Source organism: Cibotium barometz, chromosome 35 (assembly GCF_041138505.1).
Source record: "Cibotium barometz isolate CiBa-2024 chromosome 35, ASM4113850v1, whole genome shotgun sequence".
Classification (NCBI taxonomy): domain Eukaryota; kingdom Viridiplantae; phylum Streptophyta; class Polypodiopsida; order Cyatheales; family Cibotiaceae; genus Cibotium; species Cibotium barometz.
The window spans coordinates 11,452,388-11,514,200 of record NC_141080.1 but is presented as its reverse complement, the minus strand read 5'-3'; the positions used below and the strand labels follow the sequence as shown (position 1 = coordinate 11,514,200).

Here is a 61,813-nt window from a genome sequence, read left to right as displayed (position 1 = left end):
CATCCTCATGATCATCGTACCGTGATGCAGACTTACATAGATTTGTGCCCAATGGCACTCTATTAATGTACCTCTATCATTTCCACATCACCATGCAACTCCTACGATTTAGAAAACTTAATTAGCTAATGTTTGAATACTTTAATTAGAAGTCAAATGACATTTAATCTAGATTACTTACAAAATTAGCTGGCAGAGGTAGCTGAGTCTTCAGATGCCTATCACCCTGATAGGTGGCCATCTCTATGTCCTGAGGAGTGGACTTACGATTATATTCCTTCACCTATTATTTACAAAACACATGAGTTATCACTTGATGTAAAGAACATATGATACACACCTACATGCACGTATAAGACCAAATGTAAACATTCTAATAATTACATACAAAAGTGGCAATAAAGCCCTTCTTGCCCATCCTACCAAGACATGATGTATGCCCAGTCTGTAGCCTAGATAATGCTACATCCTATAGACATACATTCGGAATCAAACAAGATGTATCCATATACCTAAGATTTAAGACATGCACTAGTACATAGCTAGAGAGTAAATATTACACACTCCCAATGTGTCCTGAGTCACATCTCCCGCCGCCGAAAGGCCCTCCATGACTCAAGATGCATACTAGTGGGGCGAGTATTCTCCGCCGAAAGGCCCTCCGTGACTCAAGATGCATACTAGTGGGGCGAGTATTCTCTGCCCATTCAACAATATCTCCTACACATTTGAAAGTCACATCCAAGAAGTTAGAGTAAAAAATAAATGCATGTGTCAACAACTATGAGCTATGAAACGCTTGCCCATCAAACTATCATCGAATTTCATGTCATGTAGACATAGGTTGCAGCAAATAATGAGTCTAAATATAGGTTACAGGTAGAGATAATGCTTACTAGGTTCATATGAGTGAAAATTTTGAACATGCTATACTTTCACTAAAAACTCATACATAACTAAGTTTAACAAGTAGTTGCTCTATTTTTTCTTTTGTTCCAATGTCAAACAGGTTCCGACGCATCCTCCAATACACCGCCTCCTCCAGCACGCCCAGGAGCTCCTATGATAGGGTGAGGAGGTGTGTCCTCGTCTTCATCGGCATCTTCTGTGATGTCCTCTAGATCCGTGCAGCATAAATCTGATGAGGCATAGACATACTACGAGCAGAGAGTTACATGTTGGTGTGTGCATTGTTGAGGCACTCACCAGCAAACACGATGGCAGTGTCGTATCCACGAGCTAGATTTTGGAAGATGCATGATACACCGGTACCAGAGAGCCAAGATCAGTCTATGGTAAGTGATATTTCTTTTGCTAAGTATTCTACATTGACTCATTAAAATTCTATATGATCTTGATAGACAAAGTCATATATAACATGCATCTAGGTACAATCATCATGGCCAAATCTCATTGTACATCTTTCTGATGGTAACTATGGATTTCATGGGCTTAATTGATCTATGCTTCCTTGCATGCACCACAGCAGCCAAGGTGTTCTTTAGTTACAGAACGGAGGCACGTGCGCACCAATTACCTCTTTGTTCTCAGTCTGAGACGTTTGGCAATCATTCCTTACCCAGTCGCCTACTACCTCTCAACTGGTTGGGAGCACACTTCCGGCTGATGGAGAGGTTTTTAGCATCTAGTGTGCTCCCAACCAGGCACACTTACGGCTGATGGAGAGGTTTTTAGCGTCTCATGTGATCACCTCATCTAAGATTACGAAAATGGGGGTCGAGGTCTTTTTATTGCACATGTCCCAATTCATTCTGAGGTCACTCTTATGACATTTTGTGGACCTATCTATTCATGGGGTCCATGGCATCAACTTTCTCACTACATCAAGAGTATCACCACATATGGGCTATGTGCTAATGCTACCTCTCTCGCGCTGGAAGAGGCATTACCCATAACAAATGAGAAAGATTTTATATGGACGGTAGACCTTACACTCAAGGAAATATATCGGGGCTAATCAACTGTAGCCAGAAGGAGGAATGAAAGAACTAATTATACTTTTGTGGAGTGTGACAAATGGTTATGAGCCAGTGTACATGAGTAGAGACGTGCCTAGATACATTGTGGTTAATGCTATTAGATCATTGTGTGCTAGTGAGGAGTTGCTAGTGAATTATGGTCGGGCGGAGGCGACTGCCATCTCCACATAGATAATAGATGTATCTATAACATTTTTAGTGTACATGTATTTTATAACAGGCTTAGCGAATATTTAAAACAACAACGTCTACATGATGTCAAAATTTGATAAGAATTCGCAAATGTGTCTTAATAATTTGTTGTCACTTGTCCTATTACTTTGTTGGCACTTGTCTTATTATGAATTATTATGTCTTTATGATTGTCTAATTTGTATTGGATCATAGGTTCCATACTATGATAGTTCAGAGGATGTGCCCTTATATTGTCAAGGTCACTCTTGATTGTCAGTAGAGTCTACACGGGTTCTTAGAGCACATGATCCTAGTGGGAGAGCAATACGCGTATCAAATAGTGCAACTTGACAATGTGGAGCAAGATGTTGATGGCATGACTTGTGTCAAACAGAGCAACCTGACTGATGTGGAGCATGATGCTGATGGCATGACTGATGTTTTGATGAGTGGTTTCAAAGTAATGTAGATGACAGTGATCCTCGTGAAAAATATCTCCGAGAGGAAGCACTCACAAAGATCTATGAGGGTTCTTCTATCACGAGATTCGAGGATCTTCTTCATCATCCTAAACCTCTAAGCTCACTACTCCTAGAGAAATGTATCAGTTTCAGGATTACTAACATAAGTGGATTATATACAGGGATTCTACGTGATAGGGTATGTTTACTTTCCTAATGAATTGTTGTTGTTGTGTCAGATTACTTTCTAGTAAGATTCTATCGCCTAATAACGTCATCCCAAAAACAAGGAACAAGGCATAAAAGATGATGACAAGTCTTGGACTTGACTACAAAATGATCCATGCATACATCAATGATTTCATTTTGTATCGAGGAGAGCATCAAAACTCCTTTGGAGATCAAAGGCTTTAATTAGCCAATTTCTCATTGCTTTCTAAAGTTTTTGGATGTGCATTACTTCACAAATATATATATGGTGTAATACAATCCATCTTAGGCTCAAAAATCAATTAGAACTCCAAAATTGAGGTTTTAATGAAAGTTCTAAGGTATTTAACTGTCTCATAAAAAAATTAACTTTGAGGATTTTTATAGCTAATCAAATAATTATAAACTAGGACCAAATCTTGTACACATGTTTTGTACAATGTTATGCTTTGTTGGCATTTTGTGGGAGCCAATCACATATACACCTACCATTCTAGGCACTTTGTTTTGGAAGAAAGTTTACAAATTTTGAACCATATTTATTTCTATAGAATAAGAGACTACTTTATGCATTTTTAAGCATATCATAAGGATTTAAGTGGAATATCTAGTCATTTTATATAATAATAAACACTATTTTCAAAAATTTCTTACTAGATGATCCAAATATAAGCAAGGGTTCATATATGTTGTTTTGTTATCAATGTAGTTTTGAAAGTTGAGACCATCACCTTATCTTCTAACTAAATTGAAATGTTTAGAGATGTTTTCTTGATCGATTACTTTATTGGCTCACACTATTGTCATATTTTGGGTGTTAAAGACCTCGGGGGGGTCACTCGTATAAATATGTAAGTATCACGTGGGTTCAACAGAAGGACATTTTAAATATTTAAAACTTACAGAAATATATTTACAAAGGGGATTTATTTATTGTATTTTAAAATAAATTTACAGATTTGAATAGGAAAGGATACATTATATTCACTAAAAAATTCACAGATAAGGGACTTTTTAAATAGGCCTTGAACGCACGTGATATAGAGGATTTATATATAGTGACCCCCCCCCCGAGTTAAAGACTCAACAACTAAAAAGAGATTCTAGAAGTGCATTTATTAATAATTAAATTACTTATTAATGTAAAAAAATTTATCATGAAAAATCTATCTCAAGGCTTAGGAGAAATTTATAAATGAGTCGAGATCATTTTTTTCTTGCATGTAGGAACTAACTTTATAAATTCATAACCTATTTGGATTATAGTACTAGATACACTACAACACAAAGAGGGGGTAGTGATGTTTATAACGTGGATTTTATAAAGGAAACTAGAAAAGTAGTGGGGTGTAAGCATTGCTATAAGCACTGCTACTCGGGGGGTGCACTACTAGAAAACCCTAGGTATCACATGCGTTCAAGAGGTATTAAAAAACCCCCTTAACTAAAAATTTTTCCCCAATAAAACAACCCCTCTTTACTTATGAACTATATGATTTTTTTCTAAAGTTGAATTAAAAAACCTTGATGAAAACAGGGACACAAAGTCCGATAGAGACTCACGTGGTGCCCACACCAAATTTGATGAGGTCTTTTAGCCTTCTATGATGGCACCCAAATCTCGCCCTCAACACCAGTTAAATAAGGACCAAGTTGAACTTCCATATACTATTGTTGTTCCACCTTATTATCAAGGCCCCGCACCTCAGGAAGCTCCTACTCATCAATAGGACCTTGCTGGCCTCTCAGGACCTTGCTGGCCTCTCAGCCTTCCTTTCCTCCTCCCAAATCTAAATGCCCATTGGCACCTTGTTAAAAGGTAGTCCAAATTTTTGGAATTCTCTTTGGGATTGGATGGAAAGAAAACTAGAGGCTTCTGTGGAGGAGGAAGGAAACTTATATTCCTCAGATGAATCCAAGCCCATCATCCAAGCTTACTCCATCACCACAACCCACAACCCAAAGGCACACCAACAATTCGAGTCAATGCGTTAGGCCACTACTTCGAAGGTGATTTGACACAAACTCAGTCAAAAACAAGCCCTTAATGACGTGCCGGTGCCATGCACAGTCACTTCTGTCGACCATGAGTGGCTAAAAATCCTTGCTACACTTGACACCCTCGTAGATCGCAAACTCGACACACAATTAGTGCTCCCAAATGACCAAACCTTTCATAAACCCTACAAAAAGCCATTGCCTCACTTAACACCCTGAGTGCAAGTGTAGCTTCTCCACATGCTGAACAACTGTCCTGAGGGTCTACATAGATTTCCCCTCTCGAAGAAATATGTAACAAAAGCGTGCCTTGTTGTCTCCCCACAGCTAGCTTTACACAAACTATACATACTATCTCTAACCCATTGGCTTGTAAGCGTCATTTGGTTCCCATGGTGAGACAAAAGAAGCAATCATCCTTGGTGGAAGTTGGGTCCAAAATGCGACAAGTACAATAAACTCCACAGACAACACAACTATCCTCAAGCTTCCCCAGGGTAAGGTAACAATGATTCTTTGGGATGGGGAGTACATCGAATCTGATCTTCTACCGCCACCAACAACTGCTTCCACAAAGGGTATTATCGCACCCCCCACAATAACTAGTACGTATTCCATTGCCCCTAAACTACCACCAAAACTCAATCCACCAAGAATATGGGTTGGACTCCTGACTAACAAATGGTCTACAATGATGGCAAGCCCATTTCTATCCTATGGTCCACACCAATCTCATATTCTTGGAGGCATGGAAAACTCTTGGAAAAACCACACTAACAAAAGAAGACACTTACATTCAAATATCACACAAAATGCATCTAATGAGTGTTGGGTATTTCATTCCTAAAATTTTTGTAAGAAATAACTAGTTAGAGTGCAAATTTCATGTCATAGATGCAGGAGTGCTCCAAGGCTGGATTATCATTGGAAAAGAGTGAATTGATGCCACTCACTACCAAATCAATTGGTGCAAAGAAACGGCCACCATGGAAATCAATAGTAAAAAGGTCACTTCCCTCTTGTGTCCTCACCATGAGGAAATCATACACACACCCTCACCCCCAACTTCCTTTCCCCCTCACGCCCCATCTTGATCACCGGCAGTCTCCCATGTGACCACACCCATGCCTCACCAAAGTTGGTCGATCAGCCACTGTCGACACCATCCACCAATGACAATCAAGCATTGTCGTCAACATTTTCCCTCAACTCTAAATCCTTGAAACACCCCGACCTCATATCTTTATCATGACAATCAATGGTGGGTGCCCAAGAATCTTCTTGCTGCTCACAACGACTTCTATGATGGCTACACCAAACTCTGAATTCCCAAACAGCCATCTCTAAAACCCAACCGCAACTAACCAACTAAGCCAGCAAAAACCAACCCTAAGTCAAAGATTTAACGTTCGCTAGTCCCCAACAACTGCCTCTTATTACGAGCACAAGGCTTCCATGAAGGCAACACACTCCTGTGGCTCCAAAGCCACAATCAAAAGCATCTCCTCCAATGGCACATTACGTGCCAACGTCATCACCAAATTCAGGGACTTCTTTAATATGCAAAATTGCCTATCATGCTATATATCATTAGAAAGGTCTCGAAAAGTAGATTCCAAATGTCCAAAGTCCGCTCACTTTTGAGTTGATTTGCAAAAATTTCACCATGAGCCCATTTTCGGGAATGTGTATAAATCCTTAAAGGACCCAATTTGAGTCTGAATTTCCCCTAATTAGTATGATGTTCTTATGTCCACACTCAAACATTTTGACAAAACTCTAACTGAAGTTGAGTCTTCCACTGCTGGAGCACGAGTCTAAACTCAAAAACACATCAAATTTCACTCAAGGAATCAATTAAAATGCTTTGTATGCTAGAAAAGGCAAAACTATCAGATGTAATCGATGTGGCAAGCTTGGTCACATCTTTGCAAATTGTCGTTTCAAAAATAAGCCAGAAAGAATTTGTAATGCTTGTGGAAGGATTGGTGGGCGCTTGCAAGAACATTGCTACTCCAAGTAGAATCAAGAAAACAACTATGTGGAAGAAGATCACTTTGTGGCAGAAAATGCAATTCAAGATTCCTCTAGCTCCAAAACTATCCTCTAAAAATATGTATATGTATATATATTGTATGTCCTACCCTCTGGCATAGATGATGTAGCCAAGGTAGAAGAAATAACCAGTATTTGTAACCCTACTCTTAGTGGAGACCTCTTAACCTCAAAGATAGGTCAAGGGGGGCCTCACTCTTAGAGATGACCTCTAGGTAGGCCAAGTCACCATCAAGGAGGGGTGTTCACATTTGAGATGACATGAGAGCTAGAGAGAATATGATAAGAGTTGGGTAGTGTCCCTTTCTCGGGACCCTTTTTGTACTTTCTTGAAGAAATAATTTAAAACTCACAAAATACATCAAAAATTGAAACAAAGACTTGAATTAAATTGAAATCAAATAGCATAACATAACATAAATAAAGGGAAATAGAATAATATCACCATCAATACAAGATTGGGTGCAATCTCCCCCCCCCATGCCGTGTAGCTCCACTTCCACGACATGAGTATTTAAAAAATTTTATTTATAAAAATAGCCCAAGGAGCGAATAATAGATGTGCGTACAAATTGGGCTTGCTTTTCCCACTTTTGGGGTATTGCTTTAAATATTTTTAACCATATGAAGTCTCCTAAGGTTTGTACATATAAAAACCTTTGCCCAAATATAATTGCCTTGTTACATAAAATAACTTTGTGCACATTTGCACATATAATAATCTTGTGCGCATTCGTACATTCCATTAAGATGATTCCTGCGTATAAATTAAATTAAGCATATTTTTCTACGACGATTATTAATTCATCAAAAATATGATAAAATATATACATGTAACAGTCCTCTCGTTTGAGGAAGCAACTGTCCTCAATTGTGTAGAAGACAATGCTACAACAACAACATTATGCTCGTAGTTATCGATGTCATAACCTGCAAGGTAAACTCAGAGGTCCGCGAACATGGCTCAGAGGCACAAATGCATGGCTCAGAGGTTTTTATGGACATGGAATACCAACAAGAAAACTTGTGCGACACCTAAATTGGTGATCGTCACACTGATCAAAAATAATATGCACAAAAAGTCTAATACATGATCATCATCTTCACACCACCACTCAACCCACTAGCCATACAACACCTCAATCAGTACGCTCGTATAGTGTGACACCTCAATCGGTACCCTCACACTTCTCGTTGGCTATACTGATAGGCACTATCAACATTAGTTAAACAATTAGTATATCAAATAATCCCAACGTAGTCTTGAGATATAGACAATCCATAAGTATTCAAATAACAGCCACACTCATGTTTGCCAGGCGTAGGTAACCGAGGAATCATCCCTCCTTACAAACCAACTGAAACAAACAGTGGAGGCCCAAAAGTATGCCATATACAAGCATCCCCGATACACAATTTCATAAATGCATGAGAGGATGGCTTTATGATTGGTGTGAAGACTAGATCTACACATAATGCATATGCAATGAACCAATCAAATGAATGTATGTAAGACAAGTCTAAGTGTCCCATACCACATAGACGCTTTGCACATACACACATAGGATGGTAGAAGATAGAAGACATAAATATGTCTGGAGTAAGTATATGAAACCAATCTGATATCCCATACCACTAGATTAATTCCATACATCACTTCCTTCATAATAAAAGTTTAAGGCGAAGTGGCCAGTTCCCTCTCTGAAACTAAAATTTCGACACAAATTTTCTCTATCTAGAAATTTTATTTAATTTATTGAACTTGAACTAATCTTAATGTTAAATCTATGTTTAGGTTCTTAGGTTGGAAAAATATTATAGAAATAGTTATGAAAAGTTGTATAAGATGAAGTGAATATATACATATACATACCTCCATCGTTGTGGTGGTGTAATTGAAATAATCTGTTAAAAATAATGTTAACACTGGAAAGAGAGCAATCATAAGGTTGAGTTAAGCATAAGAGAATCGTAGCTTTTGACTATAATGATGTTCTACATTGAGAAAAATGAGAAAGCAATGCGAATGGATTGAAATATAATTATTCTTCCAACGTAACTAGGGTTATGTTAAATTATGACTTTTTAAGAGAGTAGTATGAATTGAAATTCTATGCATAATTATTTAAGCATGATCATTATTGTAAGGATGGAAAGGAGAAACTTACTTGGATGGTATTTGACTCACTATTATCTGAAAGATAAAACTTACATAAAGATATTGGAAGAATTATTTACTAAGTTATAGAGGGTAGTAACTTACTTGTAAGTGTTGAATAGCTTTGCTACAAAATATATCACAAGTATATGTAATCTTTATTCCAATGTAATATTCTTTGATCATCATCGATCATCTTTATTCCAATGTAATATTCTTTGATTTTTCAAGAGGTTTAGGCATTCCTGGAATTATCATAAATACCTTGATGTTGAGAATTACCCTCTAGTTCGAAGAGAATTATCCTCTAGTTCGAAGAGAAGTTGTCGTTTTGTCATGGTTGACTCGTGAAAAATAACAACCCTTGATGAAATCTGTAAAATGTGAACCTCAACAAAACTTTGAAAGTCTCATGTTGCTCGTAGGCCCTTAAGTCATTGTTTGAATCTCTAAACAACAATGGTAGATATCAAGCTTACACACATATACATGTACAAACTCAAGTCTATAAACTAGTGAGGTGAAATGATCATATGGCCTGGAATAATGCCAGCCTTGATGTTAGGAGTCCAGTATGAAATTTTATCCCAAATGTGAGTCCTTATAGATTTAAGAAAACATTTAAAACCATTGAGCCCAACGATGGGTCAAGATCGTACTCACAATCGCTCTTTTTGTGAATATTATTTTGCTTTATCAAGCTGAACTATATGGGCAGTAGGCGAGAAAGAAATAAAACATCAGCATATTTAAACAAATAAAAGCTTTAAAGTCAAAAGTTTTTAGACTTTAGAGCTTTCATTCAAAGCTTTGGTAAAGCCCCGCCCTCCCTTTTTAAAACTTATAAGCATTTATTAGCTTTTTCTAAAATTTCTCTTTATACAAATCCTTATTCTTTACTTAAATCTTTAGATAAGCTTTTTAAAGCTTAGATAAGCTTTTAGTTTTGGAGTTATTAATGGGTTCTTATTCAGGATTTTCCGCTGGCTATATAAGCTTTTATTTTTAAAAGCTTTAATCAAAGCTGATAATAGAGCCTTGCTTTAATCAAACCAGTCGAGACGGCTGAGTTGATCTTGGTAGTCCATAAGAGCGCAGAGCGCTAGGGAGAAAAAAAAAACAAAGAAATCGTCGTCCTGTTGAAAGCCGCGCCCTCTTGCCAAAGTCGCCGGTCACCAAGGAGAAGAGAAACTGTTGCGCCGCCGTCACCAAGGAGATGATGGAGGGGAAGAAAAATTAATTTAAAAAATGTGTGTGTATATATATATATATATATGTATGTATGTATATGTATGTATATGTATATAACTTAAAGTTTGCTCACAAGCTTTGGTAAAAAAAAATCTAGCACAACTCTCATCCCTCCATGATGGATTTCCTATCGTTGCAGTGGTTTAGCAGTCTTGTTATGGCTCTCCATGCTCCTCCCCTTGCTCATTCGATCCATATGGACGGATTATGAAGAGGATTAGTGAGATTAAAGGTTGTTTTGTGGTTTTTACAAACCCACTAATGGTTTTTCACCTTGCTTTACCTTTGGACAATAGATTGATAGGGATTTTTTATCCAATGGTTAAAACAAGCCTTCTTTCAACCATACATAAACATAAACGTATTCTTCTTCAAATTAAATTAGAAAAATTACCAAAATCACATGTGCCTCTGTCTCTTTCACCTCTTTCTCCACAATTTTTTGATCGGCTTCAAGAAGATTGAAGGTTTAGGCTTCAAGAAGATTGAAGTAAACCTGGCTCTGATACCACTATCACGGGACCCTTTTTGTACTTCTTGAAGAATATTTTAAAACTCACAAAATACATCAAAAATTGAAACAGACTTGAATTAAATTGAAATCAAATAACATAGCATAACATAAGGAAATGGAAATAGAATAACATCACCCCATCAAGACAAGATTGGGTGCAATCCTCCCCCCCATGCCGTGTAGCTCCACTTCCACGACATAAGTATTTAGAGAATTTTATTCATAAAAATAGTCCAAGGAGCTAATTATAGATGTACGCACAAATTAAGCTTGTTTTTCTACTTTTAGGGTATTACTTTACATATTTTTAACCATATGAAGTCTCCTAAGGTTTGTACATATAAAAATCTTTGCCCAAATATAATTGCTAATGGGCCTTGTTACATAAAATAACTTTGTGTACATTTGCACATATAATAATCTTGTGCATATTCACACATTCCATTAAGCTGATTCCCGTACAAATTAAATTAAGCATATTTTTCTACGATTATTAATTCATAAAAAATATGATAAAATATATACCTGCAATAGTCCCACATGCAAGAAAAACCCAAAGTGGATTGTAACTTCTCGTATAAAAAGAGCCCATTTCAAGCAATGAAGTATCAAGCAAAAATTCAAGCATTGGAGCACATATTGAGTAAGTCTTGCATTTGGTTCTCTCCTAAGTTCCTTGGTTGTTTAATCTTAAGTATTTTTTGTTTCATCCTCCCGAGCCATGGCTTGAGCTTAATCCGTGTTTTTTTGACATCGAGTACAACCCTTGTGTATGTATATTTATATTATTAAGGTGCTGGAAGTAGGATGGCAATGGTCAAGAGACTTTCTTTGGCTTTACTTGTGTTAGTGTATTCAACTTAAAAAAGGGAGAAGTATTATGTTTAGATTTCGTTACTCCATGATAGTGGGTTGGCCCATGTAGAAGCATTTGATAAGGGTTTTCAGTAGCCGAAGAATTCGAGGGGAGAGAAGGAACATGGGAGGGGTTTGGGGGGGCGCATGCTCTAATTTGTAAATACCCATACAGAATATGTGTGCATGTATTTAAAAAAACCCTAGTTTTAAAATACGCTTAGTTCAAAAAAAATATTGCATGTTGTTTAGCCCCCTTTTGTAAGTATACATACTTGGATTTTAAATTAAGAAACCCTTTACTACATACATTAACATAAATTAATTATGTTAAGTTTAATTCCCTCTTGCATGTATATGGCACGTAAATCCCAAAATTAAAACCATCTATGCAAGAATGTGCAATGTAACATATATATAATGTTTGAGTAGTAGATGTCAGGTGGGAGCCTTACGTGGTTATGCATAGGCTTGTGGTTTGTAACAGCAGAGGACACGATTGTTATTTGGGCGAGGCAACTTTCTTCGAGGTAGTCTAACAAAATTCTAGTATATGTGTGCATATTATTATAGGTACACATGAGTTTGAGGTTGCAAGGCACACTCAATGTGGCATATGAGCTAAGCCATATGGGAGAGACAACTTTATTCTAATGGGAAGCATCCATGGACCAAAAGCACTAGTTATTGGCCAATAAAGGGGGGCAAAGGCACATTAGGATATGTGAATCTGATTAATTCTAAGATGATGATAATCATCAAGGTGTTGTTTTTCCAGGAGGACCATGTGGCGTATCAATAAGGCCAGCTGCGTAGGTAACTCGGAAAGCGTAGCTTTAAGTCCACATCAGCTGATTTTTTTGCCTCCCTTATGGTATTTTGGATTCACGTGTTTCATTAGCCAACATTAATCTAATGTTAAGTACATCTCCAATCAATAAATAAGTACTTGTATTCCAATTTGTGATTCCCAGAACGCTTGACTTTACACATGCTCTCCTTTTCAACGGCTCTCTACCCCACGCAAAGCTCCTGTGCCGCCCCCCCTAAAAATCGCCTCAATAATTAATACCATCTTAATCCATTCTTAAGTAAGTTCATAAACGCCTTCATGAGTCATGACTAGCATCTTAACCCTAATGTATTCTTTAATCTCCACTCTCCGTACTCCTACTTTTTGCAATGATTACCACCTTCCTGATTACTTGAACCATCTTATGCCCTCTTAATCCTTAGAAAGCCTCGATTGCCACCCTCTTAAATATTCTAATACGTGCACTGTGCCCTGATTACCACCCTCTTACTCCTTAGTAAGCCCTGATTGCCACCTCTAGTTTGTATGATCTATTCAGCCTGCTAAACTCGTAAGCAAAGCAAGATTACGATCGAAAGATATAATCTCACCAGCTGCAAATTATTCAGCCTGCTAACTTGTAAGCAAAGCAAGATTATGATCGAAAGATATTATCTCACCAGCTGTAAATTAGCTCACTTGATAGACATAGCATCATCTATTAGGGTATATACGCGTTGACAAGCCTTGATTAGCACCCTCTGATTATCATCTAACCCTGAACGTCAATCTTGAATCTTTAACCCAACAATCTAAGCAAGATTATCATCTAAAGGACTAGCTATTAATTAATTAGCTTTCCTTAAGTTAATTAGCACCACCTTCTACTTTTCTTGAATCTTGCCTGGCATGCATGGACTTTACACACGCATTTTGACAATGTCCATCCTACGTATGTGCCGTGGTATACTCTTTACTGGTCTCTTTATTCAAAGCCAAGTATTAATTTAATATAATGATTAACTGCCCATTTCCCTATATGAAGCTTTCCTCGCCTATCCACGAAGATGCCCCTCGGAAGACAGCCTTTGACGTTGCATGCGGCCTCGGAATTCGAAGGCTTTCCAAGGCTTCTGGCGTAATCGTGAGCTGCACCTCGTTCTAAGGTAAAATTAGTCACATAAACTCCTCTAATCAATAGATTAATCACCCACTTTATAAGGTAGTGTTAGGTCTTGTATACAAACAACCTCCTCTAATCTGTATCTCTTTGAACCTTCAGTTTGATGTTGGAGATGGATATTTTCTTGATAATTAGCTTAGCTAGAGTATAATTGATTAGTTGTAATTTCATGAGCCTGCAAGAGATACGTTTGCATGGCTCTCTCCATATGTGATCAAGGGTAGCTGAAGATCATGCTTTGTTGTCGCTTCTCATATTGATCTTGATGCTCAGAAATCATCATTAATTGATTAGGTTTGTATATTTGGATTTTTAATTGGTCGTATTTTGTGATAAGGGTTAGTGTTAGGGTCTTTTCTATGCTTGTTGTATTTTTAATTGGTGCTATTTTGGGATTAGGGTTAGTGTTAAGGTATTTTAATTGGTGCTATTTTGTGATTAGGGTTAGTGTTAAGGTATTTGATATACTTGTTATAAGTGTAGTTCTTTTTCATTTTGCAGATCTCATGCATGTGCAGCACTTATTGCTGCAAGTATATATTGATGGAGGTGAAATTACAAAGATGATGAAGCTCAAATCCTCAGGCCCAATATGTTTGCAATTATTGTCACTCATTAAGCTTAGCTTATATGTTGTTAACCATAGAGGAAGATGCAGTGGAAATCTGTCGATTTAATGATGCTCAAATCAAACCTGCAGTGCTGCACGAGTTGGCAATTGGGTGCATAGCCTGTTGCAGGAGATGGCATTGAAAGGTGAAGCCTATGATAAGAAAATTTGCTGTAATGGATCCTAGTAGCTTAGATCCGGCCACCTATGAACAGCTTCCCCCTCGTGATTTTCCCACATGGAGGCAGCTCAATCAACCTCATAACCTCTCTGTAGGTGAGCATGCAAATCTTCATGAATTTCATGCATCAAGCTGCTACTTAATGCCACAGGTCATCCGTCTCCAAGCTCCAGTCTCTGAGTCATTACTCATGCACCCACATGATGTACTCGCAACTGAAGGACAAATTAGTGTAATTTCAGACCCACAGATTAGATCAGTACTCCACAATCACCCCACTCTTATGAGGCAGTTTAATGAAACTCATGGTTTTCCATCACTGATCCCAGGGAGCTTTAGAGAATTTCGTCTGGAAACAAGATCCAATTTGGACTACTTACAACAGTCTGATGTACCTTTGATGAGTGGGAGTTATACGCAGCATTATGTGGAGGGATTAAGCACAAATTATGGAGCTGCTAATCACGTTGGTGACTTGAACGGGAGCATGTTTAGTGGCAATATTACTATGGAAAATATCGGGAATCATATTCAAAGAGGTGTTGGACTAGATAATAACATCAATATAGCTGCAAGGTCAGTTGGTGGGATGAGCAACAGCAGAACAAGTCCTAGATTAAGTCTTACAGGCACTAATCAAGGGTTGATCGACGCAGCTATTGAAGAAATGGATGTGATTAAGGGACAAATAGGGATCAATAGTGGAAATATCAAGAACAAAGATGCAGTGTGTCTGCATGAGGAGAGATTTAATGCAAGGAGCTCCACCATTTGCTTTGGTCAAGCTCAACCTGCACTAGATGTGGATACAATAATCGAGCAGCCATATCCCAACCATTCAAAGAGACGCTTATCATCAAACATCACACCTTTAAGGCGGGCCCAATTGGTAGGCTCTCTACTTTTGTTAATTTTAGAAGTTACATCTGCATAGAAAATCTATTTTTTTTAATGTATATTTGCATTTTTTTTAATAATTAGTTGAGGGTTATGAAAATAAATAGAACAAATCCACCATGTACTCCAAAATCAGATTACCTATCAATTTGGTCATACATCAGAGATCATAGTCCCATTGTATCCATATATTTTAACTTGTAGCATATCATATTCTATAGCATTATAGTAACATTAGTGAGTGGCATTTTGACTTTTTAAATGCCATTGCATAACAATATGTCACCAACGTCCAAGTAAACCATCTAAAACTTATTGATTGTGAATATATATATATATATATATATATATATATATGAGAGAGAGTGGGTATCCAAATTAGATGCCTTGGGTAGGTTCTAACCTAGGCCTCTCTTTTAACAATCTCTATGTGTATGGCCAACTAACTAATTAATTATGAAAAAATACAAAAGGAGCAAGTAATTATTTCATTATATGAGAATATATATTCAATCAATTAAACCAGGATAACCAACTAATTAATTATGAAAATACAAATTGAGCAAGTAATTACTTCAATCAATTAGACCAGGATAAGCATGTATACCCCCCAAAAAAATATTTATGTGTTTTTGTTTTGTATTGCGAGGATTATTTTTTAGAGATGGAATTAGGGTAGGCTGTCGTGATGTTAGGGCAAGAGCCCTTTGCAATGCTCACAGAAAACCCGCAAACCCTTACAATGCACCTGCAAAATTCATGATCTCACTTGTAAATTTTATGTTTGTAATTTTAAAGATCGACAAAATTTTAAGCATTTTAGTTATATTTTAGAAAAAAAACCTGTAAATATTGAAGAAAAACTTGTAAATTTTAAAATTGGAAGTTTTAAGATCTGAGAAGAAAAATATTCTCTGTGAACACACTGGCCCTTAGTGTTAGGATCTCCCCTAGAGCACCTCTTATGCCCTAGAGCACCTCTTATGCCCTGGAGTTAGACTTCTCTGTTTTTAAAAAAAGTTTTTTAATGCCCTTTTTATATATAGCTTTCCGTTTAAAAAAAACCAAAAAAAGCGTGTGGGACCGGCCTAAAAATGGCAAAAGTCTATGATGATGATTAATTTTCTTTATGATAATTTAAGATTTTTTTATATGTTATAATATGTTTAAGCAGGGTTATTATGGGGATGATTACAACGGCATGCAACCAGCTGCGTGTCGTTCGAAGAAATCATCGAGGCACCCCCTTGGCCCCGCCTTGAACACCAACCTCAGGCCTCGCGCGCGCCAAGGCAGTGCCAACGATCCCCAGAGCATCGCCGCGCGGGTACGTAGCTTAGTCTAATTTGCTCTGAATTAGTCTAGAATCGCTTTAATCTAGTCGGTAATGACCCTCGATCTTCCTTTAAACCCAATTGTGAAATCAATTGGTCACGTGAATCTTAGTCTCATGATCTGTAGGAGCACGTCCAGGTTAATGGAACCTGGATTCATAAGTGTTTTTACCTCACAAGTTGAACCGATATAACAATCAGGCAATGAGCTATCTTTTTAATCATCACACAGGGCTTTAAAATGAGGCGCATATGCACAGTCCACATGTTTCTGTGTGCAGGCATTCGGGTGTGCGCACAAGGGAGAGATTGATTGATTTAGATTGATTTCGCCTAAGTGAGGTTATAAAACTAAACCTTTAATTTCATTTTTGTAGCAACGACGTGAGCGCATAAATACGCGTCTCAAAGCACTCCAAGAGCTTGTACCCAATGGATCTAAGGTGAGAAATAAAGGTTTGATTATAGTTGAGTAGTAGATACTATATGCAACTAAGCATGTCAAGTTAATGTGTTGTTTTTATTGCATTTTGAGCAACGGAGTTCAGGTGGATTTAGTAACAATGTTAGAGAAAGCTATCAATTATGTCAAGTTTCTGCAACTTCAGTTGAAGGTATGCAAATTTCACACAATAGACCACCAATCATGGTTCTTTACATATTTAGCACCACTACAATATGATGGGATAGTCATGATTTTAGAGTCCCTCACATATAATTTTCATAAAAATCTAAAGCATTACATTTTTAAATGTGTAGGTTCTTACAAATGATGGATTTTGGCGTGACCCACAACATCTATCTCGTTACAAAAGCAATCACATAAACAATAATAATAACGATGAAGAAGAATATTCTTCTCCAAGATCATCTAATGTTTAGGTCATCTTACAAAGGACTTTAAAGTTCCAGATAGTTTCCTGTACCAACTATTCCATTCATGCATTTAGTGTGTCGAAGAGCTCTCAAATTTGAAGGTTGGCCCTGATATTGTTTAAGTTTGTAGCTACTCTAGATGATAAGAGGGAAAAATGTATCCTTGTTTTGTTAGAACTTATGCCTACACCCTTTTCATATTGAATTTGGGAATGTATGTAAGAAGGGTTCCCCTACTTTCCAATTTGAGGGCTATCAAATATATAAGAGAATTGAGTTTTTTGATCTCTCTCTCTCTCTCTCTCTCTCTCTCTCTCTCTCTCTCTCTCTCTCTCTCTCTCTCTCTCTCTCTCTCTCACTAATGCATTAAATGTCCATGATGAATACAAAAAACAATACCATAATTCAATTATCTTAACCTAAACATGTATAAAAAAATCTAAATTTCTTAAGTCACTTTTTGAGCTAAAGAAATAATTTTAGCTTTTGTTTTCACATCAATATTTATTTTTGGTCCATTTCCATAGCTAAAGCAGCTCTACCATATTTTTTAAACATTTAAGACTTATATGATCGTGGAAAACCTTGAAACTTTTTTGATACATCTTTCCACCTATAGCTACATACATTTTTGATGCACCTTTCCACCTATAACTACATACTTAATTCTAAACAAAGCTGAATGTGTCATTAAATAACTAATATTAATAAAATAAATGATGTATAAACATATAATGAGTCCTAATTTCAATTTGAGTTCAAGTGTAAAAACATGCACACAATTTGAGTTCAAGTTAAGCAACATTCTCGAGGGTTCACCTACTCATATCAAAGATAAAACTTCTCATTTCCATGATATCACAAAAAATAAAACTCTACACGCAAGGGGTCTCTTAATTCCAGAAGTGGATAATCTTTAAGTTCGTTAAAGAAATAAAACTCTACATGCAAGGGGTCTCTTAATTCCAAAAGTGGATAATCTTTAAGTTCGTTAAAAAATGAGATAATTTTATTTGGTCTGAATTTACAAAAAAGTATACACTTATAATCTTGAATTTATTTCTAACACTACAATATGTATGGGCCAACTCCCAACACTTTTTTAGTACCTTGTGGAGCACTCCTATATCAGTGCCAGTGAAGAAAAGTCAATATTAGGGTTTATAAATGATCATAAGTTTTTTAGAATTTAGAGTAATTCTAATATAGTAGGGTTGTGACTATGGGTCTCCTTGCTTATTGTTGGGAACTCATACAAACATTTACATGCAATATCTAGAACTCTACTTGTAGATGTCGTTATATGCTTAATCATATAAACTAACATATGCTAGGTAATAATTGATGAATGTGGTATTACATGCCTTTTTAATTGTGATGTAGCTATATATTTTATTATGATAGTAAAAATGTATGTTTAGTTATGCTACGGGGGGCACTACACATCTTGGGATTCAACGTGATCCACATCATTTCACACTTATGATAAATCAAAACTCTTTTACCACATGACTACTAATTATATTTATACTAAAAAATGGTTACCTATCAAGAGAATATGGCAATATAGCTAGTAAATAGCTAGATTTATAGGAAAAATAGGGAAGACTTTTCTCGTGAAATTTTGGTATTAAATGAATTAAAAAATCTTTTTTGGCCTTGTTATGAGGATGAATTCATGGAATATTTTATATATACCATGCGATCGTAGCTTACTTTACATGTACGCGGGTGAATCCGTACATGCATGGAAGTATTGGTTGCATCATCTTATTGATATGAAGTTTCATATGGATATTTTTTTTTAATCAATTAATTTATTAATTGATTGGCTTAGTTGATGCACGTGCATATCATTGGATGGATATTGGATGCAAGCTAGTGTGGGTCAAGAAATATCTTGAGATGGCCAATTCTGAATGTCGACGAATAATTTGTCACACAACAAGCATCATTAATTTATTTGGATGCTATTCATATTTATTAGCAATGTATATATGTTAATTGGAACATGTGAAAGTTCCCTTGTGCATATTTTATTTTTCAAGACATACACTTTTATAAGGTTCAAGGCTCACACCTATTTTTAAATCCTAGCTTGTACACTCAAGAAAGCTATTTTTGAAGAAAGCTAATTTTGAAGAATACCATTCTTGAAGAAGTCGATATTTTGAAGAAAGCTAATTTTGAAGAATACCATTCTTGAAGAAGTCGATATTTTTGTAAAGCATACTATTTTTGAGACCTAAAAGTTACCCATGAAATATATTTAAGTGCACCAAGAGCAAGCGTGACCTCACTCTTGTGTGGAGGCAAATTGGACCTAATATTGTGTATTGAGTATTTTGTTTGTTCTATTTACCTTCAATATTTTATTTATTACAATCACTAGTATGGGTCCATGTCAACCTCCCACAACAGTGGTATCAGAGCTAAGAGTGATTGCAATTGATTGAAACAGTAAAGAGCCAGTGGATAAAGAAGTGGTCAAAGGTAAATTTTTCCATACAAAGCACACAAAGTCTAAGGTTTTATAATAAAGACATATTTTGTCCAATGGGTAACAAAAACCCATAAACCTATTACCTAATGGTCCTTCAAGGTGGACTACCACTTTTCCAATTTTAAAAAAAACCATCTAAAATCCAAAAGTGGTTTTTTTGTTTTCAAATCCTCTTCCGATCGGCCAACACCGATGGATTTCTCTCATCATGGAGGCCCTAGAACCACTTTTTGTTGAGCCTCTTTCGTCACTTCATCTTCCCCTTCCTCTCAATGGCAGAATTCATCTAAATTTTATGTTTGGTTGTCCACCGCTTGTAGAATATATGGACTAATATGATAAAAATGAAGTAGAGATAAAAATATGTGAATCCTTTTAGATTGTGAAGCATTTCAATGCATTAAATGAGAATGGCTAGTCTTTAAAGAGGAACCCCATAATTTATGACTTGGACTTTTGATGGGACCAACCCCCCTTTCTCCCATATAGCCATCCAACATGGCATGTTGTGTTGATTAACTACAATTTTCCACCTTTCATGGCAATAAAAAAGGAATACTTGATTCTTAGTCTTTTGATTTCTGGTTGGTAATTGTTTTTTTGGGTCTATTTCCTCTTTGTTTATCTTGTTGTATATAACGGTGCAAGATTCACTTATCATTTTAGTGATATATTAGGAAAACACCCAGTATCAAACATAAATGTATACCTGGCACCTCTTATCAAAGAGCTACAAGAGGTTTTGCGAGGTTTTAAAATGCATTATAGATCAATATCTAGCTGGCACCCCTTATCAAGAGCTACAAGAGGTTTTGCGAGGTTTTAAAATGCATTATGGATCAATATCTAGCAAGCATCAAAACTTCCTTAAATTATGAGGTATACTCACATGGACCATTCATGATTGCCCTAGATTTTCATTATATCAAGTATAGAGTGTTAACATCCATAGACATTAACCTAAATCATTATCTCATATCTTATCATTATCTTGTTGTGTATCATTGTTGCTCGATAATTGATAAAAAAATGGATTATAGGTCTTGCTACAAAAGAGAATTGTCCGTGTTCTGGAATTAGATTCAAAATGTAGTGAGAACTTGAATGAGTATGTATACCCATTTTATAGGAGGTTTTTAACCACGGATCACCCATTTAGGACTATTGTGGCATAAAAGTTCTATGGAAAAAATCAATAATCAAGCACCACCTCGCAAGATGACTCCACACAACTAGGATTTAGCATGGACCATGTTTGAAATTTTTAGATAAGAGAATCCACAAAGAAACCCCTCAGAATGAAGCCCAAAACTTCAATCTTTTATACACTAGAGTACTAGAGAGCTAAAAACTGTTCACTACTAGATCCTATGCACTTTTTAAAGAATGTTGCAAACTCTATTTGGAGGCATCTTGCAAGTGAGAAGGACTTGCTCACAATCAGGAATGATCTTATTAAGTCCAAAAGTAAACCTCATCTATGGCCTCAACAAAACTCAAATGGGATTGTGTGCTTTTACCATGTTGCCCCATGTGTTCTTTTTTGAATCAAGAGCACACCCCAACCCTTCTAATGCTTGGGAAGCTTTCAATCAAATGGTTTTGGTTTCTTGATATCAAGCTTTGTGGGCTTCACTTCTTTCTTTAAGAATCAAGCCAAAATCAAAGGTAAGCCTTAATCCAATGGTTTTTCTATCTTTCTCAATGGTTATCTCCTTCCCAACCCCTCTAATGAGCACACAATTATGTACGTTCTTAATAGAAGTGGAACAATGGCTATTAAAGGGATGACTCCATTATAGGCCTACTCCGATAAGAAACATTCAGTTGCACAATTGAAAGTTTTTCGGAGTGAATTTTATATACATGTGTCACATGCTTAGAGGACAAAATTAGATGTCGAAAGCTAGACATTCTTCTTCTTCATTTACAACACATGGAGTCGAAGAAATATCCACTCTATGACTCTCATAGTGAACCGTGATGTGATATTCTAGGAACAACCACATCAAATGGAGGAGCTTCTTCCATCTTATTCATCATCATGAAACAAGGAAATCATCAAAGCAACACAACCTCCACAAACCTTCACATGTTGCATGAGCTTCCTCACATGCTGATAAAGGGTGAAGATGAATAATAGGAGTAGAAGCATGTTGTGCCAATTCCCTAAGTGCTATACTGTACCTTTTAGATGGAGCAAAACTTATGACCAATCAAGGACATGCCTCAAGATAAGGAATAGGAGTAGGAGCATGTTGTGCCAATTCCCTAAGTGGTATAGGTACCTTTTGAATATGGCGCAAAACCTATGACCAATCAAGGAAATGCCTCAAGATGAAGAATAGGAGTAGGATCTGATTATGCCAATCATCCTAAGTGGTATAGGTACCTTTAAGATGGAGCAGAACCTGTGATTCAAGATAAGAAATAGGAGTATAAGCATGTTGTACCAATTTCATAAGTGGAATAGGTACCTTTCAAATGGCACAGAACATATGGTGACAAATCAAGGACATGCCTCGAGATGAAGAGTAGGATCATGTTATTCCAATTACCTAAGTGGTATAGGTACCTTTCAGATGGAGCAGAAACTGTGTGACTAATCAAGGACATACATTAAGATGTTCACAAATCTAGAATGTTAGAGAAGAAAAAAATAGGCCTCAAGATAATCTTTTGAATTTGGCTGTGGTGATAGAGATAATCAAGATTTAGGAGCCTACCACCTTTATAAAAGCACCAAAGTGGATGGCAACCATGCAAGAAAAATATGACTCCATCCTCAAAAACCACACTTGGAACCTTTTAAATTGTCCTCCAAGGTGTAAGGACAGACCTTCAGGATACATTTGTACTACCACAACGATTTGAGGAGGTAGTATTGTAAGATTTCTCCTCAGCTTGAATAATGAATAAGCTTTTACCTCAATCCCTTGTAATCATTCCCTATTTCTGAATACAAGAAAATATTATTTTTCCTTGTTTTTGTCTAGAGAGAAGAAAAATTTTAGAGAGAGGTAATTCAATATTGGGATTTTTTTTATATAAAAATTCTCCTAATATCAAAAATATATTTCCCTGAAACAGAAGTTCAAAATAAATTCTCCAAGGTGCATTAGGAATCAATTAAAAATGATATAAGTGACCTTAGCCTAAGGGTCAATATTTTTAGAAATTTCTAGATTATGGTCTAATTAAGGTTCCTATGGACCAATAGGATTAATCCAAGTGCTAGGATGAGATAAATCTAATGAATAAAAGAAAATATCCAAAAATGAGTAAATGCTCACATAAGATGAAGAGTTGACTAAGTACAAGGTTTATTAGTTAAAAATTAAGATATATTACTAAAAAAATGAGATATTTTGGAGAAATGATGAATTTTTGACACCTTGGTAAGGAGAGGGACCTTTGAGGTAGTTGCCTCTTTCACATGTGTGGGAGCGTTTTTAATTCAAAAATATTGTGATATTTTTATCTCTCCTCTCTCCTGGATCAAACTGGACAAACTGGATCAAAATGGGAGCTAAACTAGTCCAAATCTTGTGCAAATTCAGCCAAACTGAAGCTCGAAAATTCTAGAACCTAGTTGGACTTAGTTAGTGGTCTCCCTCACCTATAAATAGACCCTCATTCTTTTGTATTCCCATCTATGAGCTATACCATGCCAGTATTACATTAAAATAATCATATTTTCTATTATCCCTTAAAAATCCTCTTCTTTTGGAGAGATTGGAGCTTCTCTCTCTCTTCAACAACTCTTGGAGCTTTCTTCTCAACTCACTAAACCAATTGATTGGTTGGAGGCTTCACTTCTAGATAAAGAAGCAAGCCAAACCTAGAGATAAGAAGGAATTTCATGGTTTTTGTTAATATTCTTAAATGATAACTTCTCAACCCCTCTCAAATGATTTCACTTCTCAAGCCCTCTCAAGCTTGAGAAGTTTCTAATTAGTTGTTTTTAATGCAAATCAAGCTTTCTCTAAGAACTTTAAAATCCCAAAAAAGTTAATCTTTATGCTTATTTTGAATGCTTTTTATGTATATCTCTCTCTCCCAAAAGAATAGTCATTCCTATGGCTAATTCTTTAGAAAAAGAATGCTTCTCATTGATAAATTCTTAATTCAAAACCAATCTCTAAGCTTGTTAAACTAGAGGTTAAGAAAATAGTATTTTTATGCTTTTATGTTAATAAAATTATGGTAAATTTATGATTTAATTCCATGATTTGGATTTAAGTTTAAGGATAGTTCTTCTATCATAATTGTATTACAAAGTCTTATTCTTTTCTAGAAAATTTAAAAATTATCTCTAATAGCAGCAAAGCTATGGCAAAATTTTTAGAAATTAATACATATCTTATTTTTATGCATAATTCTAAAAGGGGACTTCCTATCATATTTTAGGATGGGACACCCTATGCTAAAAGAATGATTTTCATCATATTCATGAGAAACTAATTTTTAGTATTTATGCATAATTAATTAATTAAAGAAAAGAGAAATTTTTGGTAATTTTATTTTTATGCAAAAAGAGGACTTCCCATGATAATGGAGATCCATGTAATTAAATGGAAAATGAGAAATTTTGGTATATTAAAATAATGGATAGTTTTATTTAATTTTAAGAGAAATTTTACAGCCTCGGTATGGTTAAAATGGTGCGCTTCCGGTACGATGGGCGAGGACCGAGGAAGCGGTCCCTGAGTGAAGTGCTAGGACACCTAAGTAGGATCCTAGAGGGTTCTAACTAGATGATGCACGGGCTCGCAATTGCTAGGACACCCATGCGTACGTCGAGGAAGATTCAGATGAACTGCACAAGGTCCTGGAAATCCTAAGGAAACACCAACTCTTTGCAAAAAAGAGCAAGTGTTCTTTTTCTATTGATGACCAGGTGGAATACTTGGGATTCATAGTGTCAAAAGATGGGATTTCTCCTGACCCCGCAAAGATCCAAGCAGTTGTAGATTGGCCAGAACCCAAGACAGTAAAGGAAGTCAGAGGATTCCTAGGATTAACCAGATGGTATAGGATATTTATACCTAGGTATGCTCAGATAGCATCCCCTTTAACTAACTTTCTCAAGAAGAGTACCCTTTTTCAGTGGACTGCTATGTGTCAGAGTGCCTTTGACAAGCTGAAGATAGCCTTAGTAACCAACCTTGTCCTTAAATTTCCAGATTTTACCAAACCTTTTGAGGTAGTTACTGATGCCAATGGGTTTGCCTTAGGCGGTGATCTTATGCAGGAAGGTCATGCAGTGGCCTATGAATCTAGAAAACTCAGAACACATGAGAGAAATTTTGCCATCCATGACTTGGAGTTACTCTCAGTAGTTTATGCTGTGAAGTTGTGGAGACATTATCTTTTGGGACAGAGGTTCACCTTGATGATAGATCATTAAAGTCTGAAGTGGATCTTCACCCAAAGGGATCTCAACATGCGTCAAAGGAGATGGATGCAGACCCTATAGTAATTCGATTTTGAAATTAAGTATCGATCGGGGAAAGAAAATGTGGTGGCAGATGCGCTCAGCAGAAAAGCCTCCTTGCTTTCAATTATAGTGGTGTCAAATCCATTAATTTGTGAACCAAGGGAGAAAATCATGCAGGACAAATTCTTTGCCCCTATTACTACCCTTCTGATGCATGTATTATAATAATCGGCTATGCATTCCCAATGATGAGGGTATAAAGGGAAGGATTCTAAGAGAAGCCCATGATAGCCTAATAGCTAGACATCCAGGGTTTATAAAAACCTATATGTCTGTGAAGAAAAGCTTCTTCTGGCCTCGACTCAAAAAGGATATACTTGATCATGTGCGATAATGCTTAATGTGTCAGAGAGTCAAGGTAGAGAGAGTCAAAATGCCAGGAAAACTGCAGCCTCTAGACATTCCATAGATGAAGTGGGAATGTATCAGTATGGACTTTGTCACTAGATTACCTTCAGTGCAATCAGGTTACAACTCCATTTTTGTGGTAGTTGACAGACTAACCAAAGCTTCCCATCTAATTCCAATGAAAGAAACATACACTACAGTGGATGCTGCCAGAGTTTTCCTTAAAGAGATCTTCAGATTGAATGGCTTGTACCCAGAAGGATAGTAAGTGATAGAGATCCCAAGTTCACGTCCAAATTCTGGACTACATTCTTCGAAGCAGTAGGAACGTTCTTGGATCTCAGCACAGCCTATCACCCCGAAACAGATGGCCAAATTAAAAGAGTGAACCAAGTAATAGAAGATATCCTTCGGTCATGTTGTGGCAGGGAACCCAAGAAGTGGGTAAGCCATTTGCATCTGGTTGAATTCGCTTACAATGCTTCTTATCATCCAAGTATTGGGATGAGCCCTTTCAAAGCTTTGTATGGACAAGATTTCCTTACACTATTGACTTGGTCTGACCCATTGATCGGAGTCAAAATGTCCAGACAAACACTTGATGACATGGACTAGCAAATGCAATCAATCCGTAAAGATACTAAGGCAACCCAGGATAGGCAAAAGCAGTATGCAGATAAAAAGAGATCAGAGAGAGAGTTTGAAGAATCAGATATGGTCTTCATTCGAGTACGACCAAAAATAAGTTTCTTATCTTTAGGGAAGTACAAGAAGCTCTCTCCCAGATACTGTGAACCATATGTTATTATAAAGAAAGTGGGCGATCTAGCTTATAAACTTCTTCTGCCTCTCCATCTCAAGGTACATAATGTATGTCAGTTTGCTTAAGAAATATGTACCCAGCCCGAGTCACGTACTTGATGAGATGAACAATTGATTTCTCCGACTCAAGGCCAGATGGTACTCCAACCTAAAGAAATCCTTGACGTTCGGGAGAAGGTTCTCAAGTGCAGAGTTTTTAGTCAAGTGGAAGTTCTTCCCTCTAGAAGACGCCACTTGGGAGAAAGAAGAAGAGTTGGCAAAAGATTACCCCCACTTTGCGAGATGAGGACATGTTTTCAAGTGGGAGAGGATGTAAGATTCCTCCTCAGCCTGAATAATGAATAAGCTTTTACCTCAATCCCCTGTAATCATTTCCTATTTTTGAATACAAGAAAATATTATTTTTTCTTGTTTTTGTCTAGAGAGAGGTAATTCAATATTGAGATATTTTTGGATATAAAAATTCTCCTAATATCAAAAATATATTTCCCTGAAACCAATTAGAAATCAATTAAAAATGATATAAGTGACCTTAGCCGCCTAAGGGTCAAGATTTTCAGAAATTTTTGGGTAGCATTGCACAACGACAATCGCTACCTCTTAACACCAGAGTGCTGCTGATAACTTTTGTTCCCAACAATCGTTACGGCTGGCCTCCACAGTTTTAGTTAGAATGGCACACAAAACCTTGTTCATGCTCTCATCTTGGCCATTCGCTTGTTGGGGATAATAGGGGGAGGACTCTCTATGAGTGACAAGGAACCCTTGTAAGAGGAATTGGATCATCTCATCAATGAAATGTGTTCCATTGTCTCTCACAAGCTCTAGGGGGAAACCAAAGCATGCGATTACTGATTCACAAAAGAATTTGGTAGTCATTCATGCATCAGCTTTACGGGTAACCCACTTAGTGCAATAGTTTGTGGTAGTGATTATATATCTATCTTGAGTGTATCTGGATGCTAGACTGATGAGTGCAATGAAATAAATGCCCCATTTTTCAAATGGTTGTAAGGACACAACTGGGTTAAGGGGCATGCTATCCTTGAAGAGGGGAATGCTACGCATTGGCATTCATCACACCGCTTGACATATTCTGCTGCATCCGCCATCATTAAGATGGGCCACCACAACCCTAGCTGTGAGGACTTTGTGTGCAGTGATATCTACTATAAAGTGTCCACCAACACAGAAAGAGTGAGCCTACTCTAGAAGGAAGACATATTCGTCTCTCACCAACACGTCTAAGAATGCGGCATCTAGTAAATCATCTTCTACTCCCACGAACGGCTCACCGTTAGGGATCCTTGACATGTGGTCTGCCAAAACATGTTGTTAGCCTTTCCTCATTATAACAATGAAGTCAAACTCAAGCAATATAAGTAGCCACGTAGTGATCCTTCTTGTCGTACAAGGTTTGTTTAGTAGGTATAGAAGAGCTTGATGGTCTACAAAGAAAATAAATTTGGTCGACATAGAAGATAATGGCAAAACTTCTTAACGGTGTAGACCATCACCAACCCTTCTCTTTGGGTTGTGGTATAATTTCTCTTAGCTTCATTGAGTTGGTGGGTGTGGCCGAAAAATCTGATGGGGAAATCCATATTATGTTCACCCAATTGGACCAGCACACATCCAACAACAAAAGCAGAGGCGTCAATGTGGACATGAAAGATAATGTCCCAATTGGGGGAGCTCAGAATAGGAGCACTAGCCAAGGCTTTCTTGAGTGTGTCGTATAAGCCTGTTGGTGCTCCTTCATCCACTCAAAAACGATCAAGAGTCCATAAAGAGTTCAAGCTATATTAACATACATAAAAATGAATCACCGATAGTAGCCAATGTGTCCCATGAAATGCTAGACTCCCTTAAAGAGTCAGTGGATGGGGGCAACTCAAGGGTGAGCCCCACTTTGCTATCATCTCTAGAGATTCCTTGCCATCTGGAGACAATGTGTCCCAAGATCACTCCATGTCTAACCCAAAATTGACATTTGAGTGGGTTCAATGAGATGAGATACAACCTGCATCTTTTTAACACCTTACACAAACAATCAAGGTGCGCCTTCCATGAGGAGTTGACATAAAGGTCATCCATAAAGACGTCAAGGAATTTCCAAATATATTCCTTAGGACGTGCACATTAGATGCTGGAAGGTGCCACAGCATTAGTCAGCCCAAAGAGCATGACACGGTATGCATAAGTTCCCCATTTGGTGGCGAAGGCCATTTCATGTTGATCCTTGGGGTTGATCAATACCTAGTTTGTAGCTAGAGAATCCATCAAGAAAGCTATAGGCTTCCTTTACTACTACCCGTTCTAGCACATGTTCAGTGAAGGGTAAGGGGTAATGATCCCTTATGGTGGCAGCATTGACCTTTTTGAGGTCTATGCACACTCTTTATTTCTCGTTCTTTTTGGGCACTATCACAATGGGTAATACCTAGTCCGTATGCTCTATCTCATAGATGAATCTGGTGTCAATGAGTCTATCAATCTCTTCTTGAACCATCTTGGAATATTTTGGGCTCATAGAATATGCCCTTTGTTTGACCGGCCTTGCTCCATCAACCATTGGGATGGTGTGCTTGACTACTTTACAAGAGGTACATCTTTCATATCCGTGTACTTCCACGTGAAACAAGTTTGCAATTCTTTAAGTAGAGTGATGACTCGTTCTCTTTCTCTATAGATGATAAAAAACAGAAGCAGGGGGGAGCACACACAAGAGAAGCAAACCCTAATCCATATCCATCAATCATAAAGAAGGAGAGAAGCCATAGTCATCATCTCTCTCACACACACAAAGGAGAACACAACATAGTGTTATGTCCACACTACAAAGTAAACCTAATGTAATGTCCACACCACACATGACCAGCTGGACGCGGTCATAAACACACCACACGATATCTATCTACCATACTGTCACTCTGTCAGCACCCATGTGCAATCCTCCAGCTGTATACGAGCTTGACATTTCAACACTCCCCCTCAAGCTCGACATGTCCATCTCTAGGACTCCCAATCTAGTACGAAAATCCTCGAACTTATCCTTACCAAGTGCTTTGGTAAAGATATCTGCAACCTGCTCATCTGTCTGCACATATGTCAAATCAACATGCCCATCTAGCACTTTCTCTCTGATGAAGTGATAGTGGACCTCAATATGTTTGGTCCTCGCATGATAAACTGGGTTGCTAGCAAGCTGAATACTACTCATGTTATCACAATGAATGACAACTCTCATATCACTTTGTAACCTGACATCATCTAGCAACTTCTTCAACCACATAGCCTCACATGCAGCTATGGCTACTCCACGATACTCTGCCTCTGTGGTAGATAAAGCAACTGTAGGTTGCTTTTTACTGCTCCAACTCACAGCTCCACTACCAAGGCTGAAAACATAGCCACTGGTAGACCTCCTGTCATATGCACTACCGGCCCAATCTACATCTGTATAACCATAGACATGCATGTCTTTTCCTGCCTCATAGAAAAGACCATAATGCACGGTAGTTTTGACGTATCTCAGAATACATCTCACAGCATCCAAGTGAGGTTTACAAGGACTCTGCCTAAACTGACTCACCAAACCAACTGCATAACTGAGATCTGGCCTCGTAATGGTCATGTAGATAAGGCTACCAACCATTTTCCTATACATGGTGATATCATCAAGCTCATCACCCAAATCAGCCCTAAGCTTCATGTTTTGCTCTAATGGTGTCAACATTGATTTGCATGCTGTCATACCATACTTTGCCAGCATGTCAAGTGCATATTGCCTTTGCACCAACCATATACCCTTGCTTGTTCTAATCACCTCAATGCCAAGAAAGAACCTTAAATCACCAAGGTCTTTCATATCAAACTCTTTGCATAAAGAGGCCTTAACCTCATCAATGCCTTTCCCACAATCACTTGTGATAATCAAATCATCAACATAAATGACTATCATCACAATACCATCATGTGTCTTCTTCACATAAAGTGAAGAGTCTGCATTTCCAACCACAAATCCAATACTGACAAGATATCTGCTGATCTTGTCACTCCAAGCACGAGGTGCTTGCTTCAAACCATAGATTACTTTCTTTAACCTGCAAACAAAAGTCGGATATTTTGGATGTACATATCCTTCTGGCTGTTCCATGTACACCTCTTCTTGTAGTTCACCATTCAAGAAAGCATTTTTTACATCCATTTGATGTAAAGCCCAACCTTTTTGTGCTGCTAGTGCAATGATAGACCTCACTGTAGCCATCTTAGCCATTAGGCTGAAAGTTTCATCATAATCAAGACCATAAGTTTGTGCATATCCTTTAGCAACCAGCCTTGCCTTATGTCTCTCTAGGCTGCCATCTGACTTGCACTTTACCTTGTACACCCATTTGCAACCAATTGCATTCTTTCCTTGAGGTAACTCAGCCAATTCCCATGTATCATTTTTGTCCAAAGCATCCATCTCTTCATCCATGGCTTTCTTCCATACATGCTCTCCAATAGCCTCTGTATAGCATGTAGGTTCCACATGCTTTACCATAGATGTCATGTATGCATAGTGCATAGCAAAATCTCGATATGTCAATCTTTCAACTGGATATCTGACTCTCTGTGGGATCTCCGCAATGCATGCGGGTCACTCTGTACACCTGTAACTCTAGTATGTGGGGGCACATATCTGTCCTGCCTAGCACCAGGTGTGCGTAACACAGGTATGCCAAGCTCCTCATCCAAACTCTCAGAACTAGATGACTCATAACCTGTGATTCCAATTCCTTCCACTTTCTTCTTGCCTTTATCCATAGCACTACTCCCAGTGCTCACACTCTCATGCCTCAAACGTCCTGACCATGGACACTGCTACTCTCAGCTTCTGCCTGCTGCTGGCCCAGACATAGTAGTAGAACTAGAACTTGCTTGTGATGGCAAGTTCACAGGCACATTAGCCTCAAGTGAGTCAATGACTCCCTCATCTTTTGCTTTGTACCAACTAGCAAGCTCATCAAACACCACATCTCATGAGATGACTACTTATCTAGTTTGAGGGTTATAACATTTGTAGGCCTTTCGTCGATCCTGTGCATATCCAACAAATACACATTTCTCTGCCTTAGGATCCAACTTCCGTCTTCTTTCGTCAGGCACATGGACATAAGCTACGCATCCAAAGACTTTGAGATGTCCAATGTCTGGCCTGTAACCTGTAAGCCGCATCTCTGGCGTGCTTCCATGAATGGCTGCTGTAGGTGTTTTGTTCAGGATATACACTGCAGTAGCACATGCTTCTGCCCAATAGTAATCTGGCATGCTCTTTTCATTGAGCATGGCCCTTGCCACTTCACATATGACTCGATTCTTTCTCTCAGCTGCCACACCATTTTGCTGAGGTGTATACCTGCATGTCAACTGTCTTCTTATCCCATGCTTCCGCAAGAAATGCTCAAAAGCTTTTGAGGTGTATTCACCACCTCCATCTGTTCTCAAACATTTAATCCAATAGCCATATTGCTTCTCTACAAGGGCTTTGAAATCCATGAACTTTTCCAACACTTCACTCTTCTCTCTCAGAAAGTATATCCATGTCATCCTGCTGAAATCATCTATAAATGTCACATAGTATAGACTGCCTTTGATAGATGGATTTTGTGCAGGGCCCCATACATCACTGTGTACTATCTCAAGTGGCCTGTTACTCATATTTCCTTCTCTAGGAAACCTCAATCTTGCCTGCTTTCCAAACTGACAGGCTTCACAAACATGCATATGACCATCATATTTGAATCTAGGCAATCCACTGACAATGCCTCTTGTTTGCATGTTCTTTAATCTCTGTATATTGACATGTCCAATCCTCTTGTGCCACATGTCAATGTCCTGCACAATCCCATTGCTCTTTGAAAACATGGCTGAGCTCAATTCTGGTATGCCTGCATCCACCAATTTGAACAACCTTCCTTCCTTCTTGCCCTTGGCAATCAATCTACAGCCATGCTTAAAGTCTTCCACAAAACAGCCATTCTCATTGAATCTTACTTGTAGTCCCTGCTCAACCATTTGGCCTACTGATGCCAAATTCTTTGTAATGGATGGTACATATAGCACTTCTGACATATTCTTCACATTTCCATCATGCATCCTCAAAGGCACACTGCCAACATGTGTTATAAGATGCTGAGTATCATCTCCTGTGACCACATAACCATTTGTATCCAATGGTTGCATCTTCTCAAACCACTCACCATGACATGTCATGTGGTTTGAGGCACCTGAATCCATATACCATGACTCATCTCCAGCATTCTGAGAATCCATTGTCCCCATAATGTGCTTCATTGCAAAAAGATGATTTGAACTCCCATCATTGTTACTGGTAGATGCATAATTTCCATGTTGTGGTCTTCCATTCCTCACATCATTCTGCTTTTTGTAACAATCTTTTGCCATATGTCCAAGTTTGCCACAATAGTGACATTCAATCCCATTCAAATTTTGTTGAGGACCTTGCCATCGTCCTCTACCACGAGCACCTGTTCTAACTCTCCCCCTATGGGATTGAAATCCACGACCTCCACGTGATCCAAATGATGATTGTGAATTCTGAAAATTTTGATTTGATTGGGGTTGACTAAACCTGTCATTCTAACCACGTCCTCTACGGCCTCGAGGGGTAAATCTCCCCCTGCCTCGAAAGCCTCTAGATGAGTAAAAAGCCTGATTCCTTGCATGCTCATCATTGTTCGACGAGGATGCACCACCTGTAAGACTCATACCACCAAGTCCAAGCTTCAATTCTTCCACAATGAGCAATGACACAAGCTCATTAAAGTCTGGCATTCCTCCCAACCTTACTGAGATGGAAGTGTCAAAAGATTTGTATTCTTTGCCTAAACCATGCAATGTGAGAGCAACCAAATCATCATCATCCATTGGGGCATGGATTGATGACAAGGAATCTGCATAACCCTTGATTTCCTAAACATACTCATGGATACTCCTATTCCTTCGTGTGACACTCTGAATCTGTTGCTTTAGTTGTATCTTCCTTGCACCAGTGTCTGTCTCATACATTCGGCACAATATACCCCATGCTTCTTTCGGTGTATCTGCATCTTGGATGTGAATAAGCAAAGCATCTGTAACACATATTGAAAAGTAATGCAACACTTTCGAAGACCGCTCTACCCATTGCTTGTGAGCCAGCAACAACTGAGCATTATTTGGTTGAGGAGGTAGGAATGGCTCCGACACAAGACTCCATAAACCTTTGCCTTTCAAAAAACTCTTCATTCGAAACTTCCACACTTGAAAGTTAGTTCTGTCAAGCTTCTCTCCAACAATTTGTATCGGACCATCTCCCATTGTTGCAAAAATATAGTAGATGTACCCCTTTGACAAATTGTATACAGGACCTGTAAAGCTTCAAATCTCTCCAAATCACATCAAATGCTTGCAAATAGTGTGCATTAACATCCCACAATGATGCATCAACAATGTACACTCGATCAAAGTTGAAACCAAATGATACTTCTTCACAAAAAATTTTCTGGTTTTTTTCTCGCCAGTAATTTCTCGCCAGTAACCAGTCAAGATTATGCTCTAAATCCTTCAAATCTTGTCCAAATTCAATGATTCAACTTGCATTGGCTTCCCAACACATTTCTCCAACATATCCTAGAAGGGTTTGATCAAATTCTTCAAGGTGAATAAGAACCACCAATTTTTGTAGCTCCCTGGTTTGCCTTTTTCTGCATCTGTCAGGTACCACCTCTCACTAAAAGTGTTCTATCTCCTTCAAATCTTATCCAAATTCAAAACTTTTTGAATCAAAATTTTAGCAACTCATAGGAATCTACTTGTACCAAAGGAATTAGGCCAATTTGATATAGACAAGGATTAATGCCTTGATTAATAATGCTCTGTTTTTGGACAGACTTTCTGCAAACCTACAAACCTCTGCTAATTGAGTTCAATGAGCTCCAAATACATCAAATGAGCTGCCCCAAATGTTATCTTGATCTCAATCACACTTTTGCTAAGTATTCCAAGCTTTAAAGCATCCAATTTGGTGTCCAAATGGGAGAATTAGACCATAATCATTGCAAACTATCCAAGAATCTACTCCAGAATACGCCGCCTGCTCCAGGGGCTCTAGGAGAGAGGGGTAATCACCAATGAGTTGATAGGTCTCTTAGCAATGACCTAATCTATCATGGGTATGAAGGGTTTGACTCAATTTTGCTTCAATCTTCCGCATTCGATCCTCAACCGGGCATATGTTCTCTGTTTTTGTAGACTCTAAAAAACCAAAATTTTTTCCTTCACAAATTGCCTGTAATGCATCAATTTTCCATGCAATGACTTGCCCCAAAGTTGCTAATACATGTGTTCATTCACAATACATGAGAGCCTCAGTGTTTGCTTTGCATTTGATCCAATACATTTTCCAAGACACACTCCTTCATAAGCTTTCCATTAAAGCTTCAAACCAAAAATTTTCTGCTTGCTTTTGCACCTTTAATCTTCTCTTACACTTGCTCTTGATACCTGCAATCCACAGAGGGGGTCTTGCTACACTTACCAATGGTCCTTAGCTCTTAGATCTGATGCCGATGTGTGCTCCACAGCTTCTCCTTTGCTCCAAGCTCCAATGGCTTCCTTCACAGCTTTTTCTTCTTCTTCCCTCTTCTCTCACTCACTCTCACAACACAGCTAATAAGCCCTAGGCTCTGATACCATGATAAAAAATAGAAGCAGGAGGGAGCACACACAAGAGAAGCAAACCCTAATCCATATCCATCAATCATAAAGAAGGAGAGAAGCCATAGTCATCATCTCTCTCACACACACAAAGGAGAACACAACATAGTGTTATGTCCACACTACAAAGTAAACCTAATGTAATGTCCACACCACACATGACCAGCTGGACGCGGTCATAAACACACCACACGATATCTATCTACCATACTGTCACTCTGTCAGCACCCATGTGCTATCCTCCAGCTGTATACGAGCTTGACATTTCAACAATAGAGAGGTCTTCTCCAATGTATACTGGCCTCGGATCTTCGTGCCTAGACTTGTCAGGTTACTTTCTTTTACCTTGGTTGGACCATCATATGGGGTCCCTACCTATCCATTGTGAGATTTTTGGGCCAAGTCATATTGGACAAATCTGTCGGCCATCTAAAAGGTCTTGAAATGTTTGGGCACCTATTTGGTCTCTTCTACCTTAGCGCTTTCTTCTTCTACTAGCCTTTTGGCTTCCTTTTCTATCATAGCTAACTTTTTATTGTGTGCTCTGCATGCTGAGTGTGGTGGCAAAGCTTCTCTAGTTCTGGTTTGGGATCGATGAGTTCCATTGGATTTGGGGTGGTAATGTGGGCCAAAAGGGAGCTATTGGCAAACTCCTTTTGCCATATATCATTGAATTGGTCATGTCCTTCAATTGCTCAAACATACTTTAGCTAGTGGCTATTTGAATCATCTGGGAAGACATATCATTCTGGCCCAGGGAATCCATCGGGCTTGCAAGTCTTGTGGGAGAGTTTTTTCCCTTGATATGGTTTTGCTCTAATGGCCTGTTCAAGTTACTAGGTGTGGCAACATTAGGTAGGTATGCTGAGCTAAGCATGTATAGAGATGTGATCTGCTACCCGTCTGCCATAGCAAACCTCATGCCGGTGCACCCACCAGGAAGAATGTCCAAGGTGGCAAGGATATGCATCCAGTTCACAGAGTCTCCTAGCTCCAAAAGAGGTGCACATTCCTCACTATCTTTTTCATCATCTAGTGTCTTGTGGCACATTTGACACAGATGGACTACAGTAGATCTAGTTGTTGTTACTGAGTCTTTTGCGAAGGGTCTGCCACTCATTGGGTGTACCTTCCATGTCTGTAGGTTGATCTTTATGGCTTGATCCTTTCTTCGAATGTAAATGTGGTCAGTATCCCCAACGTGAATCATTTTAGATTCTCTCATGAATGGTCGCCTAAGGATGCAGTCATAAGAAACATGCTGACATCCAAAGTTCATCACAAAGGTGTCGCGATAAGTAGTAAGGATCTTTATTTTCAAATCGTTTACTAGACGAATGGGTCTAGCTGTGGCTCCATCAACAAGTTTGACTAGCAATGTGGTATCATATGTGGTAAGTGCGTCCCCATTTTTTCTAGCATTGTTTTGTAACAATGCTCACTCATGCTCCCCCGTTCAAGATTGTTGTGACTTGGAGGCCATTGAAGGTTATCGATAAAGCCACATTTAGTTCGTCACCTTCAAAGTATTGTCCAAGCCTATTTACTCAAACTATGGGGGTGCCAATAATTTTGTAGGGTATAACAAGTTCTCTTTCTCAAACTCATTAGAGCTATCTAGCTCCATGGATTCTTGCATACCTACCCCTAGACGTCCCTCCATCCAATCCTTCAAATATTTCCATAATCTCGGGCTACCTTGAAGTAAGGTGCCAATAGGGATCTGGATCTGAGAAGAAAGGAAGGAAGAGAGACCAGCAATGTCACTAGGAGCGGAGGTTGTTCTAAGAGGAAGATCACTTTGGCTTAATCTTAAGCTCTTATGTGTGTATGGGATGTGGATAGGTATTTCTGTATCTATTCTTTGAAGGTGGTCATTCCCCAGATCTTTGAGATATTTGGCTACCATGTTTCCCTGATGGGAGGTAGCTGTTTGCAGGGTGTTGTTGCTTCTATTGGCCTTTGTGGGGATGACTGGTCAAGGAGCTCTCTGGAATATACCTGAGCCTCTTTAATGGGTCTCATGTAGGAGACCACCGAACATGGCTAAAGGTAAGTAGGAGGCTCATCTTCTATTTGTGCTTGGAAATCCCTGACCAATTCTTGGGCTTCCAAGAGTCTTTCCTTTTCGTCTACGAGGTTTGAATATTCACGGAGCGTTTTCAAGACCACGTTAGCGTCAATCGGTTCTCGAGCTCAGGCGGCTGAGCATAGCAGGTCTTCCTCTTTTGATGAAGAGGTTGATGCATGTGTTTTCGTGCCATCTTTCAAACCACTTTTTATAACTACCCGGTAGTCTCCCTTGCCAATCTTTATGGTTTCCTTTCTTGAGCATCTAGTTGCTCGTGCTTACTCAAGGAAATTCCTGATAAGACCTTTGCTTGTCCCTTGTAAGATTCCTCCTCCAGCTTTTGAGATGTGCATAATACTAAAAGAGGAATTCCTACCATATTCTAGGTTTAGATATTTTATGCAAAAAGAATGATTTTTATCATATTCATGAAAAATTACTTTTTTAGTATTTATGCATAAATATTTAATTAAGAGAAAAGAGAAATTTTTGATAAATTTATTTTTATGCATAAGAATTTTGATGTAAAAAGAGGAATTCCGATGATATTCGGGATCCAAACATTTAAGTGTTAAAAGAGGAACTTTTAGCATAATTCAAAATATGAGTATTTATCAAAAGTGGACATGAATCTTTTATTTAAAAAGAAGAATATTGAATATATCTTATTTTGAGAAATTTGAGAAAGAATGTGAAAATATCCATCGAGAAAACTTGGATGATTCTTAATTAGAAAAAGGGAATCTAGAATCCTGGGAGGATCAAGGATCCAATAAGTAAACAAAAATTTAGATTTAGTTTTCATTAATGAAGCTTAAGGAATGAAAACACAATACGTAAATGCTCTTTTTGAGTTTTACTATAAATTTCTGATAAAGTTCATTTTTCCTTTTTAAACCTTTAACAACACTCTGATACGTAGATTTAATGGGATCAAGAAAAAGTTACCTTCAACTAAGACAAGCAATTGGTAGAAACTTAGAAAAGTTCTATCAGTATATCAAAAGTAGAGTAATCGTACTAAATGGATGTGATGTGATGTGATGTGATGTGATGTGGATCTGAATAGATGTAAATAGATGCCATGTGATGTGATGTGATGTGATGTGGATCTGAATAGATGTAAATAGATACGATGTGATGTGATGTGGTTCTGGATAGATGTAAATGGATGTGATGTGATGTGGATCTGAATAGATGTAAATAGATGTGATGTGATGTGGATCTGAATAGATGTAAATGGATGTGATGTGATGTGGATCTGGATAGATGTAAATGGATGTGATGAGATGTGGATGGATGTGAATGGACATGATGAGATGTGATGTGAATGGATGTGATGAGATGTGGATGGATGTGAATGATGAGATGTGGATGGATGTGAATGGACGTGATGTGATGCGGATGGATGTGAATGGATGTAATGTGATAAGAATGGATGTGATGAGATGTGGATGGATGTGAATGGATGTGATGTGATGTGAATGGATGTGATGTGATGTGGATGGATGTGAATGGATGTGATGAGATGTGGATGGATGTGGTGTGATGTGAATGGATGTGATGTGATGTGGATGGATGTGAATGGATGTGATGAGATATGGATGGATGTGAATGGATGTGATGTGATGTGGATGGATGTGAATGGACGTGATGTGATGTGAATAGATATGAATGGATGTGAATGGATGTGAATAGATGTGAATAGATGTGATGTGAGATGAATGGATCTGAATAGATGTGATATGATGTGAGTGGATGTGAATGGATGTGAATGGACATGATGTGATGTGAATAGATCTGAATGGATGTGAATGGATGTGAATAGATGTGAATAGATGTGATGTGAGATGAATGGATCTGAATAGATGTGATATGATGTGAGTGGATGAGAATGGATGAGAATGGATGTAGGACGATGGGAATGGATGTGGAATGTGCGATGTGAATTAATGTAGAAGAATGTGGAATAATGAGAAATGATGTGGAAAGATGGGAGTTGTTGGAAACTGTAATTTTATATAAAACCTGTTTTTAAAAGACTGTTTTATGTCAAGAATGCTAGGAAACATTTTGACTATCTTGTAGATTAAGGTCGTGTTGAGGACCTATGTGATAAGGTTGCAACTAGTAGCTGACGGAGAGTCAATTAAGGACGTCTCGTGTGGCAAGGTTGGGTCGATTAAAATGGTGAGCTTCTGGTACGATGATGAGGGACCAAGGAAGCGACCTATGAGTGAAGCGATAGGTGACCTACAAAGGAGCCTAGAGGGTGTTGACCATATGGTGCTCGGGCTCTGGGTCACCGAAGATACCCATGCGTACGTCCGGGAAGAAAAATGAGTTAGAGTTGTTTTCCCATGGGCATGGATCTGGTTGATTGGCCTTGCTGGTCTTCAACGAATGAGTCCATGGCTCTTTTATATGGATCTTGTTGGTTGATCTTACTGATCTTCAATGGAGAGTCCATCTAGATTTTCTTATGTGATTATATTCTCGGGGATACTATGAGCTAGGAACTATTGAAAAGGCTCCTGAGTGAGCAAGTGGTAGCGTTCTGGTGCCAATGATGCCATAGGAACAATGATGAAGGAATGATTGGAAATTGGATTTCAAGCTAGATATTTTGGAGTATTATGATCAGTGATACTATGGTTTCATTAAAAGATTGTTTTAAAGATAGTTGAATCTGTGAAGAAGGCAATTTCATGTTGGGTGTGTAAGTGGTGTGACTATCTTGAATTTTGCTTGAAGCGCCTAGGGGGCCTGGGAACTCTTTTCGCTGGTACCCGGGGCAAAATATAACCAAATTTCTAAATGGATCCTATCAATACAGTGGTTGGACGGTTGGCTAACCCATGGGATTAGGCTGGACTGATGGATCCCTAAAATAAGACTCAATTCTGTTAAGTTAAGATAGTTGAAGTAAATCACAGATAATCCTTGTTCTATGGAAAAGAATCAACGGATGTGCCTCTCAATGGGAAAAAAAGCATTGGTCTCTATGATCCAAGTGCAAGTTCCTCCTTTGACTCGGCAATGTGACCTGTGGGTTTGGTTGGAAAGAAAAAGGGTAATTTAAGACTCTCGACTACGTTAGAATAATTTTTCCTAAAGGAATTGCCTATGACTTCTGGGCGAGGGAAGTTTTTTCGGGTTCGGTTTTGGAAGAACCAAGAGATTAGTCTCTTGTCTAGATATTCATGTGCGAGACCCCGAGTGGGAGACTCTGTCCTACTATGTAAGAATTGCTACTTCTCCTCTGCTAGCACCCCTGAATTTGTTGCACGGAGGGGGCATGGATCTTTCATCCCTAGTCTTGTGAGGAGGTAGATGATTCTGCTGCGGCTCTTTTTCTATTTTTTATTCGGGTTACAGCATTGAGAGGTACTATGTGGATGAAACCGTCTCTGACACTCAACAGATTAATGCCGGTGTTGGGATTAGCATCATGAACCTTCCCCGTTGTTCTAGGTCTCAGCACAAAATCTTTATAGGTATGGTCAATACCACACCCAACCCATAAGGGGGCTAAGGTGTGAGCACCTACAGAGGTACTAGCCATCCCTTCCATAATAGGACACTCAGTCACTCGATGAGGTCCAATGCAATGGTAACATTGCATAGGTGGTCGTTTTGCCATCATATTCATGTCTCTTTCTCGTGGGCAGGTACATTTAGTCACACCCTCCATTACATAGTGACAGAATTTAAGATGATGGACTCATTGTCTCAAGGGTTTCATAGGTAGGAACTTGTGGAATTTCCCCCTCATCCCCTTCTTTGAAGATTTCCATCAGAGTTAGCTGACAAGCTCGTGTGTAATTCACATGCAATGGGGGTTGAGGTGGGAGAATCGGGGGTGGTAAGGAAATTTCAGGTACCCTAAGAATCCCTCTTTAGGCCACTTCTTGGCCTGGTTGAGGTGCATTATGGAGGGCAAGTGTTGGCAAAGCCAGCAGTTGCCTGGGATTTGCACGCAAGGCCTGAGAGCAAGGCCTGAGAGGTAGAGCATGAGCTTGAGCAACCCTCTACTGATAGTAGTTTGTAACTTCGTGATTGCTCCATCTTTGGCTATATGTGCAATAGAGTTTGGGATGGGGTCGCAGATGTGGACACTCCATGCTGGTATGGTTAGCTCAACAGATTGGGCACCATACAAGCTCCCTCTTTGGATAGAGATGGGGTTGGTCGACCCAATCCCGACCTTGGCCGGTTCTCCAATGTTGGGTCATCTGTTGCATTAATACAATGGTCAACTGCTCAACTTGTTGTGTCTAGATGTGGACTCTTTGCTCTTCCCATCGGATTTAGTGCCGGTGATCTTGAATCAGGCTTCTGATGTACCCTCATGAAGTTCTCGGGAACGTGTTCCCTTGAAGTTGTCCTCAAAGTCCATAGCACTCCTATGGCATTGCTCGAAGGAGGTATGAGCCAAGGCATACAATGAATTGTGCAAGGGTACATCATCTAGACCTTCCAGTAATCTCTCTATTAGTCTTTCACTAATCTCTCTATTAGTCTTTCATCAGAGAACTTGTCTCTCGCACTGCACGAGAATGGAGATATCTAACTCTATTAATATAGTCTCAAATGGTTTCACCATCCCTGTCTGACATTGTGCAGCTACTCCACCGGACTCCATCTGGTACCTTGGCAAGAATATCCAACCTTGAGGGCCTCTTTCAAGGCTTCAAAAGTGGCCTTGTCCTTAGCTTTCAAGGACCTAAACCATTGGCCTCCTTTACCATCTAGGGTGAGGGTGAGGCCAAAGTCACTCACCTTAACTTGATCTTCCACGTGGCGAAAGGCTTCACAAATTTGGTTGAACATCTCCAAATGTGGGATGGGGTCTCCAGTCCCATCAAGTTTAGTGATCAGCTTTGAGATGTTTGCGGGTTTGTTTCGCTCTAATCTGGGTCCAAGTGCAAGTTACACTCTGGTGCTAGGGGCGTGATGGCCTGCAGCCACCCCCTCCCTGTTTCCATGGATAATCTTAACATTTCTGGTGTTAGCCTTGCCATGGCTAGAGCGGGTGTTGGTTGAGAAATGATGGAGGAGGAGTGGGGCCAGGTAGATTATCAACCATTGGAGGCCCTTCTCTTATCAATGGGTTAAATTGTGCCCCTTACAGTCCCATGTGGTACCCAAGGTATGCTCCTTGTGGTTGGTGGGTACTGTTGATATACAAGCAGACTAGGCTGATGAGATGGGCCTAGGTAGACCCTTTCTCTTTGGTATGATGTTTCTGGCCCTAGTTTTTTTACAGGTCTTTGGGCCTTGTATGAATCAGCCACTCCTTGAATAGGCATGGCTCTCTAGACTGGTGGTTTTTGCTATTCCCAATTTTCGCTCTAGGATTTAGAGACAGCAAGGGCTTACTTTCTTGTGGATGGTACATACCTCTTGCCCTGGGTTGTGACTCTTCTGACTGTGTGTTTCCCGTGATAAAATTGTGAAACCTCAAAGGAAGGCTTCTCTGTGAATATGTGGGAGAGGTAGGAGCTTGCTCTTGGGGATAGTGGTCTGTCCATACACTAAGGTTTGGGTTCTCCTATCTGGAGGTCGAGTTTGTCATCCCTTGCTGGGATGGTCTTTTCTCTCACTCGTGCTATCAAAGACGAGCACCATTTGGCTCCACCCGGTATTGACCGATGGGTCTGACCTTATAGCAAGGGAGCTTTGGGAGAGTTTACATCGTCAAAAAGAGGATTGTTTCACACCAATTTACCTGAGCGTGGGTGCATGGAAATGTGGAACTACTATGTAGAACCTCCCTGTGAAAAGTCCTTTTTTTGGGAATGATACAGCCGTATGCTTTGGGATGGTACGGGCATACGCTTCTCAGGGAGGAGATGGCACAAGCGTTCGCTTCTTGAAGAGGACACAGGTGTGCCTTCACAGAGAAACGGGCATGCGCTTTGAGATGGAGAAGGTACAAGCATGGCAAATAAATGGTGCGGGTGTGGTAAGTTTGCCACGGGTGTATGCTTTAGACAAGACAACTGGTATGGTTGTGGCACAAGGGGAATGGCCGTACGCTTTCTGGAGCTAGGACAAAAGAGAATGGCATGAGCGTTGCAAAACTGGCATGGACGTGGCAAACGAAATGAAGACTTTAGAATGGGTGAACTCTTTGGGAAGGAACAGTCGTGGCACAGATGGAACGACCGTGGCAAAAATGGAACGACCCTAGCACTGTAATATTTTTCAGGATATTTCAAAGAATTTAAGGTTGTAGGTCTGACAGCCGCCCACTATATTCCCTAACAACGCAGTTGTACATACTTGGTTGAATGTAATTGAATGCTCTTTATGCCTACTTAATGCAATTATTCTATTTTTAATGCTAATTGCCACATTCAAAGCTCAAGATCTTCTCAAACTTGGCCAAAGAGAATGGAATTAGTGTGGCACAAGTGCCACGGCCGTGGCCTATGAAAGGAACAGTCGTTCACTTCCCAGGAAAACCCTGTGAATGTGATTTTTGCCTTGTTTTCCCCTTAGACTCTTGCAATCTCAGGTATCTTCCCACTAATTTTTGGGTTTTTGATTTAATAGAGAGATATAGCTAGTCTCAAGCTATCTATTGATGCCTATAATGCTTAATAAAACTAATTAATTAAGATTAATTTGTTAATTAAGCTACGGTGCAAACTTGATGAAAGAAGAACAAAAAATCAAAGATTTGCATGAATGTCAAGGGCAATGTTTGAACGCTTACTTGCTTCTCCTGTGCGGCTCGATGAAGATCTTAATGCTCTAATGCTCGATTGACCTCCATTGCTCCATGGAATCACCATCAACAAACAAAAACAAGCTCAAACTTAAGCAACTAATCTCGATGGATTTACACTCCAAATAGGCCAAATAAGGACTCTAGAACATGAACAAAGTGGAGGACCCTAATGAGAGCAAGAAGAAGGGAGATATGGAAATATCAACCTTCACTCCACATGCATGCAAGAGGACTTGGTAGAGATAAAAGAGAGGAGAGAGAAGGAGAGAAGCTAGAGCATCACCATCCCTACATGCACACACTAACAATCTAAGCATGCAAGCACAACAAGCAAGCATAAAACCACAAGCTCATGAGAGAGAGAGAGAGAGAGAGAGAGAGAGAGAGAGAGAGAGGCAAAACTCAAATGAGATTAATGGGATTTTTTCTTTTCATGTTTCATCAAATGTCTTATATACAAGAGCTCATAGTTTACAATGGCCGGCCACCCATTTACAATTGGGGACCCAAAACTAGTCTTCCTAGCTCCATGTACAAGTCTTTCCTATGACTGGCATTACACAAGAGTCGTAAGCTCGGTCATCTCGTCTCTTTTACATTAAGCCCTTTGTGCAGTTACGAAAGATGAGTTATAATAAGCATAGCCATGCTTGAAAAGTAATGTTAGCCCGAGTGGCTAACATTGATGGGGCGAGGGTCCAAACGTGTGCAGCCCTGCCCCGACGAAGAAGTTAAGGGGGTAGGATTGAAATTAGGCACATGAAGCACAAATATTCAAGTGAAGAGGGGGTGATTAAGAAGATCCAGGCCATGGTTCGTACGATTAACCAGGCTTGCGCCCACCATGGTCCCCCCATCGAGAGATGTACCTTGATGGATGTCGATGATGAAGCTTTGTGTGGTGTGTACGCATAGGACAGAGCCCATTGAGATTTGCAGGTGTTGTGCATGGGTGAGGTCTAAAGGTGTGCCCGTAGTCCTAATCACCTAGAGACTCTCTTTTGTTTCTTTGAGTCTCTTGTTTTCTTCTTTTTTTTGTTTTTTATTGGGAAGCACCCTAAAGAGGGTTTTGTACTAGGTGGCCCATTTGGCGAGATGTGTGAGCTTACCTTTATCTTTGAGTGGTTGGATAAGCTCAGCCATTTGTAGCATTGCCCCTTAGTTTGGTGACAAATTCTAGGGGTGGGGTAGAGCTTCGTGAAGGAGGCTCCGTTGGGGAAAAGGGGTGGGCGAATTGAGATTTTGAGTGCCCATAGGCTAGGTGTGGATAAGATCATAGGATTTTGTCGAGGACTTGCCTGCCCATTGGTTCCATCTTTGTTGAGTGGACAGGTACTAGTGTGGTGGGTGTGGTTTGGGCAAACTGCTGAGAGGTATGCCTTGGGAACCAAATGATGGAAATGCCATCATGGAATCCTTGGGCTTCTAAGAGACATTTGGGCACCCAATGCTTCCGAGTGATGAAGGTCTGTGATTGTCAAGGCTTCCATGTCTTTTGTTGACGAGGCTTTGAGCTATGATGTGGTTGTCGACATGGAGGAGAGGCTTTTGATTGTGGCTTTGGGAGACACAGGTGTGTGTTACCTTCATGGAAGCCTTGAGCGTCGAGCACGTTGGTAGGCACCCAACATTGTTGGCTTTGTTGTGCTTGGGTTTGCTGAACCCGTGGTTGTGGGGCCTTTTGGCATGGCTTCCTAGGGAGTTGGTGTGGAGGGATGAGCACAAGCAGCATGCTTGGGTAGCAAGAGGCGAGTGTTCCCTTCACAGTAGCCTTGTGCTCGTTAATAGGCAGTCTGGGACTAGCCAATGTTAAATTTAGCTTTGGCTTAGGGTTGGTTTTTGTTGGCTTAGTTGGCTTTTGCACTTCGGTTTCAGAGATGGCCGTTTGGGAATCTAGAGTTCTATGTAGCCATCATAGAAGCCCTGAGATGCAAGAAGGTTCTTGGGCACCCACCATTGATTATCATGATAAAGGTACAAGGTCGGGGTGCTTGCTCTGTGGGTGGTCGAGGATGTAGAGTTTAGGGAGATTGTTGATGACGAAGCTTAATTATCCTTGTTGGAGGGTGTCGACAAAGCCTCATTGACCGGATTTGGTGAGGCGTGGGGTGTGGGAACAGGGGAGACTACCTACTATGGTGATGAGGATGGGACGTGAGGGACAAGGGCAATTTGGGGTGAGGGTGTGTGTATGATTTCCTCTCGGGGACACAAGAGGATGGTGGCCATTTCTTTACATCAATTTATTTGGCAGTGAGTGGCATCAATCCACTCTTTTCCAATGATAATCTAGCCTTCGAGAGTGCCCCTACATCAGTAACATGAAATTTGCACTCTAACTAGTTATTTCCAATAGAAATTTTAGGAATGAAATATCGAGCACTCATTAAACGCATTTCGTATGAAATTTGAAAATAATTGTTTTCTTTTGTGAGTGTGGGTTTTCCAAGAGATTTAAATGCCTCCAAGAATATGAAATTGGTGTGGACCATAGGATATATGTGGGCTTACCACCATTGTAGACCATTCTCAGTCAAGATTCCAATCCATATTCTTGGTGGGTTGAGTTCTGGTGGTAGTTCAGGGGTAGTGGAAGACTTACCAGTTATTGTGGGGGGTGTGAGAATACCCATTGTGGGGGGTGTGAGAATACCCATTGTGGAGAAGTTGGGGGGGTAGAGGATTGGATTAGAAGCACTTCCCATCCCAGAGGATCATTGTTACCTTTCCTTGGGGAAGATCTAGCATAGTTGTGTTGTCGGCAGAGTTGATTGTACTTGTAGCATTATGGACCTAGCTTCCTCCAAGGATGACTGCTTCTTTTATCTCACCTATGGGAACCACATAGAACTTACAAGCCAATGGGTTAGAGACATTATTTACAATTTCTGTAAATAACCCAAGGCTTTGTATGCATTTTCCACCCGAAAATTGAACTTTGGCATGGGCAGTTTTAAGAGATGGTTTGCCCAAAGAGACCCATGTTTCCCATGGAAAAAGATTGTGGCTAGCTCTCGGTGACAGCAAGGCACGTTTTCATTGCATATTTTTGCCAAAGGGAAAATCTATCCAGACCCTAAGGGTGGTTTTTTCAAGTTGGGGAGCTACACTTACACTGAGGGTGTAAAGTGAGAGAATGGCTTTGTAGGGTTCATGGAGGGTCTGGCCATTTGGGAGCATGAATTGTGTGTGCCGATTTGCAATCTAGGAGGGTTTCAAGTGTAGCAAGGATTTTAAGCCAATCAAGGTCAACATTATCACTATTGACAGAAGCAACCATGCATGGCACCCGTCCATCATCAAGGGCTTGATGACAAGCATCACAAAACCAAGAGATCAGTACTCCTGGAGGTGGTCACAAAGTCTTCACCAAAGGGAGCTTTGGCCATGGGGTATGAGTGCCAGGTATATAAATTGACCTTAAGCATTTGAGACCCTTTGCGGAGGTAGACATGATGTGTGTCCCAATCATGGATCAATTGTGTTTGTCGCATAAAGGGTCTACCCAAGATGCTATCATAGGCGGCATTACGATAGTCCATGACCACAAATGTGAGGTGGAATGTCATGTCACAGACTTTTACTTGAGTTCATACACTCTTCCCAGAGGTTTTGCAAATTTCCTATTCATAAGCTTGATCACCAATGTGGTGGGATTGGCCCCAGTTTTCCCAGCATGTGTGTGTGAGGATATGCTTACGCCAGCACCTCCATCCAAGATGCCTTTGATCACATGACCATTATAAGAAATAGGCAAGGCTGGATTAGTGTTATCACCCTCAAAGTAGTGGCCCAGCGCATTTACATGGATTGTGGGTGCACCTTTGGGTTGTAGGTTATGGTGATGGAGTAAGTCTGGATGATGGGGCTCATATTCATCCAAGGAATCTGAGGTAGCTCCCTCCTCCATAGAATTATGTAGTTCGCATTCTATCCAACCCTAAAGGTCATTCCATAAATTTGGACAACCTTTTAACAAGGTTCTAACGGGCATTTGGATTTGGGAGGAAAGGAAGGCAAAGAGGCCAGCCAGATTGTGTTGATGAGAGTAGGAGCTTCTTGAGAGGGGGCTTGATTATAGAATGGACCAGCAATAGTTTATGGAAGTTCAATTTGGTCCTTATTTGATAGGGGTTGAGGTCGAGATTTGGTGGCTGTAGGAGGATAAAACACCTCAACAAATTTGGTGTGTGAACCTCGTGAGTCGCTGCCTGTCGGAATCTGTCACTATTCTTATCACGTTTTTCAATGTGAGCGTGGGATTTGGGCTTGGCCATTTGTGGAATAGGAATTGGAGGACGAAGAGGCGCATGAGGGAAAAAATCATCGTTTTTCAACAAGATCGTGTTGGCGAACAGGTCTTCCTCAGCCTGGAGCGCTTTGCAACGGGGGGCTCCTACCTTACGTGGTGTGGAAGTGTAGGTTCAATGGGGGACGATGTGCACTCAAGCACTGGGTCAAAGGTTACAAAAACGGGTGATAGTTCAAATTGAGCTTGGTATTGCTCTACCAGTGCTTAAGCATCCTGAAGACGTTGCTTCTCAAGGATGGCATTGGGATATGTGGCTAGCCATTTTTCCCATTTGGTGAGTTTTTGTTAGGCTGCATGGGGGAGTGGCAGTTCCGCAGGATCATCACTCCCAGAGGAGGAGAATGTGGTCTTTGTTGAGCCAGTGTGCGGATGCTAACCCAATCTTCTCCGTGGCCAATATGCGTAGAGCATTGTTTCTATTTGGATGTGACCTTCTCTTTATCTTGGCCTTGCAACTGTGTGATGACATTCAATGGGATAGTTGAAATCTTCCCATGTTGATGACGCTCAACACATTGAGGGATGGCATGCCTTCAACTGTGGAGTGAGAAATTGATTACAAAGGGCAATCTTTGTAGTAATGGTCGATTCCACAGCTATGACATTGTGGTGTCACTAGTAGCAAGCATTTCTATTGAGGGCATGTCACCACTTTATGGGGTCCTTGGGCAGAGAAAACATAGAAGAGGTGGCTTGTGCACCTATAGTGTGCACAAGTGGTTTAGGATCCATGTGAGGCACCGACAAAGGGAGATGATGTGTTAGGGGTGCCTCAGCAGGGATGGCATAGCGCATGGTCTCCACATGTTAAGCAATGGACCTGGTTGGGATTTTCTATGAAACAGGGTTTGCCTAGAGAGGCAAGATTTAGAATGGAAAGATTAGTACCAGAGAAGGTCGTGGTGGCATTGTTTGTGAGTAGTTAGTGTTGGGTGGTGCCACCAGTAAGGCTTAGGGCCCAGGAGGAGTGGAAGGTAATGTTACAAATGAGCTTGGGTTGTCATTGGACAATTGTGTGGAATAGCTTTCTCGCATGTTGTCATTGAGAAAGATCGCCCATTTGCAGGCCTGATCAAAGGTGGAGGGGTCCTTGACCAACATGTAGTCGTGTAGTCTTGGATTGTGCAACCCCAAGAGGAAACGATCCATTAAGTGCTTGTCACTCAATTTTTCCCTCTCTTCACAATGCAAATCAAGGTACTTAATGTGTGCGATGTAGTCGTGTAATTTTTCCTCTGGTTTTTGTTCCAATTGGAAATGTTGGATGACGGGGATCCATTTGGGCCTTTAGGGTGCAAAGCTAAGTATGAAGGCCTCTCGCACTACTTTGAAAGCACCTTTGTGCTAAGGGTCCAAGGATTAGAACCATTGCACAGCCTTGCCTTCAAGGTTGAGTCCAAGGAGATGGACTTTGATTGCATCGTTGAAAATTTCAAATGCCCAACAGATTTAGTTAAAGACCTTGATGTAGTATACAGGGTCGCCAACTCCGTGGAATTTTGGCAGAAGTTTAAAAATTTTTGCCCACATAGGTTTTGTATGTGATGTTTAGGGGTGCAAGTGTTGTGAACAATCCCCTTCCTAGAGCATGTGCTAAGCTTGAAATGCCAAGTTGTGGCGCAAGGGGAGGTGGCGCAAGGGGAGGTGGTGCAAGGGTGAGGGGTGAGAATATATCCATGTGGTGGATAGAGAAGAAGGCACGTGAGTGTGCACAGGGCATCTATCCACGTGCGGGTGCATGTATGTAGGGACCCCACTAAGTGAGGGCTCTTCAAAAATCGTTTCACTCTCATGGCCAAACGTGTTGCGTGGCAACCACATGTGAATGTGCAATTGAGGCCAGGGTGCCGCGCCGAATGGAATGGAGGCATTGGGAGCATGCAACAATGACTGAAAGGTGTCCATGGTGTGTGGGGAAGCTTAGAAAGGCTCCAACAATGCATGCACAGGCCCAAAATAGGAGTTTTTGCTCACTTTTATCTTGCACGTGAACGTACCCTTAAGGTTAAAGTGGTCTTCTGAGGCATTTTATGTGTGTAAAATTAACCCTAGTGAGTTGGGGAGGTAGACCAAAAGCACCTCTAAAGATTTGAAAATTTTAACTTTTTTTTAAATAAAAATGCGAGAGAATGGTACGGCTATACGCTTAGGTCAATACACCCATGGTGGCTAAGGTTGGTATAGGCGTATGCTTTTAGGATGGTATGCCCATGGTTTTTTTTGTTTAAAAATTTTAATTTTCCTTTTTCAAGAATGGTAGGGCCATATGCTTAGGTTGGTAGTACGGTCGTACACTTAGGATGGTACACCCATGGCTAAGGTTGGTACAGGCGTACGCTTAGGATGGTACGCCCATAGCAAAGATATTAAGGAAACCCTACCCTAACGTGTCGTGTGGGGAAGTTGCCTATCCGCCGAGCTCAAGCTAGGCTCAAGAGCTCCACCGTAGCCGCTCGTCACACCGGCCATCCTCCTCGGTCACACTAAGGCGGTTGCTCTAATCCAACGGGTGATGCAAGCTCTCTTGCAAAGATCATGTGGGATATCCATGGAGGAAGAGGATTCCGTTGGTTAGTCTAATCACTCGAGAAAGAGAGGGAGTTTGGGCGTCTGGGAGCCTTAGCGAGAGGAAGCAAGAGGGAAGCATGAGGGAACAAGTGATTAGCACTAATCACTCCCAAACCCTAACCCTAAGCATACCACACATGCTAGATTAGAGTTGCAAGAGAGAGAGAGAGAGAGAGAGAGAGAGAGAGAGAGAGAGAGAGAGAGCACTCCACTTCTATTGCATAAATGGGAGAATGAGTTACAAACAAGAGAAATTGGCTTTTATAGTTCCAAGCTCTGACAGTAAGTGACCCGGGGTGCCCAAAACATAGTTACAACGCTTTTCTCTATGGTTTGGCCAACTGACCAAGATCCTCTTGTCTGTCCTTCGAATCCCAATACTTTGGAGCGTCTTTAGGGCATTTACCTCATCAAATGAAGGGATTTACAATATATAGCGCTTGCACTGATTACATAAGTGTGCGGACATAGTTGTCGTAACCAATATGTGGTTAACAACGAACAGACCTACATATGTCCTTGGAAGATATTCTTGCCATACAAGCTATAATTTCTAAGGAAAAATATTTTCCTTTAAAATTATTAGGGAATTAGCTACATAGCTAACCCTGCCACCATAGGCACAATTCCTTGATTTTCATGCCCCAGATAGGCCTATTTCACAGTAAGAAAGTACGTGAGCTGAGTTCATATACACAAAGGTGTGATTTTAGACATATGAGCCTAGAGACATGAGGTTTTGCAGGTGTGATTTTAGACATATGAGCCTAGAGACATGAGGTTTTGCAGGTGTGAGCCTAGGGATGTGAATCTAGAGGCCTGAACTTGGAGATGTAAATGTGGATGCGTGAGCCTGAGAGCAAAAAAAAAAAAGACAAATCGGTGATCTCAAAAGTTCAATCGCCTCATTTTTGTTCTAAATTTGGATTAACATGTGTTGAATCACCAATTTGGGAGTTCTGGTGATTTGTAAAGTCGAATAATGATTTAATAAGTAGAATCGATGATTTAAGATGTGTGATCAATAAAGCTCAATCACAATTTGAGAAGTAGGATCGGCGATTCAAGCTGTACGATCGGTTAGGTCAAATTACAATCCGAGAAGTAGCGTCGATGATTAACTATGTGAGATCGTTGGAGTCAAATCACCATGATTCAAGAATCAACCGATCAAAAATTTTAAATCGTCTGTAAAGTCAGATCGTCCAGAGGTCACATCATCATGATCCAAGATTGAACGATGAAAGAAGTGGAATCATCTGGGAGTTGGTTGCCATGATCCAAGAATCAATGATTCAAGATATGAGATCGGTGAGGCTGGATCGTGATCTTAGAAGCAGGATTGATAATTAATGAGGTGGATCACTTGCACATGGATTGTGTACATAGTGGATATGAGATCGGTGAGGCTAGATCATGATCTTAGAAGTAGGATTGATGATTAAAAAATCATCTGCATGGATCGTGTGCATGGTGTATTATCTACATGTAGAGAGAGGATCGCCTATGTGGTGTGTGTGTGTGTGTGTGTGTGTGTGTGTGTGTGTGTGTGTGTGTGTGTGTGTGTGTGTGTGTGTGTGTGAGAGAGAGAGAGAGAGAGAGAGGATCACCTACATGGTGAGAAAGGATCACCTACATGGGGGGAGATATATATATATATATATATATAGAGAGAGAGAGAGAGAGAGAGAAAGGATCACATGTGTAGTGAGAAAGGATTTCCTATATGGAGAGAGAGAGAGAGAGAGAGAGAGAGAGAGAGAGAGAGAAACTATCACCTACATGGTGGATCGTCTACGTGTAGAGAGAGGATCACCTACATTATAGTGTGTGTGTGTGTGTGTGTGTGTGTGTGTGTGTGTGTGTGTGTGTGTGTGTGTGTGTGTGTGTGTGTGAGAGAGAGAGAGAGAGAGAGAGAGGATCACCTACATAGTGCGTGTGCGTGTGCGTGTGCGCATGCGCATGCGCGTGAGAGAGAGAGAGAGAGAGAGAGAGAGAGAGAGAGGATCACCTACATGGTGAGAAAGGATTGCGTACATGGAGAGAGAGAGAGAGAGAGAGAGAGAGAGAGAGAGAGAGAATCGAGTGTCTGTGTCATGCAACCTAGCCTCTTACGCCTGCACCCCTACCTTCTACACCGTGCATAGCCTATTTGGCCCGATTCTTTTCATTAATATCTTCCATCATTTCTCAATATTGTATTCTCTTCATTGGACTCCTTCATATGAGCAGTCTTGAATTTGGACCATAGTTTCACCCTTTCCCACTTTCTTGACCCACCTTCTTTGGCTTGGTTTAGAGGCTGAGATCGATAATTGAACATCTACCTCATCTTTTATTTGTGTCGATCTTGAAAGTTGAAATTTTTAATGGGGTCACTATATACGTATAGTAGGATTGGTAGAAGTCGATGCCCCTCTTCTTGATTTAAACGGATAGTCTTTGATCATATCATCCACTCCACACTTAGAACATGGGCCATTTGTCATTATTTTCACAAGAGCGTACGGTTGAGCAAGCATACCTATTTTAAGCAGACACTTTTCTATTCAATGTGGTCCTTAGCAATGGAAGAATTGAAATTGGGCCCTTCTCACAATTGTGTTAATGTGTTATCCTTTCCAACTAAATAGTGGTTTTTGAAACACTAGTATTGGCATGGCTCCTTTCATAATGTAGAAGAAGTCAAGCACTATATCTTGCAATTTTCAAAACACTGGTATTACATGGCTCCTTGCATAATGTAGAAGAAGGCATGTACTATATCTTGCTATATTTGAAACACTGGTACTACATGGCTCCTTACATCATATATAAGAGGTTAGGCACTATATCTTGTGGCTCCTCATAATAGTCATTGTTTAACTCTAACTCGCAAAGATACTCACTTTCGTCATTGGTTATTTGTTTAAACACCTGAGTGCCCAATTGAACAAAATTGTGGTTAAATAGCCAAAGGAGCAAATGTTGAATATCTTCTTCATCTATTGTCATTGGAAATTCAGTAGATGGTTTTTTAGCCCATTGCGCATTACCCTAACTTAGAGAGACTTTAGAAAATCCACACATCTTTCTTTTTTCAAACACCATAGTACATACTTTGTAAAGTATGTTCATGAGGCCTCATTCCCTGATTGGTGGGATATTTTCATGGCATTGTGTAATGTCTGCTGTGAATAAGTGAAAGATAGAATCTTGAAGGTTTAGAATTTACCTCAGTTGAGTTTCTTGTGATCCAAAAAGGGTTAGACTGGATATTTAGAAAAGCTTTAAGTTCCTACTGCTTAACCCCACAGATCATATGAAAGTCGCCAAGAACCAAGTTAAGCACATTGGTGATCATTGAAGTAATATCTGTTAAGATATAGCTAGCAACATTAGAAATCCATCTAACATTATTTTTTGGATTTTAAATGTAGGGACCAGTACTAGTAGTAATCTAGTGTTTAAGGGATTCAATATTCATTCTCCTTAATTCCTCTTGTATACCTCTTGTATACCATTGGCAATCTCGAAAGTATGTCAGAAAGCCCATAGAATTCTTCTCCTTATAGACGCTTTCTCCCTGCCTTATAAGCAAGATGTTTACAAATGATGGATACATTGTTTGGTGCTTTAACAAGTCCTATCACCATGAATTTTTCAAGTAGTTGTCATGCAGAATGCATAAAGCAAGGGTTAACCCAAGAGTTCTGGTTTGAGAGCCATTTTTTGGGAATCCATCGGATTTTTTCAATAAATATGTGGGGAACTGTCGCGGGGGGCAATTATGTTAAACTATGAAGACTCCACTTGGAGTTTACTGGCGATGTTTGCCATACAATCTAATAGGGCACTAATTGCCATATGTGGATTTAGAGGTTCTATTAGGATGTGATTTAGCCCTTTTGTAAGTAAATTTCTAATAGTCATATCTGAAATTATGTTCAGATTCACAGTGCATAAATGTAGACCAAAATCAATAAATTCTTTAGCAAAATCTATAAAATCAAAACAAAAACATAGAGGAGTTTTTTCTTCTCATAAAAAATCATGCTTGCAAAATATTTTTTTTAAACTAGCATTGTATTTCCATGCAATTTTGACTTGTAGTAAAGCATCATGATTTCCTAATACCGAGTCAAAAGCTACTAGTAAAACCTCCCTATGTGAAACATATTCCAAAAGTTTATGAGTGAATAGGTAGTGAAAGAAATTATCCTTTTGCACTTCATCACTAGTACAGAGAATCCGTGTCCCAGTGGGATTTTTTGAAATCTGTTTAACATAAAATACAGATTGAGGCATTGACATAATGAGAATTTACTAGTTTTTGATTACCCATACCTACATTAAGCTATCAATTAATTGCTCACTAATCACGTCTTAATTATCATCTAATCTCTTTGTTAATGATGTTGATTCTAGCATTTGATCCACCATAACTCATCACATTGCTGCAAATTTAAGAGCACACACATGTTCTTCTTTGAGAACCGACTCACTATACGGTTATTTTTGGAAACCAATGTTAATGACTTACAATAGGCATTACTATGGGACCGGGAGCTCTTCCTCTCATCACTCACTAATCACTCTCCCAAATTTTAAGTGCATGAGATTAGATCTAAGATCTACATAGCAGGTGAAATTCTACTCACTATACTTAGTTCAATGTTTCATCAACTTTATCAAGGTTTCCATGTAAGGAATTTATCGACCACGTGAAAAACTATCTGGTTTTTCGTAGGCATGAAAATCCAAAGTTTATTATAGGGATAACTCTATCTTGCAATTGGTGTTTTTTCAATGTAGGAAGTATGCAATCCTAATATGGACCAAGTCTTGTGTTTTCCATGACGTGAAAAAATATCACATTTTTTGTAAGCATGAAAAAGACTTTCATGGGGGCTTGAAAAACTATGAAGGTCACGTATAGGAAAAACTAGCATTGTAGTTTTTCACGCGGTGGGCATGAAAACTCAAAGTATTCTTAAGATAGTGGATGAGATACTTTAGATAAGGACATCGTATTTTTGGCAAGGTAATCCCTATAATCATGGCATAATTTTAGGAAAATTTTTATAAATGTGAAAAACTAGTTGACATGAAAAATCAATAAAAATGATAATTGTTAGGTTTGGATGGATTTGTAAGTGTTTTTTCTATCCAAAGTTTCCAAATTAGGTCTCCTAAGCATGAATTGTCCAACTTTACTTTTAACGAAACTCGATTTAACACCTTTTTTATGATTTTTATGTTGTTTTAAAAAGAGACAAAAGGCAAAAAGCTTGCAATTTCACAGCGTGAATGTGCAAGGATCAAAACATGTAAGTGGGTGGATTCATTCACTCTCGAGGGAATCCAAGCCTTTACTCTTCTCCTTCTCTGCATCTGACTGAAAATCCTCTCTACCTCAAGTATCAATCTTGTTCAAAGAAGTAGTACTCCGACTAAATCTCCTGGTATGGTACAAATGTGTAGCTCTCTCCGAAGTCTACTACACAGAAAACTACACCCAAAGGAAACTCTACCAAACATGCTCAGAACTGTTGGCGCTGCCACTTGGTAGTATGTGTGTGTCATATGTATGGAAACAGTTGCTCTCTTAAACTGCGTGTGAATATTACATGTGGTGTATGATGCTCCACAAGTTGTAATCTCCTAGATCGTCCACCACCCTGTAGCAACTGATGCACAACATACACTCTAACGCTAATCGAATCAAGTCCACCTCACTAGCAACATGGTCCACCGTCTCTAGCCTCGGAAGAGATCAACAAGTAGCGAAAGTACCTCCCACACAAGAAGCGAGTTGGTGTGATAAAGGACATCCATGTCTCGGACACACAGTACGGAGTCGGTGAAATCTCCAAGGCTACAAGGAAGTTGGGTATGTCTACTATGAGAATGAAAAGCATCACAAAAGAGCAATAACATGTGTCACACTAACGTATCTCACAAACCATGGCTTCCATGCCTCAAATGATCATTGCCCAATCCTAATGTGAGAGAATGTAGCTAAAAAAAGATTGCACAACTCTGTTTGGGTCATCTCTAGAAAGCAAGCACCGTACCCAATGTCCGTTTGGGTCATCTCTAGAAAGCAAGCACCGTACTCAATGTACTGCTTTCTAGCAACCCTCTTGCGCAAAGCTAAATTCAAGAGGCATGGGAATTTTCCTCCCAAAAGTTTTATGTCAAGTCTCTAAGAGAGTGGTCTAACCTACGATCATATCTAGGTGCTCGACCATTATTCACCCATAGTGCCCCAAGATCATTAGTATCGAGACTTTGACTTCTACTAGACCCAATTCTAAGTGTGCTATGGAAAGGATGCGAGATGTGGCACTCACCTTACCGGACATTTGCGAGGTAGTTATGGATTCCAAAATGACCCGTCACGCTGCCAATGGATCCGTAATATTTCCTCCTCTTCATTGACGCAAAGGAAATGAATGATGCAATAGGCACCGCGAATCGAGGCTTGTTGTACGACTTGAGGCCGTGACGAAGTATGAGAGGCCATTGAAAATTGAGGCACCGCATTTCAGGGATTGCAAACATGGCAGCTTTCAAATTGCTGGAGGAGGTTTGTACGGGCATCGTTGGCAAAAATTACGGCATGACCGAAGGTTAAATCAGCAGGTGCCAGCTGAAACCTTAGATTGCTTACTTTATTGATTAGAAGATTAGGGCATGACCAAAGGTTAAATCAGCAGGTGCCAGCTGAAACCTTAGATTGCTTACTTTATTGATTAGAAGATTAGGGCATGACCAAAGGCTAAATCAGCAGGTGCCAGCCCAAACCTCCCTCTTCCTCATTTGAGGAAAAGAAAGGGATTACCTTCATAGGTGGATTATCCAAGCTAATCATTTTTAACATTTAGATTAACATGGCATACAGGATACGTAGGAGAGGATAATAGATTGCATGTTGCTTAATTATGTCAATTCCGAAGAGGTTGATAAAACTGTTTGCTTGCTTGATATAACTACTCTCGCTTCCCAAATTGTCCCCATTCAATTCACAAAGGCAAGCCAAAATTCAATGTTCTCACTTAATGATTAAAACCTTTCCTCTAAATTCAATTATTCATGATGAAGGCCGATAAGAGGTCAATTAAGCGTTGAGATGCGACTAAAGACCAAAGAGAGATGAGGCAGACAACAAACCCGTGCAAAAGATCACTCGTTAATCCAATTCTCTTCCAAAGTTCTTCAAAAAGCCAAAGTTTCTTCCATAATGCATGCAACAAGCTAGGCAAACACTGCACTTCCATATACTAAACATTCACTATTTTAATAAATTGAGGAAGCTCCAACATCAATGGGATCAGCGCCACAAAAGGAAGAAAAGGTGGGCATCTTCGAGTGAAGGCAAGGAGTAGACGCAAGCAATGATGCTCAAATTGGAGAGCAAACACGTTTCATTTAATTTTACAAAAGAAAACCCAAAGATCCAATCTACTGCTCTTACCCTCGTGCACACGCTTTGTATCATTGCTTGCCAGTGAAGTGGCAGTTTCATCACAAGGACCGCCACACAAACAAATAGCTTCTTTACTAATATAGCACCCTACTTAAACGGCTTTGAAAAACAAAAGAATTTGATCCTTACATGAGTGAACTACAAGAATTCTTGGCCTGTATTCACATCAGGAAAATTTCGAGTGGACATTGTGAGAATCTAGATCGGCTCAATCTAGATCATCAAGGCTCAAGGTTATGATCCACACATTATATGGTGAGGTTCAATGCCTCACCATATAGGCATCTTCCTCGGCTTCTTGCTAGTCTTATGCAGTCATCCGCATAGGCATGAACACATGGGGTCAAGCAAAAGATTGGGAAAATTGGACTAGGGTGGCGTCTGCAGCCGTTCAAAGTCGAAAAGCTCAAACATAATGCGTCTAACCTCTGCCTTCCCATAAACAGTATAGCCGAAACCATGCAATGCTAGTGACACACCCGTGGTAGCAAAGTTCCTGAGCCGCCTCGCCTTTTCAAAGAGCTCCTGGCGTGCCTCTGAATACATTATAAACTTTTGCAGCTGCTTCTCACGAAAGTACTTTCCACAAACCCTGTTAAACAGAAGCCTGCGGTGCTTTTCTGCAATAAAGAAACCAGGTGCATCCAAGTGCTTCATGAGCAGCTTTTCTGCCATCACAACATCCTGCACAGTACCCCCATCCATTTTGTGAAAAGCCCACAAGAAAAAAAAAAGCCAGGCAACCACAGAAGAAGACGCACGGGGGAAAGAGGGGGGGTGTACTATAAAGACATAAAGAATACCTGGATCTTTGATCCCAAATACTCAAACCTCTCGTTGCAAAACCGAGGATGCTCCACCTTGTACATTGAAGGGTGAGTGAAACAAAGCTGCAAAAGTACTTGTGTCAAAGTAAACCACTGCTTCTTTAAACACCTCCAAAACACAACAGTTATATTTTGTTTTAGTTAATAGTGTGTCATGATGCAAATACATGTGACTGTTTCAATATTTTTAATGCTTGTTCATGACTGAGCCCTTGGTCAGTCCCGAAAGGGGTCCCTACATAACTGCTACTGACTTGATGGAATGACTTGATAATGACTGAATTATAGTTTGATGCTTATATATATGTGTGGGGAGCTGTCGGCCAGCCACTGGACAAAAAAACATGATGTTTACTTGACTTAAATGCCACACTTTTTGCCCCCTTTTCTGCTGGCCTTCACAAGACTGCTGTCATCTGGCTGCACAGGTCCCTATGCTGGCTGTTGCTGCTGTCAACAGGTTCCCATGCCCCTTCCCATGCTGGTTATGCTGCTGAAGATGATGATGTTGATGCGCAGCTGCTGCTGATGATGATGATGATGCTATGGCTGATGCTGAAGGCTCACTTCTTCGAGCCACCCCCTAGCTTGGGAGAGAGTGTCACGTGCATCCCGCACTTGGATGCCACGTGGACATATTTGTACAAGCAAGTGCAGGACCTAGAGTGGAAACTAGTCCCTTGTGAGCCCCAATCTAGGACGAGTCAGCAAGGGCTCCACTCTAAGCCTCCAAGGTCAGGTGTACGGGTCCCATACATGGTCTTGGTCAGGTGTGCAAGTCCCGCACATGAAACAGTGCCAATCCTTACTGTGAGTCACCCTCTGGAATGATGACAGGTGTTCCGGGTGTTCGGCTGTAGCCAGATACCAGGCATCTGAGAAGTAGAGCATGTAGTTCCATGTACAAGGGCCAGCTATGTGGGCTACCCCAGAAAAGGGTTTGAGACCCTTGTCTACCAAGGGGGTAACCATTATGGGTCACCCTAGGGCCAAGGAGGCCCATGGCCAAGCCCAACAGCCACATGATGGTTGGGCATGCTGTCGGCCAGGCCTGGAAGGCCTGGGCAGCAAGGCGGCCAGGCCTAGAAGGGCTAGGGGCCAAGTCGGCCAGCACCCAGGCAGGCTGGAAAGCAAGACAGGCCAGCATGCAGGCCTGGGCAGCAGCCTGCACAACATCTCCAAGGCGGGTAGCCAAAAGGGAATAAGGTGCCTATTTGATAGACATAATAAACAGGTCGTGGTGGGATTTATCCAGCAGGCCGACCCCTGTAATCATCCATTGACCAGCACATATGAAGACTACATAAGCATACGCTAGCAAGTCTTCTAGGTATCTCATAATTCACAAAGTGCTGAAGGTATTCAAGGGTCAGGACAGCCACGGGAATTCCTAAGCAAAGGTGAGGCTTGAAGGTCAACAACCAGATCATCTATAGGCTGAAAATCTACAGCCAAGAGAAGATCTGAAGATTTGAGTCTTTTCTCATCATTCAATAAAGCAAATACACCATCATTGGTGCGGACCCTGCAAAGGGTATTTGGGACCCAATCGGGTGCATAGTCACAAAAAAACACGTTTCGCGATTTCGAAACCTACGAAACGGCAAAACTCCTCCATCACGGACGTTTTACCCAAATTTGATGTAGCGTTTTCGATCTGCCTCCCCGCTGTTCGCCACACGTTTGCTCACCTCGCCCACAATCTCCTCGCCACGTGCTCACCTGGTCGCCGCCTGGCCGCCTACTCACGATCTGCTTGCAGGTCGCCACCCAAGTGCCCTTGCTCCTCTTTTCTTCTCCCTTCTTCTTGTCTCCTCCTCTTCTTCTCCTTACTCCCTTCTTCTCCTTCATCCACTTCCTCCCCTTTTCCTCCCTTCTTCTCCCTTCTTCCCTTGTTCCATTTCCTCCCCTTTTCTTCTCCTTCGTCTTTTCTTCCACTTCCTCTCCTTTTCCAAATTTCCCCTTTAATCCTATAAATCTATTTTTCTAGCCTCAAATTCCATAATGCCTCGCCACAACAGAAATGACCATAATACTTGGAATGTGTGGGATGACACCATATTCATCCACAAGTATGGGACCTCCGGCACCAAATGTGTAGTGTGCAAGTATTGTGGAGATGTCTTGCATGGTAGTAGCACCCGTGCAAGAGCTCATTTCACTTGGGAGGGAAAGCAAGGGTCACATGGATGCTATTGTGTGAGTGAGGTCGTTTCGGCGGAAAAATTTCAAGAAGTGCGTCCACTCATGCGCCCTCCACTACCTTGAGAGCGAATTGAGGAGTGTGTAGAAGTTGCAAAGCAAATTCAGAGAGGAGGCGGGCAACCATTGGCCCC

The 61,813-nt window shown here is 40.0% G+C and overlaps 2 protein-coding genes across 3 annotated transcripts in view; one reads left to right on the top strand and one right to left on the bottom strand.

Annotated features, from left to right (window-relative positions):
- Positions 1 to 13,503: 13,503 nt before the first annotated feature.
- Positions 13,504 to 17,835, top strand: LOC147618156 (uncharacterized). 2 transcript variants are annotated; one of them, XM_086774575.1, is made up of 6 exons: positions 13,504 to 13,635; positions 14,154 to 15,332; positions 16,515 to 16,667; positions 17,052 to 17,117; positions 17,223 to 17,288; positions 17,434 to 17,835. In XM_086774575.1, exons 2-6 carry the CDS (start codon positions 14,418 to 14,420, stop codon positions 17,554 to 17,556), a joined length of 1,323 nt encoding a protein of 440 aa, XP_086630701.1. In that variant the 5' UTR covers positions 13,504 to 13,635; positions 14,154 to 14,417; the 3' UTR covers positions 17,557 to 17,835. The 2 variants fall into 2 exon arrangements, with proteins under 2 accessions (XP_086630701.1, XP_086630702.1); XM_086774576.1 differs by lacking the exon at positions 13,504 to 13,635 and having other exon boundaries at positions 14,136 to 15,332.
- A 40,870-nt stretch (positions 17,836 to 58,705) lies between these two features.
- LOC147618155 (Ribonuclease III family protein) overlaps positions 58,706 to 61,813 on the bottom strand; it is a 16,382-nt gene continuing 13,274 nt past the window's right edge. Inside the window, exons 4-5 of the mRNA XM_086774574.1 lie at positions 59,454 to 59,540; positions 58,706 to 59,334 (exon numbers count right to left, since the gene is read on the bottom strand). Of these exons, the coding sequence (XP_086630700.1) occupies positions 59,020 to 59,334; positions 59,454 to 59,540 (402 nt within the window). The 3' untranslated portion in view covers positions 58,706 to 59,019. The remainder of the gene's footprint in view (positions 59,335 to 59,453; positions 59,541 to 61,813) is intronic.

Bases quoted from the DNA above. Each gene is read 5' to 3' on its own strand.
- LOC147618156 (XM_086774575.1), top strand. From the start codon at position 14,418: ATGATAAGAAAATTTGCTGTAATGGATCCTAGTAGCTTAGATCCGGCC. The intron at 15,333-16,514 runs GTAGGCTCTCTA...ATGTTTAAGCAG, and splicing joins CTTTAAGGCGGGCCCAATTG to GGTTATTATGGGGATGATTA. The intron at 16,668-17,051 runs GTACGTAGCTTA...TCATTTTTGTAG, and splicing joins CCCAGAGCATCGCCGCGCGG to CAACGACGTGAGCGCATAAA.